The following is a 60,948-nucleotide window of genomic DNA, read 5'->3' on the forward strand; positions in this document are numbered from 1 at the left end:
AAACTTTAATTATTTATTATATAACTTAAGGCTTATTTTTAAAACTTCTTTACTATCTTTAAAAAAAAAAAAATAAAGTATTTTTTATAGTATTTTATTTTTTAAAACTTGCTTTTAAATAATTTAAATTAATTTAAGATAATTATATAAAATATAACTTTATTATTAAAAACACTACTAAAGTTATTTTTAAAAGTTTTAATAAATTTAAAAAAGAATTTAAAAAAGCCTTTAAAGATATTAAAGAAATTAAAATAGCTAAAAATAAATTTACTATTATTTATTAAAAAGGGAAGTATTTAAATTATACTATAATATTTTAAAATCTAGTAATATATATTAATTAAAAAGAATTAATACTTATTAAATAATTCTATAATAAACTTAAACCTAAAATTAAAAAAAAAATCTATTAAATTAATTAAAAATAATATAATTTTTTATTTTTTATAAAAAAATATATAAAAGTAAATAATTTATTATAAAAATTAAAAATAAATCTTTTTAAATAAAAAAAAAATATTATTTAAGATTTTAAATAAATTAAAGTAAAAAATAATAAAAATTAATTATTAAAGATAATAGTAGTATAACTAAATCTATAGACTTTAATATAATATAAAAAAAAAAAAAGAAATTTAAATATTATAATTATAGAAAGCTAAATTATATAGCTAAAAACTATAAATTCTTAAAAAAAAAATAATTTATAATTCTTAAGCTAAAAGCAATATATATTATAAATAAAGATAATAAAACTATTTATTTATTAAAGCAATTAAAATCTTTTAAAAATAATAATAACTATAACTTTTATAAATTTATATTTAAACTCTTAAATATATTTAAAACATTAAATAAAAAAACTAATAATAAAATCCTTAATTAATAACCTATCCCTTAAGTTAATTTTATAAACTTAATAAACTTAATTAAAGTTATTACTTTAGAAAATAATAAAGATAATAAATAATATAATTATAAATATTACTTTAAAAAAACCTAAAATATTATATAATATTATAAGAATTTTACCTTTAAAATTATAGTATTTAATTTATTTTAATATAATATTATAAATAAAGTAAATATAAATATAAAAAATACTTTAATAGTATTATATATTTACTTAAATAATCTATAAAAATAAACCTTAAAAATATAGTATATTATTAAAGCTATTATTATTAATTAAGCACTTACTTAAGGCCTTAATTATAAAAAAATAATTAAAGAATATAACTATATTAACCTAGTATATTTACTATATTATTAAATTAACTAAATTAATTATATTATTTATAAACATATAAAATATTTTAAATAAAAAACTAAAAAAAATATTTTTTTAATATATATTCTTTAGTATATAATATTAAAACCCTATAATAATTTATACTGCCTTATTGTAACAATCTGTTATACTATTAAGCCAACAGGGCAAAAGATTAGGCCAATAACTATTATTATAGCAGTTACTGTAATAGAACCAGCTGCTTATAAAGGATTTGTAGTTATAGAGGACCAGGTTGTAATATAATACTCTCTCCCCCTAGGGCTTATCCTTAAGCCCTAAAGCCCCCTATAGCTACCTATAGCTCCCAGTGGCTACAGCTGTTCTAACCCTTAAGGCACTACCTAAATGCTCCCTGTAGCGCTGACTATAGGCTTTATTAGCAGCAGGGAGTTATTCAGTCTTGCAATATACAATAAGCTAGAATTAAACTCTAGGCCACTGGCTTCTAGTGGTTATTATATAACAATTTATTATACTATTAAGCTAATAGAGCAAAAGATTAAGCTAATAACTACTATTATAGCAGTTACTGTAATAGAATCAGCTGCCTATAAAGGATTTATAATTACAGAGGACCAGGTTGTAACACTTATATAGGAAGCTATTTAATAATATTAATTCTTTAAGATAGTTATTTTAAAACCTTTTAAATATTTAAATAAAATAAACTTTTTTAAATATATTAATTAATTTTATAAAGTATATAAATTAAGAAAATTATAGAATTAATATAAGTAAAAAAAAATTAAAAAAGTAAAGCTAGATTATTAATAAAAAAAATTTAAAGACTATAATAAAATAAAATATTTATAATATATAAATAAAAAAATTAAAAACTAGTATTATTTAAAAAATTACTAAAGTTCTTTATAAAAAGGCAGTAGAAGGATTTATAATACTTAAATATTATTAATTTAAAATATAATAATAAAGAAAAAAAAAAGCACTTTAATAAAAGAATTATTTTAATAATATTATTAAATAGAAATTTATTTAATATTTTAATAAATAATAAATTAAGAAGTAATTATATATTTACTATAACTGCAATATACCTGCAGTTATTAATATATAAGAAAAAAAAACTATATTAACTTTTTTATATTAAAAAATAAACCTTTAAATATAATAAAAAATAAATAAAATAATAAACTAATCTTTTGCTGCTATAAATTAATAACTATATTATAAATATAATATATAATATAGCTAATATTTTAAAATATAACTTTATTTTAAAAATACTTTAATTATATAAATATAAATTTAATATAAAATAAAAAATAGGCTAAATTTATTAATATAATAATAAAAGTACTTTAAATAAAACTAATGCAGAAATATTAAAAGAGGAACTAGGTTACTAAAAGCCTAAGGTTTTCTTTAGCCCTTTAAATATCCCTTTTTAATATTATTAAAAAAAATAAATAAAATAAGTTTATATATAAAAGTATATTACTATCTTATATTAAAAATTAATAAAACTTAATAAAAAATTATATAAGTTAAAAATAAAAGAATTTACTTTTAAAGAATAATTAATATTAATTTTAAAATAATATTAAAAATATTAAAAACTCTTTAATAATTAATTAAAAAAAAAGTTATTACTATATTTAAAATAAAACTATAAAATAATATTAAAAAAAAGAAAATTATTAAGGTTTTATAAAATATATAACTTAAGTAAAAGAAAATTAAAAATACTTAAAGAATAAATTAAAATATAACTATAAAAAGAATATATCTATATATTAAAATTATTTATTAAATATTTTATTATCTTTATTTTAAAAAAAAATAATAAACTTTAATTAATTATTAATTATTATAAATTAAATTAAATTATTATTAAAGATAAAACCCCTTTATTATTAATTTTATAAATTAAAAATAAATTATATAAAAAAAAATAGTTTATAACCTTTAACTTTATTAAAGCTTATAAGCTTATATAAATAAAAGAAAAAGATAAATAAAAAATAGCATTTGCTATAAAATATAGGTTATATAAATATATAGTTATATTATAAGGGCTTATTAATATACTTATATTCTTTTAAAAAAGAATAAACTATATATTAAAACTATACTTAAATAATTTTATAATAGCTTATATTAATAATATTTTTATTTTTTTAAAGACTTTTAAAAAATATAAGAAATATATTTATTTTATATTATAAAAACTTAAAAAAGTAAAACTCTTTATTAATTTTAAAAAATATATTTTTTATTTTTAATAAATAAAATTTCTTAAATATATTATTACTTTAAAAAAAATCTATATAAACCTTAAGAAAGTTACTATAATTAAAGAATAATTAATATATATAATACTTAAAGAAATATAAGTATTTTTTAGATTTATTAACTATTATTAAAAATTTATTAAAGACTTTATATAAAAAGCTATTTTATTAATAAATATAATAAAAAAAAGTATTTTTTTTAAATAAAAAAAAAATAGTAAAAAGCCTTTAAAAAACTTAAAATAATAATAATATTAAAACCTATTTTTACTATATTTAACCTAAAAAATCCTATTATAATTAAAATAAATATATTAATATTTATAATAAAAGAAGTATTAAGTTAACCTAAAGAAAACAGCAAGCTATAACTTATTATATTTTTTTTATATAAACTCTATAAACTAATAATATAATATACTATATATAATTAAAAAATATTAGCTATTATTAAAGCACTTAAAAAATAAAAATATTATTGCTATAAAAGCTAATATAAGGTTATTATTTTTATAAACTATAAAAACTTTATTTACTTTACTATTATATAAGAATTATTAAGCTAATAAATTAAATACTTTAAATTTCTTTTATAATTTAATTTTAAATTTATTTACTATAAAGGATTAGAAAATAAATAAGCTAATATATTAAGCAGAAGAGTTAATTATAAATAAAAAGTATTTAAATATATAGCATAAGTATTATAATTTAATAATAATAAAAATATTAAATAAATATAAATTTATATAATATTTAAAGTCTTAGAAAGTAACTTTATACTTAAAGAAATTAAAAAATTTATTAAAAACTAAAAAAATAAATAATATTTAAAAAATATTATTATAAATTTAAAATATTTTAAATAATATAGGAAAATTTAAATACTTAAAAAACTATAAAAAAAAGTAATTAAATATATTTATAAATATTTATTATATAAATATAAAAATATAATAAAAATATATAATTAAGTTTTAATATACTATAATATTAAAAAGCTTAAAGAATATATAAAGTATATTATATTATATTATAATATATATTAATAAATAAAAAATAGAAAATATAAGCCTTATAGAAAACTATAATTATTATCTATTATAAAATAACTTTAAGAATTAATTACTTTTAACTATATTATTAATTTACTTTTATTAAAAAAACTATTTATAAATATATAATATAATAGCATTTTTATAGTAATTTATTAATTTATAAAGTAAGTTTACTTTTTACTATATAAAAAATTATATTTATTAAAAAACCTTACTTATACTTATATAAAAATAATTACTGCTAATTATAAACTACTTAAAGAAATTATCTTAAATTAAAAATAAATATTTACTTTTAAATTTTAGCAAGAATTTATAGCTAAATTAAAAATAAATTATAAACTTAATATTATATATTATCTTTAAATAAATAAATAAACTAAGTATATAAATTAAGTTATTAAAGCTTATTTATAAGCTTATATTAACTTTATATAAAATAATTAAATTAAAAAACTATTAATAGTTTAACTATATTATAATAATATATTATTAAAATTTATAAAATTAATGCTTTTTTTTATAAATTATAAATTTATACTAGAAGTATTTAAACTACTATAAAATAAACTTAATTTAAAAAAAGTATAATTATAAGTAAAATTAATAATTAATTTATATAAAGAAATATATATATAACTTAAGTTTATTAATAAATATATAAAGAAATATATAAATAAAAATAAAATTATAAGATTAATTTTTTAAAAAAAAAATATAGTTTATTTACTATAATACTTATAAGGCTATAAATTATTAAATATTAAAATAAATAAGCTAAGTAATAAACTTAATATTAAAAAAATAAAACCTTATAAAATTTTAAAATAAATTAAAGAAATTAATTATAAGCTAGCTTTATTAAATATAATAAAAATTTAAAATCTAGTTTTTTATATATTATAACTTAAAAAAGCATAAATTAATAAAAAAACTAAAAGATTTATTTTAAATAAAATTATTATAAAAGATTAAAAAGAAGAATATAAAATTAAAAACATTATTGCTATATATTAAAACTCTAAAATCTAAAATATTAAATATTTTATTAAATAAAAAAAATATTTAAAATTTAAAAATTTATAAAAACCTATTAAATATTTTAATTTTCAGGCGCTAATAAAGAAATTTTTTTAAATACTAGGCCTAAATTAGCAAGTATTATATTTTAATTAATTATATTAATACTGCTATTAAACTATATATCTATTATTGCCTTTAACTTAATATACTTTAAATTATTTAATTTATTAAAAAACTAAGCCCTATAATAAAATATTTACTTACCTTATATATTAACCTATTAATACTGCTTTTAAAAATATAATAATTATATAAAACTTTTATTTATTTATTATAATAATAATATTAACTATTATTAATACTTTATTAATTTCTATTACTGTTTAAAAAGCTTATGCTTAACTTAATACTTAGCAGTATTTAAATGCTTTTTTTTAGCTATTAAATATTATATTAAAAAATAAATTAATAAAAATATATATTTATTAAAAACTAAAAAAAATACTTACCTATAGTTAAAGAAATACTATTTTTATTATATATTTAACCTCTATAAATATATTTTAAATATTTATTATATTCTATTACTATTTTATAAAGCAAGCTATAGAAATTATAAAAAAAATAAAGTATAATAAAGATTTTAATAGTTTTAATAATTATTATTATTGCTTTATAATAATTAATTAAGCTTTTAAAAATTAAAGAATATTATTTAAAAATACTATAAAGCATTATAAAAAAATATAGTTATTTACTACTAAAAAAAAAAAAATATAACTTTATATAGTCTTAGGCCTTAAGAATAAAATTAATAAAAGGGGGGTATTATATTATAAATTAACTATATAAAATCTCTTTAATATATACCTTTAGATAAACTATAAATAAGATAATTAATTAAATTAAAGGAAATATATTTTTAGTAAGATATATATTTATTTATAAAATAAAACTATAACTTTAAAAAAGCATTTTTATTAAGTATAGTATAACTTATATAAGTAATAACTATAAAATAACTTACTATATAAAACTATTTATTATACTTATTAAATATAGCTTAAATAATTAATTATTAATATAGCATTTATATAATAATTAAATTAAACTTTTATTTAAAGTTATTAGCTATATAACTAAAACTGCTTATAAAATTCTTTATATTTCTTTACTAATATAAACCTAACATTAAAGGTTTATCCCTTAGGAATTAGTTACCCTATACTAGGTATAGGATTAGAATGTTATAATTATACTAGGAAAAGTTTAAATAAATTTAACTAAAGTTGCTGCTATTTAAAACTAAAAACTCCTAGAAATATACAAGGGATTATAAAGTTTCTTAAGACTTACTAACTATTATTAAAGATTTATTTAAGAATATAGTAAAATTATAAAACCATTAACTAATGCTATTTAACTTAAAGAAGATAAAAAGAGTAAAAAGAAATAAAAAAATAGAAAACTATCCTAGACTAATAAAATAAAATTAATATTTTAAAAGCTTAAGGATGCTATTATAAGTAAACCTATATTTACTATATATAACCTAAACAAGCCTGTTAAAATAAAAACAGATGCTTTTAACTTTACTTTAGGAGGAACTTTAAAATAATAAAATAAAGAAAGAAAACTTAAACTAATAGCCTTTTTTTTTAAAAAACTATATAGTCTAGAACTAAAATATCCTATCTATAATAAAGAATTTTTAATAATTATTAAAGTATTTAAAAAATAGCAATATTATTATCTAAGAAATAAGTATAAGATTAAAGTCTATATTAATTATTAAAATATATCTTACTTTATAACTATATAATAACTCTTTATATAATAAATTTATTATTTTAAGTTTTTAATAGACTTTAATTATAAAATTATTTACTGTAAAGGAATAGAAAATAAAAGAGCTAATGCTTTAAGTTAAAAAGAAAAATATTTTAAAAAAATTCTTAAATTTAAAGTATAAATCCTGCATAAGAATAATTAAAGAAATTATAAATAAATTAAAATTAATACTTTATTTATTATAAAAAAATATAATTTTATCTTTAATAAAATTAAAGATTAAATTAAAGATTAATAACTAAAATAATTCTTTAAAGAAGTAACTATAATTAATAAACTCCTAAGATAAAGTAAATAAATCTAGGTACTAGAAGAATTATAAATAAAAGTAATATAAAATATTTATTATAATATAATTGCAGCAGTATATTAAAGTATATAAACTACCTATAACTATATATTATATTACTATTATTTTAAAGAACTTAAATAAAAAATTAAAGAAGTTATTAAAAAATATAATATATATAAGAAAATAAAAAATAAATAACATTAGCTATATAGGAAATTATAATTTATTTTAATTCTTAAATAAAATTAATATATTATTATATTTAACTATATTATTAATTTACTAAGGTTAAAAAAACTATTAATTAATATAGTTTATAATAGTATTTTTATAGTAGTAAATAAACTTTTTAAATAAGCTTACTTTTTACTATATAAGAAGTCTTATATTATAAAAGATCTAATATACCTTTATATAAGGTATATATTTACAAAATATAAATTACTAGCAGAAATTATATTAAATAAAGAAAATACCTTTATTTTTAAGTTCTAGCAAGAATTAATAGCTAAACTTAAAACTTACTATAAGCTAAACACTATATACTACTTATAAATAAATAATTAAATAAAAAAAATAAATTAAGTTATTAAAGTATATTTATAATATTATATTAACTTTTTATAAAATAATTAAATAAAAAAACTCCCTGTAGTATAAAATTAATATAATAGTTTTATTTTAGAATCTATAGAAGTTATACTATTTTACACTAATTATAGATTTACACTAGAAGCCTATAGACTGCCTTATAATAGTCTAAATGCAGAAAATGCTTAAATTTTAGCTAAAGATATAATCTAATTATAGGAAGAACTTAAAGAATAACTTAAGTTTATTTAAGATTATATAAAATAATAAGCTAACTATATAAGGATTAAAAGACTAACCCTTTAAAAAGGGGATATAGCCTACTTACTATAGCATTTATGTAATAAAAAGCTGCTAAATATTAAAATAAATTAATTAAGTAATAAACTAAATTTTAAAAAACTTAAACTATTTAAAATTTTAAAGAAAATTAAAGAAGTTAACTATAAGTTAAATTTACTTAATAATATAAAATTAAAAACAGCTGTTTTTTATATTTTATTACTAGAAAAGGTATTAATAAATAAAGAAATAAATAAATTAATTATAAATAAAATTATTATTTAAGATAAAGAAAAAAAATATAAAATTAAAAAATTAACTTATATATAAATAAATAAAAAAATAAATAAATAAAAGTATTTTATAAAATAAAAAGAATATAACTTATTTAAAGACTTTTAAATTCTAGAAAAAAAACTTAAGAAAAATGCCTAAATAATTCTATAGGAATTTTATTAATTATTAAGGGTAGAAATAATAATAAATCTAAATTAAAGGCAGATTAATTAATATTGCTAATAGACTGAGATAGGCTAATAAAAGAATTAAGCGCTAAGGCAGCCTAGCAAGCAGCCTTTGCTTTATATTCCTTGCGCTTAACCTACTTTAACTTTTTTAAATTATTAATCCTCTGCTTAATAGCTTTTTTTATCTTTTTAAATTATTTTTTTTTTTAAATATAAAAATACTTTATATATATACTAGCCTTTAATTAAGTTTCTTTTGCTTTTTTTAATTTAAAATTAAAATTAATATCTTTAGTTATTATTTTCTAAAGCTAAAATATAAAAAAACTAAAAGCTTTATAATTTAATTATTAATAATAAATATATTATAAGTAATGTAAAGAGTTTTCTTTAAAAGCAAGATATTTATAACTATACTTTTTATAATAAAGATAAGGCTTTATAATTAATAATATAAGTAAAATAAAATATTTAAATATATTGCATTAAAAAACTTAAGAAAACTTAAAATACTTGCATTTACTGCTAGTTATTTTATTAACTAAAATTAAAAAAATAAAGAAAATAAAAATTAATACTTATAAATAGTAAAGAAAGTATAGATTTAAAAATAAAGTCTTAAAGATAAAACTAATAAAAGGAAAGTATTATATTATAATTTAATACTTAAGGTTATAATAATAAACCTACTGGATAGACATAAATAAATTAACCTTAATCTATTAACTAATTATAAACCACTTAATAGAATCTATTATTAAATACATTAAGTATAACTTAATAAACTTAACTATTAAATATATTAAAGACATTTAGCTAATTAAATATATAAGTTTATTTTTTATACTTCTTTTAAATAACTTAAATAGCCAGTTATTAATATAGTTCTATACCTATAGATTAAAAAGCACTCCCAATCCCTATTAATAACTATTATTATAATATCATTGCCTATAGGTTTCCTAACCCATCCTCTAATATAAACCTAAAGAACTTATTCTAGGTTTATCCCTTAGGAATCTACCCTATATTAACTATCTAGTGTACGGTTTGTCACAAGTAGTAAAACTAAGTTAAAGAAACTGGCTAGACAGGTCAGTGATTTTTCCGAATAATATACTATTACCCTGTATCTAAAGACTAATAGTAATAATAGTAATATATTGTTTAACTTAAGGTGTAAATGAAACATAAAGTAAAAGTAAAGCTATTATATTTAAAAGGAAGAGTAAAAGTTATTTATCTCTAGAAGTAAAAGAATAAGAAACAGCTATTATACAGAATCTAATCTTTGTTTACAGGTCAGGACCCTGTGGTATAATTCTCCCAAGGACTAGCTGGTGTAGTATAACCTGGTATATTACAGGTTATAATATAGGACTTTTAAGCAGTTGGGATTGGCTGCATGGGAATAACTTCGTTGTTCATATTGGGTACCGCCCATTCTGATGCTTAAGTAATACCTCTAGCTGGTACTGCAATATTAGTAAGGCTGAAGGCAAAGATTAGCTTTTTACCAGCAGCAGTTTTCTGTAAACTTGCATATTCCTGCTGTGACGTCTGGCTAACACCGGAACCCCAGAATAAACCATTAAGCATTAAGGTAATACTAAAAAACTTATTGGAGTCGGTATTGAGTATAGAATCCCGGTTGTTTCTTATAGCGTGTGATGCAGCAACGCCATGTACTGAAGGGTATGTAGAAGCTATAAGAATTAAATTAGTAAAAGCCTGATATAAGTTGCAAAGAGTTAGCTTACTATTACCAAAACCATTACTCCACAAGGCATGCGTGTAAAGGGCGCCGAGCCAACTCTTACCCGCTGCTTCAAGCGTCGTGCCACTAGCAAATGTAACAGGTCCCTTGTTCGTAAACCCTAGTGGTAGATTAAAGTTCTTTGTATAGAAAACATGATATTGAGTCCAATTATTAAAATTCTCGACCTTATATCCTGACAGGCCGTTTGTCGCGCATCCGGAGGTGGGAAGTTGAAGATTTAACGTAGGGTTCCTGCTGAAATCGGCTGCGGCATGATTGTAAGGGTCTGCTTAGGCTGGTTAGTAGTGTAGCCGAATTACTCTGCAAAATATTGAACACTAACTGAAAACAAGCGAGCCGTTGCTGCTCTTCGACAAATACGGGGCATCATCGTACATCACGAAGAGATACGGCTTGTAAGTGCTAGCCCATTGATATTGTATTCCCCAAAGGGTCCCTTGTGGAAACTTGTTAGTATAGTGGCCTTTACCACTTCCCTAACCAGCTATCTAACTTACAAACCACTTCCCAAACGCCCAACGCCACAGGTGTCGTATCTGTATTATTGCCGAAGAAAGCGCCGTATGTTGAATTCAATCGATATCTCTCCCAAGCAAGAACATTGGCAGGGAGTGTCGTCTGAGACTGTTTGCTAGGGTGGTTCATACGATACAAGTTTGCATCTGCAATCTGACCAAGGATACCAACAGCAGTAGTGAAGAGGCCGCCAGGGCCAGCAGCAGCCGGAAAGCCATTGGACTTAGCCCAAGGGTCACATGTTGTCGCATCAACCTACACCGGTGTACCGGCGATTAGTTAAGCAACAACTGTTTGAAGACTCCCAAGGGCCGCCAGGATGGCGATTGTCGACGTTTTCATTATGGTTGGTATAAAGTAATTGGTATGAAGTAAGGAATGTATAAGGTTAGAAACAATAAACGACTGTCATAAGCAATGAAGGGAGCGAAAAGCGAAAAGAATGTTAACTACCAAGGCAGTGGGAAAAGGCAGTGGGAAAAGGCAGTGGGAAAAGGGAGCGGGAGAATACAGTGGGAGAAGGTCGTAAAATATACTATCCAAAAATCCGAGCGCGCTCTAAATATAAATATTGTATCACTCAGGCCCAAGCCACTCAATTATACCTGCAGTAATCCGCCACCCCCTTATATTAATCGCTATGTATTTGAAATCTATTAATTTCTTTTTTGTAATACTGTTGGTGATATAGCTAATAATGTAGTTGGTGATGCAGCTTATAATTAATATAAGTAATAACTGAATACAGTTACTCCCCCTGGCTGTCGACCTAGGATTGAACGCCTAGTCCTTTATTATATAAAGAGATCTTAGTGGGGGCATATATAAAATAGTAAATTACAGCCAAGAAAGAGGAACCAACAACTAATTTGTCAGGCCATTCTTTAATTTGGATAAAAACAGCTCGCAAGGGTATATTATCCGATGTAACACAGACGGGATACAACCAACAACCAATGGCCATTCGTGTACATACCTTTATTTCCTAGCACACCGATCCTGCCTGTTATCCCTCTATATAGAGTTACATTCCGGATCCATTGGCCGAGGGGCTAGTTCCGATAGCTGGCTAGGAAATCCATAGAGATTTAGTACCTGGCGTTTTTAATTCTATAAAGAAAAGATTTGAAAATTAGAATTCTTTTAATAATATCTACTGCTTAAAATATATATTTGACATTACCTTAATTAAAAGGTATTTTATAATAAGCTTTTTAAGGAACTAGTTGTTATATATAAAGAAAATTATAATAATTTATTAAATTATAGGGTTATTTTTATTGTAACTATCTCGGCTTACTTTAAGTAAAAGTAATATATTTAGTAATTTATATTACCTAGAGACCTTTTTATTTTTATATACAAATATAAAATTATATATATTTTATATAGTTAATATATTTAAGCTTTTTAGCTAGAGTAAAATTAATTTTATTTTATGTTTTTTTCTTTTATATAAGTTTATTATAACCCAGCTTTAATTTTCTAGTATTACTAAAATATAGCTGGCAATTAATAGTCCTTTACTATTTAATTACTTTATATATATTTATTAAGTTATAAAAGACATCTGTTGGGCAACAATCTGAATATAGAAGCTTAGAATAGACTTGCATTTGGAAGCTGGCTGTTAAAATTTCCCTTATTAACAACAAATACTCCTCTACCTACCTTCCTTTTTACCTCTCCTAGATGTTTGCAATCTAAGCAAAGTTTATATAAACTAGAGGGTGCATGTCAATCCTAATGCTTGGCTACCCTTTTTTTTTTTTAACCCTTGCAACTAACTCAGGGATATAGTCTACAATTACACAAGCCTATAAGTATAACATTCTGGTCCTACACCTAGTATAGGGTAACTAGTTCCTAAAGGATAAACCTTTAACATTGGGTTTATATTAGCAGAGAGATATAAAAGATTTTATAAGCAGTTTTAGTTATATAGTTAATAATTTTAAATAAAAGTTTAATTTAAGTATTATATAAATACTATATTAATAATTAATTATTTAAGCTATATTTAATAAATATAATAAATAATTTTATATAATAAGTTATTTTATAAAGCTTATAATTTTAATTATAATTCTTTTATAATAGCTTACTTTTATAATAATAATTTATTTAAAATAGTTTACTTTTAGGGCTATAATTTTTCTTTAATTAATTTAATAGTTTATAATATATTTAAAGTATATATTTTATAGTTTTAAATTATAATATAATACTTTTTTTTTATTAATTTTATTTTTAAAGTTATATATATAATAATATATAATTTATAAATATATTATTTTTTTTATATTTATAGTTTTTATAAATTTATTTTTTTAAAAATATTATTATAATTAATAAAATATTTAAATTTATTTTTTATAAGACCTATAAACATAATATTTTTATATTATATATTTTATTTAATAAATTTAATTTAAATATATTATATATATATTATTTTTAAAAAAAGGTTTTTTATTATATAATTAAAGATTTTTTTTATTATTATAAATATATAAAGCATAGCTATTTTTATAATAATATATTAATTATATTTTTTTATAAATAAATATTCTTTTTTTATTATATAATCGCTAACTTTTCTTTTAATAATAAAAGTATTAAATTAATATAAAAAATTAAAAACTAAAGAAAAAGCAATAGGCAAGGCTTTAAAGTTTTTTTAAGCTTAGCTTTTTAAATTATAATTAAAGCTATTTAAAGTTATAAATTAATTATCTTATATTTATTATATTAAAAGTTAAATAAAAAAGTATAGTAAAAAGTTAATTTATTATAAAATATAAAAATTAAATAAAAAAAATAAAGTAATAAATAATTTTTAATAATTAAAGGTTTTTAATAATATTAATTAATTTTTTTTAAAAATTAAACTTAAGTTTATTAATTTAAGTTTTTTAGTTTTATAGTTTAAAAAAACTTTTTTATTAACTTTTAAAAGCTAAAGTATTTAATAAATTTTTATAAGTTTTTAAGTTTTAAATATTTTTTTTATTTAATAAAGTATTTAATATTTTAAATTTTAAAGTTATAATATATAAAAATAATATTTTTAACTTTATATTTTTTTTCCTAGGTTTTTATAATAATTTTATTTAAAATAAACCTTTTGGTTTTTTTATTAATTTATACTTTTTTAAGTTATAATATATAAAAAACTAAATTCTAGATTTTTATTATATTTAATAAAGCTAGCTTATAATTAACTTCTTTAATTTATTTTAAAATTTTATAAGGTTTTATTTTTTTAATATTAAGCTTATTACTTAATTTATTTATTTTAATATTTAATAGTTTATAGCCTTATAAATATTATAGCAGGTAGACTATATTTTCTTTTTAAAAAATTAATTTTATAATTTTATTTTTATTTATATATTTTTTTATATATTTATAAATAAACTTAAGTTATATATATATATTTTTATATAAGTTAATTATTAATTTAATATATAATTATACTTTTTTTAAGTTAAATTTATTTTATAGTAATTTAAATACTTTAAATATAAATTTATAATTTATATAAAAAAGTATTATTTTTATAGATTTTAATAATATATTATTATAATATAATTAAGCTACTAATAGTTTTTTAATTTAATTATTTTATATAAAATTAATATAAGTTAATAAATAAACTTTAATAATTTAATTTATATACTTAATTTATTTATTTATTTAAAAAAAATATATAATATTAAATTTATAGTTTATTTTTAGTTTAGCTATAAGTTTTTATTAAAAGTTAAAAGTAAATGTTTATTTTTAATTTAAAATAATTTCTTTAAGTAATTTATAATTAATAATAATTATTTTTATATAAATATAAGTAAAGTTTTTTAATAAATATAACTTTTTATATAATAAAAAATAAACTTACTTTATAAATTAATAAATTATTATAAAAATATTATTATATTATATATTTATAAATAATTTTTTTAATAAAAGTAAATTAATAATATAGTTAAAAGTAATTAATTTTTAAGGTTATTTTATAATAAATAATAATTATAATTTTTTATAAAGCTTATATTTTTTATTTTTTATTTATTAATATATATTATAATATAATATAATATACTTTATATATTCTTTAGGTTTTTTAATATTATAGTATATTAAAACTTAATTATATATTTTTATTATATTTTTATATTTATATAATAAATATTTATATATATATTCAATTATATTTCTTTATAGTTCTTTAAGTATTTAAATTTTTTTATATTATTTAAAATATTTTATATTTATAATAATATTTTTTAAGTATTATTTATTTTTTTAATTTTTAATAAATTTTTTAATTTCTTTAAGTATAAGGTTATATTTTAAAACTTTAAATATTATATAAATTTATATTTATTTAATATTTTTATTATTATTAAATTATAGTACTTATGTTATATATTTAAATACTTTTTATTTATAATTAACTCTTTTACTTAATATATTAATTTATTTATTTTTTAATTTTTTATAATAAATAAATTTAAAATTAAATTATAAAAGAAATTTAAAGTATTTAATTTATTAATTTAATATTTTTTAAATAATAATAAAGTAAATAATATTTTAATAGTTTATAAAGCTTTTAATTTTATATTTACTTTTATAATAATAATATTTTTATTTTTTAAATACTTTAATAATAGTTAATATTTTTTTATTATATATAATATATTATATTATTAATTTATAAAGCTTATATAAGAAAAATATAATAAATTATAACTTACTGTTTTTTTTAAGTTAATTTAATATTTTTTTTATTATAAATACTAATATATTTATTTTAATTATAATAGGTTTTTTTAAATTAAATATAGTAAAAATAGGTTTTAATATTATTATTATTTTAAATTTTTTAAAAACTTTCTGTTATTTTTTTTTTATTTAAAAAAAATACCTTTTTTTATAATATTTATTAATAAAATAGTATTTTATATAAAATCTTTAATAAATTTTTAATAATAATTAATAAGTTTAAAAAATACTTATACTTTTTTAAATATTATAAATATTAGCTATTTTTTAATTATAATAACTTTTTTTAAAGTTTATAAAGATTTTTTTTAAAGTAATAATATATTTGAAAATTCTATTTATTAAAAATAAAAAATATATTTTTTAAAATTAATAAAAAGTTTTACTTTTTTAAGTTTTTATAGTATAAAATAAATATATTTTTTATATTTTTTAAAAATTTTTAAAAAAATAAAAATATTATTAATATAAACTATTATAAAGTTATTTAAATATAGTTTTAATATATAGTTTATTTTTTTAAAAAAAATATAAATATATTAATAAGCTTTTAAAATATTATTATATATTTATATAACTTATATTTTATAGTAAATACTATTTTTTATTTATTTTTTTATTTTATTTATATAAATTTATAAATTTTTATAAAGTTAAAAGTTATAAATTACTTTTTTTTATATAATTTATTTTTAATTTATAAAATTAATAATAAAAGAGTTTTATTTTTAATAGTAATTTAATTTAATTTATAATAGTTAATAACTAATTAAAGTTTATTATTTTTTTTTAAAATAAAAATAATAAAATATTTAACTAATAATTTTAATATATAAATATATTTATTTTATAATTATATTTTAATTTATTCTTTGAGTATTTTTAGCTTTTTTTTATTTAAGTTATATATTTTATAAAACTTTAGTAATTTTCTTTTTTTTAATATTATTTTATAGTTTTATTTTAAATATATTAATAACCTTTTTTTTAACTAATTATTAAAAAGTTTTTAATATTTTTAATATTATTTTAAAATAAATATTAATTATTTTTTAAAAGTAATTTCTTTTTTTTTTAATTTATATAACTTTTTATTAAGTTTTATTAATTTTTAATATAAAATAGCAATATACTTTTATATATAAATTTATTTTATTTTTTTTTTTTTAATAATACTAAAAAAAGATATTTAAAAAGCTAAAAAAAACCTTAAGCTTTTAGTAATTTAGTTTTTTTTTTAATATTTCTTTATTAATTCTATTTAAAATACTTTTATTATTATATTAATAAATTTAATTTATTTTTTATTTTATATTAAGTTTATATTTATATAACTAAGGTATTTTTAAAGTAAAGTTATATTTTAAAATATTAGCTATATTATATATTATATTTATAATATAGTTATTAATTTATAGCAGTAAAGGATTAATTTATTATTATATTTATTTTTTATTATATTTAAAGGTTTATTCTTTAATATAAAAAAGTTAATATAATTTTTTTTTTATATATTAATATTTATAGCTATATTATAATTATAGTAAATATATAGTTATTTCTTAACCTACTGTTTATTAAAATATTAAGTAAATTTTTATTTAATAATATTATTAAAATAATTCTTTTATTAAAGTACTTTTTTTTTTATTATTATATTTTAAATTAATAATATTTAAGTATTATAAGTTTTTTTACTGCTTTTTTATAAAGGATTTTAATAGTTTTTTAAATAATATTAGTTTTTAATTTTTTTATTTATATATTATAAATATTTTATTTTATTATAGTTTTTAAATTCTTTTTATTAATAATTTAGTTTTACTTTTCTTGCTTTTTTTTTATTTATATTAATTTTATAGTTTTTTTAATTTATATATTTTATAAAATTAAATAATATATTTAAAAAACCTTATTTTATTTAAATATTTAAAGAGTTTTAAAATAACTATTTTAAAGAATTAATATTATTAAATAGCTTTTTATATAAAGCAGTATAAATTATTATAAAGTTTTAATATTATATATTAAAAAATATATATTAAAAAAATATTTTTTTTAGCTTTTTACTTAAAATATTTTATATATTAATAAATAATATAATTAATCTAGCTAATTTAATAATATAGTAAATATATTAAGTTAATATAGTTATATTATTTTATTTTTCTTTTATAATTAAAGCTTTAAATAAATACTTTATTAATAATAATAGCTTTAATAATATATTATATTTTTAAAGTTTATTTTTATAAATTATTTAAGTAAGTATATAATATTATTAAAAAGTATTTTATATTTATACTTACTTTATTTATAATATTATATTAAAATAAATTAAATATTATAATTTTAAAATTAAAATCTTTATAATATTATATAATATTTTAGGTTTTTTTAAAGTAATATTTATAATTATATTATTTATTATTTTTAGGCAATTAATAAAGGGGTATAATACTTTTACTATAAGGGCATAACCTTAAGGGGGCATGACTTTTTATATTTTTTTATTAGCTAGAAAAAATCTATCTTTATAAATACTTTTTAGCTTAAGCAGTAAAGCCAGCTGCTTTAACAGCTACTTTTATATTTTAAAGCCCTTTAAGAATAACTATTTATTAGTTTTATAAAAGCTAATAGTTATTTCTAAAGGTATACTTAAGCTTTTACTTACTTTTAATTTATAAATTAAATATATTTTTATATTTTTTTTAATCTATAGGTTAAATAAGCTTTTGCTATTATTTTAATTTATAAATTAAAAACACTAGCTTATTTTTATTTATAAATTATTTTTTTTAATAAGCTTTTATTAATTTTTTATTTTTTAAATATTAAGCTATATTTTTTAATTACTTAAGTAAACTTTTATTATTTTTTTAAATTTAAAAATTTTATTTATTTAATATACTTATAGTTAAGTTAAAGAGCTAACTAATGCTATATTATTAATTTATATATTTCTTTAGGCTTTTTTAATAAATATAAATTTATTTTAACTGCTTGCTGGCTAGCTATACTTTTATAGGCTTTACTATATTTTTATTTAATTAATAGCTTAATTAGTTAATTTATTAAAAGCCTGGCTATTTATTATAATAGTTAATTATATTAAAATAAATTACTTAATATTCTTTAGCTTTTTTTATAGTATAGTAATAATTTTAAAATTAAAGATTTAATAATATAAATTTATAAATATTAACTTTTATAGTAATTAATATAAATAAATCTTTTATTTAATAAAATTAATTTTAAAAGTTAGTTTTTTATAGATTTTATAGCAGTAAGGGATTTTAAATTTAATAAAAATAATATAATTATTATTATAATTACTTAATTAAGCTAGAAATAGCCTTTTTACTATAAATATAAATTTATATACTATATAGTACTGCTTATTAATAAACTTAAGCTTTTTTAATAATATTATAGTTAATAATTTACTAAAATATTTATTAATAAACCTTAAGTATTTATAATTAATTAAAACCTAGTTTTATTTATATATATTTTTAAAGTTATACTTTTAATTATATATTATATTTTATATTACTTTAATAAGTTAATAAAGGTAAGCTATATTATTTAAAAAGTAGCTCTTTATATTATTATTACTTACTTTAGTGCTAAAGGTTATATAAATATTAAAATTATAGTAGTAGTAAATAAAGTAATATATTTATTAAGCTTAAACTAATAAGTAAGTATTATATAAGTAATTTAAGATTGCCTATTAATTATTAAACTTTATATAAAGGTTTTTTTATATTTATTTATAAATATTTTTTATTTTAATATAAAGCATATACTTTTATATAAGTAAAATCCTTTAATAAATATAAAAAATCTTTTTATTAACTAAAGTATTAATAAATTATTTATCTATAGTATTAAGCTTTATTTATAATTAAAAAAAAGTATTTTTATTATTACTATTACTTAAACTACTGCTACTTTTTTATACTTTTATTTATTTTTACTTAAACTTAAGTATAATATTTAAAAAAATATATTATATATAAAGCTATTGCTATATATTAAAGAATTAATTATTAAAGGCAGCCTTTATTAAATTATTAAAATTAATAATAATAATTTTAGGCTTTTTAATAAAGTATTAATTAAAAAGTTAATATATATTTTTAATAAAAAACTAAAATCTTTTTTTTTTTTATTATTAATTAAACTTTATATAGTATTATATATTAAGCTAAAGCAGGTTTAATTAATAGCTTAAAATAAAAGAAGTTTAAAATAATTAATATTATAGATATTATTAAAGCTTAAAACCTTTAAAAACTACTTTTATATTTATAAATAATATAAAAATATTTAAATAAAATTAAATAGCTAGTTTAACTTATTTTTAGCTTATTTAATAAAATATAAAAATTTTTTTTTATTAAAAAGCTTAATTAATGCTATAATAAATATATAATTATTAAGCTTTTTATAATTAATTTATACTTAAGTATTATAAATATTTCTTTATATAAATATAATATTAAAGTACTTTTATTTTACTATAATATAAATATTATATACTTAAATATTAATTTAATAGCTAGTTAATTTAATAATTATTTATATAAATATAGTAAGGCAATAATATAAAAAGTATATAAATATAGTTATATTATATTTATAGTTATATTAGCTATAGTTTAAATTTTTATAATACTTTAGGAGCTACTTGCCTTTTTTTAAAGCTTTAGTAATTATTATTTATTTATAGCTATACTTTTATAATTTCTATACTTAAATATTAATACTTTATAGCACTTAAGGCTACTTAAACCTATTATATTAAAAAAAGTATTTTTTTTACTGCTTTTTATAAAAATATATATTTTATTAAATAATTTTAAATTTATTTTTTTTTATAAAAATATTAACTATATTAAAAAAAGCTTTAGCTAAAGGTATTAAATTATTAAAAATAAATAAGTTTAAGATTATATTAAAGCTAGATAATATAAACTATTTAATAAAAAATAAATTAATATTTATTAATATTAATAATACTTAAGGTAATTATATAAATAATAAATAAAGCAGTAAATATAATAAAAAAGAATTATATATATTTAAGTTTAAAAATAACTAGCTTTATTTTTTTTACTATATTTATATATATTTAAATAATTAAATAAAGTTTATAATTAGCCTTTAATCTTTATTAATAACCTTTTATATAATACTTATAGTAGTTTTAAACTTAACTTTTATTTTTATTAATAGCTAAAAAAATAAAAGTAGTAATTTAAGCTTAAGAGAAAAAGAGGTAAATATATTTTACTTTAGGCCTAGTATAGGCGCTTTAATCTACTGCCTCTGTAGTTATTTATAGGAAAAGCTGCTATAAAAATATATATTATAATTAAAGTAAAGGTTTTAAAAAAGCTTATAAATACTTTATAAGCTATAAAAAAGTAATAAAGTTAAAAACCTTTATAAATATATAGTAAAGAGGTTATTAAGTATATTATAATTATTATATTTATAATATTAATTAATATTTAAAGCTAAATTACTAGCTAAAGTTAATTATTTTTAAAAAAGTTATAATAATGCTATTTTATAGCTTTAATATAGCTATTTATAGGGTTTATTTTAATAACTTAGCTTTATAATTTATTATAGTATTTTTTAATATTAATATTTTAAAAATAAACTTTATAGCTTTATTTCCTTTAGTAATTAATTACTAGGACTTAAGCTTTACTATTATTTAGTTTATTTAAAGCTTATACTTTAAAAAATAAATATTATAAATTAAATAAAAGTATTAGTATTATAAAAGAAAGATAGTTATAAGTTATTTTAATTTATAAATTAAAAAAGCAAGGGTATATTTTTAATTTATAAATAAAAAAGCTTAATGCATTTATATATTATTTTAATTTATAAATTAAAAAAGCTATAGGTAATAAAATAATAATACTTTAGGTAAAGGCAGTAGAATTTTACTTAAGTTAATAATTTTTTTCTAGTTAATAAAAAAATATAAAAAATCATGCCCCCCTAAGGTTATATCCCTGTAGTAAAAGTATTATACCCCTTTATTAATTACTTATTTTTATTATTATTTAAAATAATATCTTTAACTAGATTAGTTAAGTTTATAAAATTAACTTAATAAATAGGTTATTAATTAAGGATTTTATTATTAGCTTTTTTATTTAATATTTTAAATTTATTTAAAAGTTTAAATAAAAATTTATAAAAGTTATAGTTATTAATATTTTTAAAGAATTTTAATTATTTTAATAAATAAATACTTTTATTTTTTTTATTTATAATATATATTACTTTTAATTTAAAAATAATAAATTTTTTTTTTAAAAAATTTATAGTTTTTTATTATATAGTTTAATTTCCTGCAGTTATAATATTTAAAGTTTTTTTTTTTTTTTTTTTATATTATATTAAAGTTTATAAATCTAGCTATATTACTATTATCTTTAGTAATTAATTTTTATTATTTTTTACTTTAGTTTAACTATTTCTTATTAAAGCTTTAGTTTTTTATATTAAGTTTATAAAGTAAATTATTAGCTTTAATATATTTTTTTATAAAAAAAATTAAATTATATTTAATTTAATTTTTATTATAAACTTTTTTTTTAATACTTTTTTTAAATTTATTATAAAATTACTTAATAAAAGCAGGCTGTTTTTATTTAACTCTAAAGGTTAAGTTTTTAAATTTTATAATATAATTAAAGTATTTTCTTTTTTAATAAATATTTATAAGTTTATTTTTAGTTATTTAAATTTTTTTAATATTTTTAAATACTTTAGCAAGTTTTTTTTTAAATTATTTAAAACTATTAAAAACTTCTTAAATTTAAATTAATAAAAGTTTTTTTAGGTTATTAAAGTAAGTATTTTATATTAAGTAAAATTAGTTAAAAGTAGTTTTTTTAAAGTAAAAAACTATAAAAAAAGTTTTTTTATATTTTATATTAAAAGTAGTTATTACAACCTGGTGTACTATAACTGCAAAACCTTTATAGGCAGCTGGTTCTGTTATAGTAACTGCTATAATAGTGGTTATTAACTTAATCTTTTGCGCTGTTTGGCTTAATAGTATAATAGATTGTTACAGTAGTTTTAAAATTTTTGAAATAAGCCTTAAGTTAAATTAAAAAAAAAAAAAGTTTATTAATTTTACTATTAAATATAAATAAAAGTTATTATTTAATAAATACTTTTATATTTTTTTTAATAAATCTTTTATTATTAAATTTATTTATAAAAATTTTATTTAATTTATATATATTTTTTATTAATTTAGCAGCTTTATTATTATTTATATTTTTTTAATTAAAGGTTTTTTTTATAATAATATTTTTATTATTATTTTAAATAAAAAAAGAATTTTCTTTAAAATAAATTAACTTTTAATATTATTTTAAAATATAATAATTTAATTATTTAAAAAATTTAAAATATTTTTTTAAATAAAAGTTTTTAATATATAATATTTTAATTTTATATTTAATATAAAGTAATTAATTTTTAAAAAATAAACCTTTAATATTAAGTTTATATTAATAAAAAAATATAAAAAACTTTATAAATAATTTTAATTATATAATTAATAACTTTAAATAAAAGTTTAATTTAATTATTATATAAATACTATATTAATAATTAATTATTTAAACTATATTTAATAAGTATAATAAATAGTTTTATATAGTAAGTTATTTTATAAAGCTTATAATTTTAATTATAATTCTTTTATAATAGCTTACTTTTATAATAATAATCTATTTAGGATAGCTTACTCTTAGGGCTGTAATCCTTTTTTAATTAGCTTATTAGTTTATAATATATCTGGAGTATATATCTTATGGTTTCAGGTTGTAATAATAAATATAAGGCAGCAGCCCTCTGCAATATTTATATTTCCTACTAGGAAACCAAAAAAAAAGGGGGCAATTGGAAAGGGGTACTGAAAGATAGAAAAAGCAAAAAATAAATTGTAATTTTCCTTTATTAGCATTGTGTTGCAAATAGTAAAACTCATGCAGCTTGGCTATTTTATTTGCAATAGATATCTAGGTAACTTTATTATACTACCCTTTTAATATATTTTCTTGTTTAGCAGTAGTATTAGAGTTAGTAAAATATATATATTATTAAGTTATAATTTAATATTATTTAATAGACTAGAATTCTAGCGGAGATTTTTATAATAGGGTTAACCTGGTATTAAAAAATTAATTAAATATTCTACTGTAAAGCTGGAAGCTAGATTATCTTTTAGGTTGTAAATAATTATAATTTCCTGCCTGCTGTTAAGAATCTGAACGCCAGGCTTGTTAAATAGAATAAAACTATTGCATTAATACAATAATTGTATGACAGCATTGTCTAGTTATACTGCCAGTTAAATCTTACTAACCCTAGACTGTAAACTAAAGAATATTATTATAGTATTATTAAATTTAAGTCTAGTTAGATACTGCAGCTGCATTTATCTTTTAATACCTTGAATTTTTATTAAGCTATACTGTATTTTGCAATAGAATATTATATAAGGGTTATATTAAGAGGAAAATTAATTCTTTAAGTTAAAGAGGGATAAGTTCTAGCCATTAGGCGTTATTCCCCTTAGGTTTAAAACTACAGAGACATGGCTGTTTTCTGGATTAGAACTAACTCCTTTGACCTTAATACTGACCGTCTCCCCTAGGTCGCTTACTGTAAATGAATTCTCGATTTCGGCTTCCTTTATGGCTAAGATGCGTTCCCCAATCCTCGAGGTAAAAGCACTGCTCTAGAGTCCCCCTTGCACTAGGCCTTACGGCATAATTGTTAGTATTTTTCGCTGTATAATTGGATTGTAGCATTGTGGAAGAAGGGTAAAAAGGATCTACGTTACTCCGACCTTGAGGTAAAAGATTGGCTTGCCCTGGGGCTGCATATGGGTATCGTCTTCAACAGCCTCCATTCCTAGTGCTGAGGCAGCCAGTCTAACAAGCTCCTCTATTACTTGTCTGCTATGCAGCTGGCGATTCGGCTGAATCTAAATACTCCAGCGAAGATTTCGGTTGTAACCTTAGAACGCAGTATCTTTCATACAACATCAGCAAGGAAATGGCTCTCTTCTCTGCAGTAATATCAGTGCCCTTTTGGGACTGCAACAAAGAATCTAGGGCGGCGGACCATTTTCCCAGTATTTGAATATAATATTGGGGTTCAAGTCGTTCTTTTCGCTCTAGGTTTAGATATCCCACAGCATAAATGACTAGGAACTCCCGGGTTTCAGCCAGTGACGTAAAAGATAATAATGAACTGCGTGGTAGGGCGTTAAAGGTGCAGGCTGACTTTTGTGTTGCCCTCTCTTTAATAAACTTGCTAAGGTTAGGAACGGCAGGTGCAGTAGCATAAGAGAGCACTCACCCATCTCGTGTAAATCGTTAATCTAGGGAGCAGTCCTTCAATGGCTCGCAGGATATGATGACTGGGTAATATACTGTCGACATGGATTCTCTTTACCTCTATTTATCAACTAACTGTATGCCACACTGAAGCAGACCGAAGGCAGATTCGTGATTTCCCCGAAGCGCCTGGATAGACCCATGTTAGTCTTTCTGCTATCCAGCGGATTACAAAAGCGTTCAGCATACCTCAATGCAGAAGAAAACGGGCACGGAAACTAGCTTGACGATCGTGGACGCCAGGGTGCCCGCAGACCTAAGGAGCAGCTTAATAGAGGCATTATATTGTTATATTCCAAAAGGCGTCGCGTTCAGGTCGACGAGCTGTACTAGTAAAGAGCTTGTGATAGGATGTAAGGGCCGACAATGGGTGCTGGATGCGAGGTTTAAAATGCGACAACTGAAGCACGATTGTGTTATATAGCTCATCCGGAAAGAATGTAGTTAATTGCCCGGCAGTTCTTTTCGACGTAAAACTGAAGAGCCCGCAGCTGCGCACAACTTGGAGAGCGAATGAGACTAGTACTGACGTTGATGAATTGCAATTCCTTCTTCCACTCTTTATATATACAAGCCCAGCCTACAGCGATGCCTAGAAGATAAATGGGAGGGGCTGAAGAATACATTTTAGGCAAGCCGGCCTCGCTTTGTCGCACTTGATCCTGCGAGCTGTTGATCTACAAATCAGCCTAAAGCCTGCGTCTAAAAGGGATTGCATCCACCCACTCCTGCTGTCTTGGTTAGGTAAGTTTTAAAAGATAAAAAGGAGGGATATTGCAGTCGTTAGCGGCACCTATTTGCATGTTACGCAGCCTGTAAGAACTTTTGGCGCCTTGGTACGTTGGCGTTGGCCCGGCTTGACAAGTGACATTGTATTAGCTAACCTAACAAAAGGGCTTACCTATACGAATGATATGACATGCAAGATATAAATCTGAAGAGTAATATAAAGGTCTTGCGGGATAGTACCTTACTTCCCAGAAGAAGTACCAACCTTCTACTTTTTGGTACGTGGTCTCACCCTGAACCAGTTTACAGAAGCTATTAATTCCTATTGTATTTGGACTGCAGAATTTAACTCTGGCTGGTGTAAATGTGTCGGCATCCTTAATTATCTAGCAATTATGGGAGGGCAACAACCAGATTTTCCCAGACTCCATCCCCAGCTCTATTGAGCTGATCATTGAGAACCTCACACTTAGTGATCCTTATCTAGCCACCGGCTCTGTTAACACCCTTGCCTACCCGGATGGCTTCTGGACTCTTACCTGGTATCTGGAGTACGGAAATTGTTCTCAGCATAGTACCACGTTCAGTAAAACCACCTTCACCACCTTAACCATTAGCAAGTCTGGGCAGGCACCTGATCTTGTGGCGGCTACATCAGCTGACAAGCACGACACAACAGATGCTATAGCATTCAACATGACTTCTCTCGGGCCCACATGTGGAATGCTCAGGCCCAGCCCAACCACCAACCCATGCGCGGCGACAATCAATTCTGCAGCCGCATCCAGTATACCTGCCGCCGCTACAGCCTTCGCCTGTGATCCTATTCAGCGCCAATTAATCCCAATTTCACCTGTATGACTTTAATTTAGAATTTAACGGGAAATCCACGTATGACAGTGACATCAGCATCATTTGCGCTATTGGCTATAGTGACAGATACTTTGATCAGTCTTGAATGATGTAGATATATATATTCTAAATCCTGGCCTAAAGAGATCCATGTTATATTTCTTTCTATTCTTTTGTACATGCAATAGTTAAGTAGCTTAATGTTATATGTTAGCCTTTCTTCTACTTATATTGCATGCCTTGCGACATGCAGCTTAGGTACGATATTTACTGTTTAAGTCTTTCTAGTATTTAGTAATATTACACCTATCTTAATCCTCTACGTGCTTTATAAGCATTTAGGCTTTATACATTATATAATCCCTGACAAATTAGGAAACGATCTGAGAATAACATTTAGACTTGGAATAAGGGTGAGTAAGATTGTCCAGAGCCAAGGCGGTATCTATTGAACATTCTTATATCCAGTTTGAACGATTAAATATATGCTTTCATTCTAAGATAGTTATTTATGAAGCTTAGATAGCTAGCTGTTAACATAGGATTGGATATTAGGCAGGGCTCATTGTATTTTACAATTACTCGATTATCTGTATGTTAGAGATTTTTGAGAGAAGCTTAGCTTAAATAAATCTGATATTTGGGAATGGATATGGTAGAAGAAAGCAAAGCCCTTGACCTGAAATCTATTATCCGGTGATCAATGGGTGATTTCTATCTTTTATTGTACTATTTCAATGAAAAAAACGTATGCAAATAACTTCCGGAATGCTTGTAAAGCTGACCTTATTGTATTAACATGCTTGGGTTATTATCTTGAAATTATTTGTATATGTAATTAAATCTTATATGTTAGCAAAGCATGGGATCTTTACTATAGACATGCTTAGTAGTATTATGTAACCCTAAATCTTCGCTTGAATCCCTCAGCGACCTAATTGTAGGCTCTCTTTCCTGCTGGATCGACGTCCTCCATAGTCTTTAATTTCTGCTGGACCAGCAGTGACGCAGTGGGATTTTGAATCACCCTTTCGATGATGGCCAGAGGCTAAAAGAAGTACTGGCTAAAAGCATTGGTAGTAACATCAATCTTTGCAAGCAAACTTTTACAATTTTCAAGTTCCTGTTGCAAAAGACTTTGGTATTGTGTGGTATTATATGAGGAATCCACTAGGTGCTGATAAGCAAGAAGTTTTGCAGCAGAGATGTAAAGCAAGACATGAATTCCATGCTCATCTGTCAGCGACGTGTTTTCCCATAGCCCCAGCTGTTCTATGATGTCACCGAGTCCATAAAATGTGGGCTTGTCGTCGAGGGCAGCAAGAAGATCGGAAAACAACCGGACTATCTGATAATGCATTCCAAGAATCGGCCAATTCTTAGGTTCTGGGGATGTCGATAATAAGCAGGAGTTATAGTAATTGTCGAAGACTTTGCGCAACACTGGGTCTTGCAGTGGCGTGAGATTCGAATCCTGCACCGACATGACCATAGAGTGGTATAGAAATGACTTAGTGAAGATGCGTTTAAATATAATGGCTGACCATGTTTGCGAACTTGCCAGTTCTTGGGTAGATACTGCAGTAGCGGCGCTTATCTTGTTTATGGCTTGCTTGCGGAAAACCTGGCCGGCTGCTGCGATGTGTGCAGTGGCTGTTGCTGGATCGTAGCCTGGTTTTTGATTTTTATAGAGACAGAGGATTACCACTGTCGCCAGTAACCAATCTTCACTACCTTCACAGCCTCCCTCTTTAAGTATGCTTCGCAGCGCATGAATGGACTTTGCGTAGATCCGTTCTGCTCTTAACTCCGCATTCGCAACTTGATATTTTGTCCTAAGAGCACTGGTCGCGCAGGCCAGACATGCATTCAGTAACGGCGGGCTAGACAATGCCATATTATAGGCATATGAAAAGTCTAAATACCGCGGATGGGATCTTGGATGAATATGACCTGGTAGGAACTTATTTGCAAAGGCAATAAGCAACACTGTCGCGTTTGGTTCTTCTACATTGGTGAGTACAACAGACAGAGATGATGGGACTGTGTAAAAATGACTGTCTATAGGCAATAATGGAGTCGATGGAGAGAATACTGTGTTGAAGAGCTCATGGATTGGATTGCCCGGTCGGTCCTATCCCACTAAGGCGTTCAGCTCACTTCCATTACCGTCTTTATCAGTGGACCGCCCGGCGCGCGGCAGATGTCGACGGTCTTTTTCTTGTTCTTTTGAAGGCCATATACATTCAAGGGCATTTCTCGAGCAGTTCTGGCACCGTTCACGTGTCTTATTACACTTCTTTCTGCGTTTACGACCTGTTGCTTGTCAGCTTCTGCGTTCATCTGTACACGCGTTGGCGGTTTTACAAGTCAAACATCCAGTTTTGGTTCTAAGTTTAGGCATTGGATATGAGATGCATCGTGACCTTGTATCACAAGGCTCTGCAAAATGGAAGAGAGAGGTTTGGTTTCCTTGCTACTCGACTTCTGGGTTGGTTGCAATTTTGGAGGTGTTCCCAGATAGTGCTGCATTTCCATTTCCTTGATAGGCGACCCTATTGGCTCTACTTCGGAGGGATATTCTCTTAGCTCTGTTCGTTTAAGTAACATGACAGCCAAGGAGCCAGCTAGAGGGAGAATAAATTTAACAATGGATTGATATATTTTGCTTAGAAACTACAGTAGTCTATGATTATGGCGCAGTATTACGCCCATTAAATATAACTATGTTATCTCATATTAATCAAAATACGATTGTCCTTTAGGAAATATACTTGAATTAATAAACATATCGGAAGTCCGGCCTTTGCCAATCAGTTCTATTGCTTAGGTGCTCCTTAATGATATCTGTCGCTGATATTTCCTTAGTAGATGCTTGAGCTGTAGACCTTTCCTTGCGCGAGTTTATCCATGGCAAGTATACTTGTAGGGCAACGAGGAAGAATGCGCCGAAAGCAAAGCCGCTTAAGGAAGATCTGATACCAGTCTATTGAGAACTGTTAGCTTTAAATGCTTATGCTGGCTGCAAGGTAGTTGGAATAACTCACAGGATATGATGGAGCCTCTTTGGTCTTGTAAAACTGTGGGCTAATAATATTTCCCATACAGTAAGTAATAAATAGCATTGCATTAACTGTAGTCTTCTTCGTGAAGCCTCCAATGTTAGAAGAAACAAGAGAGAATGAGAGTGGCATGTTGGCAGTAAAAACGGTACAGAGGCAATATCCACCAAGTCTTGCATTTTTATGTTTAGAAGGAATTACATAGATCATCACCATCCCGATGAGACTGATTAAGTTGAGGAAAAACATGGTGATGATGTGAATATTTCGGAATCGAGATGGCAGATAGCAAGCCAAGAGGACAGCTACAAGTTGAGTGGCACCACCAGGCATCTGGAGCAGTAAAGCATCCAAGCCCTTGTATCTGAAGCCGGCAATGACAAGAGAGCCAAACGTAGTAAGACCGCTATTGGGAAGGTTGACATTGAGCGACCAGCCAAACAGTAGTAATGCTTGAGGGTCCTGAAGAGCCTCGAATACTTGTGACCACTCAAATTTATTGCTTTGGATACCTGTATTGTTGTCTGCAACACGGCCGACTGCTACCTCCTTTTGACGAGGAGATAAGAACCTTGCATTGGCTGTAGAGTCGGGAAGTAGAAGCAGCATGAGTACACTCTAGGAGACGGTGATTGCGCCAAAGATGATGTAGAGAAGTCTCCATGGGGCAAGGGCAGATTCGGTGGTTCCGATAGCGTATGCGAGCACACTACCGATGACGTTTGCTACGGAGTTTCCTGTAAACCACAGACCTTGTCGAAAAGGCTGTTTTTTGCGGCTATAGAACATGCCCATAAGAAGCGAGAATCCGGGCGCAACAGATGCCTCTGTCACTCTGAGTAAGAATCGGGTGACTATAAGCCCAGCAAAGTTGTTGGTTACAGCATGGCACATTAATACAGCACCCCAAAGAAAGATAGATGCTGCAAGATATTTGCCAATGGGGATTCGAACCATTAGATAAGAAGCTGGGAACGACTAGAAGAGATATCTGAAATAAAAGATGCTAGTGCACCAGGAATATTCGCTGCCGATAAGTTTCTGCTTACACATTTAGTCCCGACGTCAGGTGCTGAGGGTTTATTGGGTAAGGAGCTTACTGTATCTTTGATTAGACCAAGGAGAGAAGAATAACTGAGAGTCATCTTGTCAAGGAATTGAAGTATATAGCAAAATCCCAGAAGAGGCATGAGGACTACGTCAAGTCTCTGCCTGGTTGACTTGTCTTTATCTTCGGAGATGTTGTCGAGATTCCTGAATCTTAGTGACTGCTGAAGCGATAAGTCAATCTCTATATCCTGGGCGAACTTCTCTTTATTGTCGAAGGTCTTCTCCATTGCGATAAGTTAGATTCTATATTGCTTGTGTAAGCCTGAGGGTAGAGGGCAAAAAGAATAGAGTAGGGGCCGAGGTTGATCTTGGACCTTGATGATTTAAGATGGTGGTGATGGTGATGATGATGATTTTAATGATGTTCGAGAGGAGGAAATAAGGGGATACTTATGCCCTTTATCAAGAGCATCCTTATTTATCGTCAAGAGCATTATATCGGTTGCTCCGCCTTGGTCTATTGCATTTATGTTGAGCGTAGTGTTGTGGTGCGATTCTAGATCGGCTCGGGTCCCGCACCTGGCAGTTGAAGATGGTTGCAGGCGCGCAAATTATTCTAATTGGTCAACCCCGCACTCGAAGATCTAACGCCCCCAGTCTTGCCGACTCTATATTAGCGTCCTTCTCTCTGCTCTTTTCCTAATATCTCTCTGTTGCATTTGTCCTCATGGCCAGATAGTCTATCTGTGGCTACCGTAAAGCTTGGTCAGATAACCGCGCAATTTAATCTAACTTGCAGATAGATACAGCACATGGACAATAACTTCAGCTGATTGTTATATTAAAAGTCAAAATGATGGATCTGTTCAAATACCTGCTAATCTTCTGTATTTTTATTTTGTCCTTTAAAGAAAGAATATATCGCTCGGTGTCTACCACACACAGTTTGGACCCTGCTGGAAGTCACCGACGCCTTCTACTTTTACTTCACAATGTTTACTACCTTGGTTAAACAATCTCTTATTGTCGCTGGTCCCCGTCAGCTTCCCGCCATTGAGCAAATGCGGCGAGACGTTGATGACATAGTTGGTAGGCTTGTACCTGACATCTCCAAGCTTAACAGAAAGGTTCGTTCGACTCCTCCTGTTAATTTAGCGTAATGCGACAGCTAATAATCTACAGATTTATGACACTCCGGAAACGGCGTGGCAGGAACATCACGCCTACGATGTGATCTGTGAATTCCTTGAAGCCAACTTGTTCAACACCACTCGGCATGCGTATGGTCTTGCCACTGCCCTTGAGTCCCGGACTGTTAGTGGCAATGGAGGTTGAACAATAAACTTCAATGCAGAATACAACGCCTTGCCGAGTATTGGACATGGCTGTGGGCACAACTTAATCGCTACGGCCAGTATCGTTGGATACGTGACACTCAGTCATTTGGTCAAGAGATTCAGCATTGACGCAATACTTCAACTTCTCGGTACACCAGCAGAAGAATTAGGAGGAGGGAAAGTCGTTCTTCTTGAGAATGGAGCATTCAAGGGCGTCGATGTATCACTCATGGCTCATCCGTGCCCGGTCCCCAATAATGGATCAGTTGAATATTCTGGCGGATGCGCTGGTCTTCTCATAAATTCTCATATCGGAGTCTTTGCCACCTACTCGGGCAAATCTGCTTATGCGGGCGCTGAACCTTGGGAAGGCGTGAATGCTCTCGACGCTCTTGTCTCTGCTTACAACAACGTCAGCATGCTCAGGCAACAAATGCGCCCAGATTGTTGTATCTACGGCGCAGTAATAGAGGCACCAAAGGCAGCAAATATCGTTCCTGAAAGCACCAAAACCTTCTATTCTGTCCGAGCACCTAAACTCGCAGCAGCCAAAGAACTGGCTGAGAAGGTGGAAGCGTGCCTTAGTGCTGGTGCCCTGGCAACAGGCTGCAGTTGTTCAATTAAGCGCGAAGCTGCCTATGAAGATCTGCTTCCCAATCTTCCTCTCTGTGAAGCCTACACCTCACATATGAAAGCGGCTGGGAAGGATGTTTAGGTCCTGGCTACGGAGGTTGTACGAGCGAGTACGGATTAGGGGAATGTGAGTTATGTAATGCCAGCTCTGCACCCTATGTTTGGGATTCCGTGTGATGCGGGGATCAAGATCCATAGCAAAGAATTTGCGGAGGTGGCTGGGACGGAACAAGCATTCGACATGGCGGTGATTGTGGGGAAGGCTTTGGCTATAACCGGCTGGGACCTTCTAACCCAAGAAGGCATGTTTGAGAAAGCAAAGGCTGATTTTGACGGAATTAGTGTTGATCTCTCCATAAATTAGGAACTTTTTACTGCTTCATGATACTGTGTAAATATACCGTTATTGAGCTTCTTTCAGCCTAATGATGATTATTAGCAAATAAGGTACCATCTTCAGCCCTTTTGTGGTCGACGTTTTGTACACCCAGCATGCTGGTAGTAAGCTTATTTAGTGGAACATATAGCCCAAGGGTTGGAACTCGAATAGGGACAGCAAAAACATCATGTGCTAATTGCAGATGAAGTCAATTTACGCCATGGATTGAAGTGCGCGGGGTTAGTGTGGTATCGTCAGACCCACCCGACAGCCGTTAATTAGAAGCCATGGTCCTATACCGCGCAAATTACTTTAATTGGCGGATTGCCTCTCATCCAATCAAGGAGAATTGCGCCCCAGTTCATATGTTTGGCGTCTTATCGGCTTTGCTATTATACATACACCGAGCTTAATATAAGCCTATAACAAGAGATATCTGATTAAATCCGGCAGTCTTCGGGTATAAAGACTGCACCATTGTGCATTAAAGAGTAATTATAGAGGCAGTTTATATCTTACTTTAGCAAAGTGATAGAGCACTCACTCCAAGTAATGGCGACTACTGCTACCACTACCACGATTGATACCATGCAAGTATTGAATGCCCGTACGGACAAGGATGAGGCATATTGGACCGTAAAGGCTGCGGTCAAACGCAATTCGGTGCTTAGAAAAATCCCTATAGACTGGCTTTTGACTTCTGATATCATTCAAGCCGTCTCGGAGACTTTTACATAGAATGTCTTGGACCTCCCAAGAATATGCGGAATTCTGATACAAAAAGAGATTGACATTACCGAAAAACATAATGCTACAGATCTGATTAAGAAACTTGCGTCGGCGGAGCTTTCTTCTAAAGAAGTGACAGTAGTATTTTGCAAAAGAGCTGCGATCGCTTAGCAACTGGTGAGAGAAATATCTTTATTTACCCTAGTAAATCTGTTATTAACAGACTTACAGACACATTGTCTTACCGAGATCTTTTTCGAGGAGGCAATTGCTTAAGCAAAGGAATATGACGCGTATCTAGCATCACATGGACGGCTGAACAAGGCGTTCTATGGTTTGCTAATATCCGTCAAGGAATCGTTCTCCATTAAAGGCGTCGACACTACGCTGGGATTTATATTATGGATTTCAAATCCACTGAAGAGCGATAACGCTGCTCTTGTTAAAATTCTCCTCCGAGAGGGCGCCGTCTTGTACTGCAAAACAAACATTCCGACCACAATGATGACAGCAGATTCCGAGAATAACATATTTCTTCGAACTCTCAACCCTTATAACCTCTGTCTCACCGCTGGCGGCTCATCTGGCGGCGAAGGAAGCCTCGTTGCGCAGCGTGGTTCTATTCTGGGAATAGGTACCGACATTGCCGGAAGCGTGCGCATCCTGGCCGCTATGAATGGTGTATATGGATTCAAACCGACCGCGTGTTGTATCCTATATGGTGGATAGAGCGGTGCAGGAAGGTCTGGAATGTTTGGCATACTGCCTGCAGCTGGACCACTTGCTTATTCTGTGAGAGATCTGAAGCTACTGACAAGGACAGTTTTCAACAACAACCCATGGGAGCTGGATGAGACAGCCATCGCTGCCCTATACTGCGATTTGCCCGTTAAGTCCTCGCTGCTGCGACTTGGAGTTATCACCGAAGATAACGAGAGACCTCTCCATCTAACCATTATGCGAGTATTGATGACTGCACAGATGAAACTTAAGGAAGCAGGTCACTCTTTTGTATCCCTTGACTCTCTTCTTCCTGAGACTTTGTATAGTGTTACATGGCTTGCATGGCGTTACTTTGGTCTCGATGCATCGAAGACTGCAATGAAACACATCCAAGCAAGCGGCGAGCCAGTCATAAAGTCTATATCGACTACAAGCTTCTCAGATATGAAGGATCAAGTCCTCACACTTAACGATGTGTTTGAATTAAATGTGCAGCGTTGAAATCTTCAGGCAGGATATTGTAAAATCATGGTTGAGAATGGACTAGATGCAATTTTGATGCCCTCCTATTAAAGTCCAGCACCGAAGCATGACACATACGGCTTCCCAATATATACTGTACTTGCAAATGTGTTGGATTGGCCCGCGGGCGTTATTCTGTACATGAAGGGCGACTTCTCTTTGGATAAGGAATTTGTGCGTGATGTTCCCTATGAGCCATCATATGTTCCAGAGAATGTGAAAGAGGTGCCTGGGAGCTTACAGGTTATGGGGAAACCATTTTGCGATGAAGAGCTGATAGAAATTATGTCTGTTGTTGATAAGATATTGGCCTGAAATACTGACTTTTACTTAATATTAGAAGGTTTGTGAAATTAAAAAGAAAATATAACAAACCATGCATTAGACAGTTAATATAGGGTAGGTTCCTACGGGATAAACCTAAAATAAGTCCTTTAGGATTATCAGGTGGGCGAGTTATTTTAGCAATGGAGGTGGTTGCCCGATGTCACAAAGGAACCGATAGAAAGCCAAAGCCGTATGTACATTTCAAATTAATGTACACTCTTCTAGTATACTAATATCTTTATACAGTAATATCTTCTTATTTCATGAAAATCCCTTGCCCATTCTTTGTCCTATAAGTAATCTATTAGCTCGCGCCCTAAGTGATGATGCCATAGAAGTTGACAGTTTTAACTATGTCGCTCCGCTCTTCTCGGGTCACATCCGCAGAAAGGCGATCAAAGTTCATTGGAAACCTTTGTTTCTTAAAATATCACTATCTCATGAACTATGAGCACCCACTTTAGCCTCCAAGTAGCTGGTCGAATGTATAGCACCCGGTTGACCATTAACCATTGACAATTATATTAGGTCGCTTATCTTAGTAGTAAGGTGAGTTTATGTTTTCAGTTATTTGGGTATTAAGATTGTCAAGACCGATGCCCAATCAGGCAAACCTCCTTCTCTCCTCCACGCGGCCTTGCCATACACTGAGCCCAGGCATTGGGGAAATCGAGGAGAAAGATGCGCAGTACACTAACAATTGCCCGCGGATAAGTGGTGTTTGCTTTGTACGTGGCGCTTTCCTCATTGCGCCACCGGATCTGCTTGTTGGTAATGAGGCCATGAGGGTCGCGTTTCTGGACCAGTGCTAATATTCTTTCTCTGTTGAGTGAAGGCGCGTTGATGCATGAACCAGTTTCGAGGTGGTGGCTGAGGCCCGCTTGCGCTGGTAAAGCCGGTCTAGCAGAATGGGCAGGGAACACTAGTCCCTCAGTGGGTCCTGGAGTTCAGATGTTTTGGACCCATTAGATTGGGCAATTCCAGACATCATCCGGGGTGGATATGTGGTATGTGGGAATACTGACCATCTGGAGGTTGTTGCCATTCTGGAAATGTTTGCCACACGGCTTGCAGTAATTCTGGTAATGGCCTTTAGCCTACATGTGTTGCTCGGCGGCTATCTCGGTATGAAACTTGATGGAATAAATCTTGCAAGGAGACCTTGGTGCTCAATGATTTAAGGAATTCATATGCTGTTGGACTGCGTGTATGGAACGGAATACACGCGTGCAAGTGTCACATTTATACCGTGGTCTAAAGTGACTCGTATTGTTCATGTGTTGCTCGCAGGAGCGGGCACTGTAGAACTCTTTGGTGTAAGTCTCGCACTTATACATCCTGGTGATGTGATGATACTAGAGTGATTGTGACGTAGATGAAAAAATTGGTTGACAACTATGAACAACAAAAGGATGATCAATTCATCTGGGTGGCTATCTCTGACTTTGTGATATATCCCTTCCAAGCCCTTGGGACGCAACAAACGGGATGGCGCTGTGCAGGCCGTGGGGGTACTGTGCCAACAAAGTCACTAGACTACAACAACAACTCTTGTGAATGATAATGTATGCGAAATAGATGAGTGAAGGAAGGGGACAGCAATGGGTAGGTATCTTAGGTTCTGTGCTGTTCTGATTCGCTGGCTGGCATCCCGCCAAGCCCAGGGTTACTCTGCATCTTAAGCCATAATCCCACGGGGGCTGCACCGCTGCCAAGTGCGACTTCTGCGAATGGTAGAAAAAGGAAAATGCTATAGATGAAGGTGTCCAATCCAGGGAACAATCTGTCCAGGCGATTTATTAGCCACCCAACTCTTCCAATTGCCACCAAGTCTCGGCACGAGGGCACCATTAGCCAGATTTGTCCCATCCATCACTGATGGTTTCCCCTGACCGGTTAGGCCATTGCTTGTGAGGTCTATAATTTTCAGATATAAAGTGTCACGCTCGTCCCTGTTCTGCATTTCCATAATTCATCGTGAGCTTCTTTGTCCCCGTACACCACACACTTACAATATTTCAAGACACCGTTAATAATTGGGTTACAATGTCCCTGGTACGCTAAACTTTATGCAGACAGAGTATTAATAATAAGTAAAAGAATTATTAAGAAGTAGGCAAAAGAAAGAAGGAAGTAAAATGAAAAAAATAAATTACCATCAGCAAGAGTTTTTATTCTATACAAGTCGGTATTATTAATAATGCCGTTAAGTCCCAGCATCGCCTGGCGCGCCTTCTTATTTATAACACTACATGCAGATAATCGCGGGGATTATATAGTGTGAGACTTAGCTGGCTCTAAACCGCACCCACCCTACTCGCGGGTCAGATTAACGATGTCGGTCTCCGTGAAGGAAAACTTCCGCTTCACTCCAGCCACGGGGCTGATTGCTTGTAACGGCCGACGAGGCTGGGTTGTCGTCCTTAGGGAGGCTGAAACCACTGGTGACGATTGACCCTGAGCCAGCTCCGACGCGGAGAGGTGCGCCATGTTGATGATAGTTGCGTAGTTCGGCCCAAGTAGTAGCGAGAGGTGGCCCTGCTCGAACTGCCGAATCTGTCCCTCCGCCAGCATTAACCGCGACTTCCAGTCGAGACGCATCTTCTTATTGTGCTGGAACGTTTTGGTCACCACTAAAGTTTGGGGTGATCCCGACCGGCGCGTCTCATGGGTACAGTCGACTCCGCAAGTGTCGAGCCCCCGGTGCAAGTGCCCACGTCGTTGCTTATTTACGGCAAAGAAGCCGACTCTCTGTGTCGGGCTAACCAGAAAAGCGTTTAGGGACTCGCAGTCGGAGCATGAGCAGTCAACACCTCGCCGAACCAGGTTTCTATCCTCGGTAGGCTCGTGCCCCACGTACCTGTCGAGGTACGCCTGTAAGAGGGCGGAAAAGAGCTGTTGACAATATGGGGTATCGAGGGGTATGGCGTTGGAGGCGAAAATGGGTATGAGGCAGCGCAGGAAAGGCAGCCACAAAGCGTGGAGTTCGACTGCTGGGAGCCGGTAAGCATTTGCCACGAGTTTGGAAATGAATGGCGCGACGAGATCGTCTGCCTCTGTGCTTGACCGGACGATGGCTGAGAAGAAATCGGCCAGCACCTCATAACTGATGGCTGTTCGGGGATCAAATCTTTGGGCTTGTCCGCCGTATGATGCTTTTTTGGTTGGCGTGGCCTTGACTATAGCGTCGCTGTGGAACTGTGTGAAGTCCGCCAAAGTGATGAAAGATCTGGCCTTGATCTGGTAAAGCTGCATAGTGCTTTTCATTGGTAGGATGCCCTTGGTGCTTTGCTGTCGTAGCCGGACCAGGAATGCAAGAAAGAAGGCGGCGGCGTCATGTCTTTGATCGATTCTGGGCGTAACACTGCGGAAATAGTAAGCATTATATGAATAGCCGCAATTAAGGAAACCGGTGCAACGCACATTTGCGACAGAAAGGTGGAGGAGTCATTGAAATACAAGGCGAGGTCCACCATGGCAGGTCCATCTTCGCAGCCCAGCGACTTAGACGCGCAGGCATCCAGGCAGAAGCGGAGTTTTTCACGAGCCCAGTCCAAAACGTAATCAGGAGTGGCACCGGTGTTAGAAGCCAAAGAGTCGTTTGGAATCGGCACGAAGTTCGTGATGGCCCTAAACTGGTCGGCGAAATAAGGGTATGAGGAAATGGCAGACGATATTCTACTATAGTTAGCTCTCGAAAGCGCAACATGATCCAGCAAGCATACCCCTTTTGAACAGCATGAAACCGTCTATCAGTGCCACTGCTGCCAGTACTCAACCACTGCCGCATCCAAACAAAGAAACCCAGCGGCAAAAGGCCTTGGTGATGGTCAGCAGCCTCTTCAAAGAAGGTATATTTTCCGTGCTGGATCGCAGTCACAAGGACGTCCCGTATGCCGTCCCCATCAATCGACGGTTCCTGCGCCCTAAAGCTGTTGGTCGTCTTGTCGCAGTTGTTCCACGCCTGCTGGGATAGTTTTACCAGCGCGTTGACCGCAGACTCGGGGGCCTGTGGCTGCAGACATGTTCGGGCCAAATACCGGATCTGTGCCTTTAGGTTCTTTTGGGATGAAGAGTACTAAGAACGATCGTATGAATTGAAGAAAGAGACGAGCGAATCACGGGGAACGATGACAACAGCCTAGATATTCGAGAAGTGAGTGGTGATCAGCGATGGCAAATATGAGGATCAAGGGGCAGCGCACCGTTACTTGATACCAGTGCGTCGCGGTTGGGCCCTGAAAAAAAAAATCGTGTTAGTACATCCAGCTCTCAATAGTAATCCTGGAGCGAGATTTGAATCCAGCAGCCAATAGATACACTGAGTTACCCATAAACCCTTTGTACTTCTCTTCTGCTTTAAGGTTCTCGAAGCAATTTTCTTGGAGGATGTCATCTCCATTGAGATGCAGACCCTGCGTTACCACATGGCCCTCTAAGTCGACAAGGGTCTTGACTGCATACTTTGTCTCGAAAACTTCATCAAGGCTGTGATAGTTGGATTCGTCGTCGTCGTAGCCGTAATAACTAAATTTGGAGTACCTCCTATCCCAGGTGTTGGACTCGCAGCTTCCCATCTCCTCTTTTTCTAGTAGCGCGAGGAAGACATCGACCGCCAACTCGCTGGACATCTCCTTCAGCACGTGGACCTGAGCCAAATCTCGAGCCTTCAACGCCTTGAGCGAAATGTTAGCTTTAGTGTAGTCGTGGTCGAGCACGTGGTATACGCAGTTCCTCTTGCGCGACACTCCGGCCACGCTGAGCCACTGTTTTAGAGTGCGGTGCAGCGCTCGGGTTTTAAACCGCTGTAAGCTCGCCGACGGGTCTGGCCCTGTCAAATCAAGGGCGAGGTTGTAAGTCAGGACCCATCGGAAGCCCGACGTGACAGGAAGTACCTCGTGCGACACGTCCGAGTACTAGGAAGCGAAGGACTGCGAGACCTCGGACGTCCTGAAAACCTTTTTCTCCCCGCAGTGCTTGAGAACCACCTCTCCGCCTTGGTGCGTTGACGGCAGGCAGACGACGAGGGTGCCGAATATACCAGGGATCTTCTCAGTGCTGCGTGGCATAGTCAGTCCACATGGCGGCTGTCACACCTATCGGGATTTAGGATCTTTAGATTCTTGGGAGAACATACTCGGTATGTGCCTTGAACATGGCACCCTTCTTGTAGATGAGCATTTTGTAAATCTGCGCCGTGATGGGCGCATTGATGCCTAGATTTAAGGCGACTCGGGTATACAAATCCTGGATGAAGCCCGGCCAATCTGGGCTTCGGAAGGTAAACTGCCCTGCATTCAACTCCCACGTATTCTGGACAGTAGTGTCGACGATGGTGGCACTTCCCTTGCCGTATGGTGCCTGGCGAGCCTTTGCGATCAGCTGGCAGGCTTGGAACTCGCTCAGGGGGAGGGTAATGTCGCCGACGTCGTTGACGAACAGGTCGACAGGCGGCGGTTGGGGCAGGACATCGAACGATGCGAAGGATCCTGAAGTCTGGATGCTTGAGAGCGCGCTGAGAAGGTCCTCCTTAAGCCCAACACGATAGGCATCAGTGCCCAGGTTGCCTGCATCGCTCTCTTCATCGCGGCATTCGAGGGTCCCGACGGCAGAGCTGGGTCGTGCCGAGTTGTTTTCCGCCGCAGGCACCGTTGCAGTCGTGGATTCTTGGTCTGGTGCCATGATTGCCCGCTTGAAGGGGAAACAAAACCCAGGTGTAGAGAAGGAGCAGATAATTGTTAAACGAGATAAGTAATCAACACACACCGACTGCAGTGACGTATTGACCAGTCGACGCGTTAATGATCCATTGAGCTTTGGGCGCGTTCGTTTATTATGGGCTGCGGGAAGGTGGATGCTTTATGATTTATCCCGGCATGCCATTTCTGGCAGCTATCGCAGCCTGTAGCACAGATCGAATTCTAGTCTATAAGTGCACTCAACCTCTATACATCCCGCTGGTGGGTAATAGATATAAATGTGAGGGTCTTTGAGCTAATGCTATACTAGATGGTGTTGTATTTATATTGCACAACGAGGGAGGTGTCGTTCCACAACGGCCTCTGTACTGTAGGTTAGTCACTAGCTCAGTGGGTCCAAACTCAGCAGGGAAGGCGACAATACTTTATATACTTTTTATATTAAAATTTAATTACTTTTAACCCTTTGGTTACTAATAATGTTTTTTTATTTATTATAAAGCTGCAATTGCTTTCTGTATAAGCTTTTTTATAAATATTCGTTAAGTATAGTAGTTTACTTTTTATTAAATTATACTATAATTATAAGCAAAGGAACCTTATAGCACTTGGCAGTTGCTAGAATAGCAAAGAGTTTTGGCAAGTGAAATCTAGTTTTGCAACATATATATTTGAATCATGTGAAGTACCCTAAGTTTAACTATATCAAGTTAGATGACCTTGCTTCTGGCAGCTGACTGAGGCTATGCTTAGGCCCCCCCTCGGCTGAGGTTAAAATAGCTGCAGCTCACGTCCCGACTTTAAGGCCAAGTCTGGCAGCGGCTTTAAGTCAGATATTTCTATAAGAGATCATTGAATCGATAATCTAAATTATTAAAGAAATGTCTTCTACCATATACTCCAAACTTGAAGAGACCGTGGAAGACCGACGGGAATTGTATGACATCCCAGGAATCTGCCGTACGTTCCAGCACCCCTCAGTTGATGCACAACAAAGGATTTCACAGGATTTTTCGCAGCAAGTCGCAAAAGAACATGGGCTGCCTGAATACTTGATTGAGATTGCGGGCCTTCATAAATTCAAAGCTCCAACATTGCGGCTTTTAATCCTGGAACCGGGCTTAGGAGAAGAGATTATTCGATGTTATCTGCAACAGCATGATCTCCGCCGCAAACCAAAGTTCGAAGCCCTCTCCTATGTCTGGGGAGACTATGCAAACTCAACGGATATTATTTGCTGCGGGGCGATAATGCCTGTGGGGCGAAATCTAGATGCTGCTCTGAGAAAGCTGAGAAGTCCTGTTAACTAACGGGTACTGTGGGTAGATGCTCTTTGCATTAACCAAAAAGATCCCGTTGAATAAGCCAGCCAGGTGAAAATGATGGATTACATCTACTCTTGCGCGGAGCAGGTTCTTGTGTGGCTAGGAGAAGAATGAGAAGAAGACAGCCTAGCATTCGAAGCTATTGAGAAGACAGTTGTATTTATGAATGCGCTCTGGCATGACGGAAATATGAACGAGTCCATTAAAAAAATCATCAATAACCCCGCCCTACCACCTAACGCGTGGCAGCATATAGGCACCCTCTTTCTCCGTTTGTATTTTAAGCGCCTATGGGTTATCTAAGAAGTAGTTAACTCGTCGTCCGCCCAAGTATTTTGCGGCAGCAAGACTATACCATGGGACTTAATGTGTATGGTAATTAACCTCTTCACCGCTGGCTTCCTCGCTGCGTGCTCCCCCGAGGTTAGACGCTCTGTCCATATCCCTACCGAAAACGAGTCAAACATCTATTTAATCGAGACGCTCCGCCATACGAAAACCGCCTTTCAGCCTGGACGACCCTTTTTCGATATATTATTCCACGCGCAGTCTTTCTAATCCTCTCTCCTGCGGGATAAGTTATTCGCTATCTTGAATCTCCCGTGGGTTGAAGAGTACTGGATTCCTCTCCTAAACTATCGGTGCTTAGATCTAGAGGTATTTAGGAATTTTGTTGTGGTTGATTTGATGCACAACAAGTCTATTAAAGCCTTGTCGTGGGTGAATACTGCTGGGGTGGATTGAGAATCCGATGACCCTTTATGGGTGCCCACGGTTGCGGATTTTGAGGGCCTGAAACCGAGTTTCTTTATGGGAAGGGGGAGACCGACATCTTTCTATCTCCTCCAAGAGGCTGAAGTATATCTTGATGATTCTGAATCGTCTCTTATTATCAACTGCCTGCTTCTTCATTCGGCAGTAAAGAACATTGCTGATTCTCGCTCCGCATGCTATGAAAAAGCTGGATTAGATCTTCCACTTCAACCAGTAGACATTACAGAGGCGATTATGGAAGTTGAAAGAAACTGGCTTAGGAGTTGTTTCAGGGTCTTAATGGTTTTGAAATGGCCACATCTATTTCAAGGTGCAAAAGCAGAGCTTGATTTCGGAGAGATCCTTTCTTTAGATCACTACACTACCTTTCTTCTCGTCATTTCATGTAATTGGAACCCCTATAGCAAAGAGCCCATTATCCCTTGGGCTTCCTCTGGCTCAGAACCGCAAATGAATACAGTACGCGAACAGTCGAATGAATTAGATCACCTAGCATTTATGCGAGATATTACGGGGCGACTGATCATGGGCCATCCTATATCTAATAATAACTGGGAAGATTATCTGTGTATAATTTCTCAAGAGCATATGAAATGGAAGGTATTTTGTGGCTTAGGAGATGGGAGGATAGGATGGGTGCTAAGAAATGTAAGTGTCGGGGATAGGGTTTGTATTTTTAAGGGAGGGAGAGAGACCTTTTTATTGAGAAATGCATGGGATAAAGAGAGAAATGTAGGCGTAGGTTGGAAGTTGTATGGAGAATGCTATTTTGAAAGGTTGGAGAATGGGAAAGGGGGTTTATTGGATGGTGAGGGTATTGAAGATGTGTATTTAAGCATTGTTTGAAGTGTGTTATAAATATAGGCAGATGTAATGTCCTGGGTTACATATAATAAGGTATAGAGCAGTTCCTATCCTATTATTCCGCTGTAAGTCGTATTGCTACAACTTGAAGTAGAATAAGTAATATAAGATTCCATGCTCTTGGTATCCGTATATTATCTGCAGTTACATTACCTCATGAGACTTAAGAACTAAAAATATTCTATAAAGAGCAAGATTTAATTTAATAATCTACCTGTAATTAATAGGTCGGCCCTGTATTCATCCGGGTTTGCTATAAAATCTTTAGATTCGATAATAAGAAATCGAGGGGGGGTAAAAGTCGGCATCTAAGCCTCGCTGTCGTTCAACAACTTAGGCAGTGGAGCTATTGCCAGTGGGACTTGCAGTCTCGCTTCCTTTTAGCAAGGCAGTGCCATGATCTTCCGGGGCATAGCGGTGCTCGCTGAAAGCTAGATGCAAATGGTGATAATCCCACTTGCCTGCTAGTATTATAAACAGCAATGCAAGTGCTGGCACTGCTAGTATGTCGAGGATACTAAAGAAGATGAAGCTGCCGGTAATGCCTATGACATTGCCCCCATCGCTAAGTCCGAAAGCAATAGGGTAAAGCACCCAGGAAAAATTTGCTAGCGTAGAAAGTATCATATAGTCCCGAGAAAGGCTAATACGTGACGCTGCTTCGCGGCTTTCATTTAGTGTGCTTATGGCGAGAATGATCCAGCATAGAGTCCTAAAAGTGAAAAAGCCCCACCTATAGCTTGATGTAGTGTAGGCAGCGGCGAGGTAAGTTACCACCCAGAGGAAGGACATAAATATGTTTGTGACGATGGTGGTCCAAGAGACGTTGGATAGTAGGCCTAGCGCAAGGCTAACAGAAGGGAAGGCGACAGCCTAATTTATATACTTTGCGTAAAATAGTTGGCGAGAAGAACCGTTGTCGAGCTTATCGATTTGCTTGACTGTGCTCCAGCCTAGATCAGAAGCCTCTGCATAGTATGACATAGTCCCAATAAGGAGAGTGATGGTGAACAGGTAATGGAAAACTCTATTACTCTCTGGGGTGGTGAAGCAGAAAATTAGGAGTATGAGCTATAAATGTAACCAGAATATTAACATTAGACCTTAAACATGAATAGTTATTAAAGAATAAAGCAGTGTTGGCACTTATGAATGCGAGCAAGTGAACTGCCATAACTGCCTAAAGCCAATCGGATCCTGCTAGAGATAGAGTCTTATCCGGCCTGAAAGGGGGATTTGCATTTAAAGCGTTATTAACACGAAGGAATAGAGTTATAGTGTTGGAATGCCTTAATTTTCGACGTATAGAAAATGAGCGATATACAAGGAGAAAATTAGTCGGCTATAAAAGGTTCTTGAGTTGTGTTTGAGATGTTGCGTTGGGATGGAAGAAGAAAGAAAGATAAAGTTGTAACAGAAGCAGCACACTTATGATGATATATTCGAGCTAAAATAAATAATTAACTATTACTTAACTATTTATAGTTTTTAATTATTATGGATTTTTAATGTAAGGCTAAGCGGAAGTAAATCTAGATTTTTAATATAAGGCTAAGCGGAAGCAAATCTAGATTTTTAATATAAGGCTAAGCGGAAGTAAATGTAATCGGAAGCAAATAGCGATTGTTTGGCGGAGGCAAACCTTAATGCCTCAATTGGTTAAAAAAAAAAAGGCTACAGTTGGCACTCCATTAAAGATGGGGCAAGTTCGCTGTAAGCTCAGCAAGCCTTGTCTGACAAATAGCAGGATAAATATGTATGCTTCCGCTCTTGAAACAGCCTTCTGCAGCTTCAGTTTTGCTTCCGCTCTAGCAGCGTATTAGGTCTTGCGGCAATAGTGGCTGAAGTAGATACATTACCAGGATTGGCAAGCAGGCCTTTGAAGTCTTTCATTGTAAGCAATTACTATTTTTAATTACGTATGTGCACCCTAACACTCATTCTGAGGCGTGCGACAAATGCAAATCTCGCAAGAAGAGATGTGATAGCAAAACACCAAGATGCAGTAACTGCATGGCTAGTAACGCAGAATGCAACTATGCAACAGTCTGCAGAGCACGGGGGCCAGGTAAAAAGTGAGGCACTAAAACGCCTCAGAGTCTACAGGTTTGATGTGACATACGTTAATCCATTATTATTAGGAAGAAGAATTCTAATAACTTGAAAGAGTTTGAGCATTGACTGGAGAAAATAAATTGCGTAAAATTAGACGACAACAGCACTTTTTCAATCCAGCAGTTTAGTGATGATGTAGGGTCAAGGGCTCAGGGCGGTCAGGTTACTCACCATGTACCTAGTTGCATTTCCTCCACGCCTACGTTTACAACCGACCTATCTCGGAGGCAAGTATAAATCAGGGGTCTGATCCCAACATTGCCGGACTTTCTGGCCGCAGACCAGTTTAATAAGCACCTCGAGAAAATAAGAAGCAGTATTGCGCAGGCTAATCTAGTGAGTGAGCTTACTTTACTTCTCCCCCGATACATTGCGACACGCCTACTATAAAGCTCTTTTGCGGAAATTATGGAGGGTAGGCAGCTCCTGGATTTTGCAGACTTCACCACTCTTCTTAGCGACTAATATACCGCCAGCTCTACCGGCCCAGCAGAAAATTTCGCCAGATAGGCCATCGTTAATGCTGTGACTGCCCTTGCATTGCGATTTAAGGCTGCCCCAGGTTCTGAAGATAACTTATGCTCTATTTCACTTGCCTTTTATTATAATGCCACGGCTATGATACATAGACTTATTTTACAAGAGCCCAGCTTGCTTTCAATTTAAGCATTTCTAGCAATGGCTATGTTCGTTAAAGATACACTAGAATCTGCCGCTTTTATTATGCTGGGAACAAATGCTTTACGACAGCTGGAGCTTTTTGATAGCAGAATGCCCGAGGACTTTAAAAGCAATGGAATAAAGTCGAAGCAACACTAACGCGCATGCGAAATCTCATCCACGTTCGATAAGAAAATTGATCTTCTCTTAAGTTCAGATGCCAGTTAAGTGACAAGGAGTTCATTGTGAAGCCTTACTAACAGTTTGCAATAAATAAACGGTGTATAATAGGCTAGCGAACGAAGATAGAATTACCTGGCTGATATATTTACGCTTCTAATTATTTCTGATATATTAACTCAGCCGTTCGTGAAATAGGTAGCAATCTAATAACCCATCCCGCTAAACATGTGTAAAAAAGCCTCGGCAAGAAGAGGCTTAGAGTGTAAGTATAGCACCTAGATTGAATCCTGTAGATCATGTATTGAAACAATATATCATCAGTGGCATTTAACTTTTATTTATTAGTACTACATATTATAATACTTTTATTTATTCTTTTCCTAATATATTTACGAATATAAATCAGAATGAAAAAATTGGTTTATTTTTTTTAAAAAATTTACTTTATATTAGTGTAGTTTATTATACCTTCTGTCTATATAATTTACTTTTAATTTACTGCTATGTCTTTAACTATTTTATTATTTACTCTATTTTATACTAGTAAATAGTCTTCTTTATTAAACAAGGCTAGACCTCTATTACTGCAATACCAAGGGTCCATAAGTTTATCTAAGATTGATGTTCAAGAGTTTAAGCACGTGCGTGGCGTCCAAGGATTACTTTTTCGGGACGCTGATCTAAAAGCGCTTGGCAATTTCGGTTGTATTGTCTTGTAGTCCTTGATTGGGAAAAGTCGCCAGCGGAAGCAATTGACAAGATTCCAAATTTGATTAATTAGGCTATGACAGAGAGACAGCTTTGTATTATATGATTGTTTGTGCTATGGAAAGTAGAAATACGTCTTTAATAATGTTTTTGTTATTAACTGGCGCAGACCATTATATAACCCTTGTCCATTGGCAAATTAAACCTAAAATTAGAATTAAATTTGGGTATGAAGTTTGCGCTAAAAGCATTGTTGCCTCTGTAAAGTGAGAAATTAGCTTCACCAGCGAAAACATTGAATGCTGCCTCTTGCACTACATGCTTTACTGTTTTTTGTAATACACTAATGCTAGTAATTTTTACCTTATGTGTAAAATATAGACTTTAGAATGTAGGAAATGCTCTTAAATGTAATAGGCATAATATAATGCTTAACTATGCTAAGTATAAATATAATAAGGCCAAATATTGACCGGCATGTAATCTCTCATTTGGATATTAGCGAAGGATAAGTTTGCTGTCTGAGGCGAACCCAAGCTAGACAAGAATGGGGCGAGTGTGTGCCACCCATTGTGTCCTTGGAGGCATGCATGTAATTGTCCAGCTGGGCATATACCCAGCATATAAAAAACACTCTTGCTACTAGACTGTTGCACCTAAAATAACCCTAGATCCGTCGCGGTTTGTCGCTATCTGAGATGGGTCCTGCTGCCAGCTGGTCTAGTAAACCCGAAGGCCCACCTGCAGATCTTTAGAACTGCCGATGTTTACTGCAAGGGTTATATTGCAGGCACTGTCTAAAATAACGTCCAGTAAAGGCGAAGTAGCCACTTCGGCATCTTGGTTTTGTGTTTTGTACTGTCGGCACCCCTTTTCTGCTAATAGGTAATCCTCCGCAGGATAGCTAGAACAACGCCAAAGTTAGCTTGAAACAGCATGTCTGCGCCGGATTGGGCCGCATTAACCAGTCCTAACGCTAGAGAGGCGTGCATATACGCTTTCCCATCAAGCAGGTACGTATACACTCATCCATGAAGCGGGTCACACTTCTATACGAAAACATGTACTCTGTAAAATAAAGCATTTCAGATTGTGTCTACTTTGTATTACAACACCAGACCACAACTACTGTTGATTTGGGGCCAAGGGAATACTGACGCCTAGATCATGTGATATTTGGAAAATGCATCCCAACCGCCATATAAGTGTGGACAAAAATTCTCAGACATGTAAATAATGTAGTCATCGGTCCTCAGTATAGTTTTGCACTCCACCTACTGTTTGAAGCCTTTTTTGCGCGCTGGAGTTAGTCTACTCTAATCCGTTCTGATGTAAGGGGCTATTAGTAATTTTAGATGCTGCTTGATTGGGTTCAGCTGCTGATGCTTAAGCGTAAAGATGCATTCTAGATAGCACGGTCTGGATAGGGACCTTTAAAGTGAAAAGGGAACATATCCCCCGATAACAGGGCCAATTAAGCTAGCATAAAATTTATTAACAGTTGCCAGAGGCAAGAGTTTGCGAAGAACATCTAGGATATAACATCCGTCCTCTTTTATTTTGGGAACCTTGAGCTGGAACGCCAAGATGCAATATTCGGTCCGAGAACTGTAACACCGCTTTACGTTAGAAATAATAACGACCGAGGTTTATTAGGATAATATGCTTCTTATGAAAGAGCTAGTTAAAAAAGTTTTAGAATTTCCTATAAAGTACACCCGGAGTAGTTAAAGGAGCATCCTTTAGCATCCTTTAGCGGGGATAGTTGCTAGGCTATGCTAGGAAAGGAAGCTAGAGCCTGGTGGAAACAGGCCGCAGGTTTACATCATTGAGGCATCCAATAAACTAGTAATTCCCTTTTTTTCAGTATATATTTGCCTTCATGGACTATAAATAATAGCTGCATCCCTTTTTAAATTGATAGTTATATCACTGCTCTGCCATTTATATACGAAGCAGCCATGTTTTTCCATAAACTACTTTTAACTCTGCTTATTCCTGTCGGGGTTCTTGGGAACCCTGTCAGTATTGAGCAAAGGTCACCTGGAAACGTAGTTTAGGCTGGTTCGCCTGTTGTTATTGATACAAACGGAGTATATATTTGAACTAACCCTCTGAACAACGGAGGTTTGATCGCTGGTTATACTGCTTATGAAAACGGCCAGAGTATTCTTTGACTGGCTGGATCTAACAATGGCGGTTCTTTATGGCATTTTGTCGGTGAAGTTTACCGTGCTGATTTATCTGCTTATGATGTTGATAATGCTATGCCTTTGTAACTTCCTAGCGGGCGTATTGTATACGCCTACCGCAACCATGATCGCACAGGAAATACTTATATATATTACCGAATAACCCTATTATATTCTGATGACGGCGGTGCTAGCTTTCTTTATCTATTAACCGTGGAGCAGCAGGCAGCCACTCCAGGTACCCCTAACGGACTCTGGGAACCCTTTCTCTGTGTCGCTGCAGACGGGTCGCTGCAATGTTACTATTCCGCTGAGAATAATGGGGCAGATCAGGACGGTTATATGAAGCGTTCGACTGATGGAGGGTTAACTTGGTCGAACTGGATCAAGATTTCTGGAGGTGACCGCACGTTACGCGATGGAATGATTGGTGTCGCAAATATCGACAATTCTGGCAACTTGATGTAAGTATTTTACCACGGCTTTTGAATACCAGTGTAACCAATAACTAATGATACTGCTTAAAATTAGTGCCGTTTTTGAGAATATGGAGTCCGGGCCCTTTTCCATTGATTATGTTCTGTCCTATGATGACGGCAACTCTTGGGGAGAGCGGGCGCGCCTATATACCGCGCGAAACGGGGCCAATGCAGGAGCTCCTTAAGTTATTAATGTCGGTGGCACTTTTGTTATAAGCTTTATGACAAATGAGGACGTGGCCGGCACCGGTGGCAATGGCATTGACGGAGCGCAAATGAAAGTTGTTACTAGTACAGACGGAGGTCATACATGGGGCCCTACTACTGTCATGGGTAATGCCGGTTCTTACTGGCCTGGGCTTTATACTCTCGACCAGACCCATTTCCTTGCTCTCTATACTAAAGATGACATAGGTGCAGTCAGTCAAGATTACCAGCTTGTTAATTGAGCACTCGCTTGGTAATGCTATCTAAAAATAGCTTGTATTGAAATATTATAGTATATTTTCAATAGAACTTAGAAACGTTCCCGCGCTCATATTTTAACTATTAATTTATACCTGTCTTTGTCTCTGTATGTTCAGTCTTAAGAACTTGGTGCTTTATGAATACGCTAGACATCAACCCAATGGCTGCTATGCATGCATATAATATAAATAAATTCCTCACACTGAAAGCGAAAGCTTTGAGGACAACCTGACGCTGCGAAGGGTCCTGAATTGTGTGCGTAATGCCTACATTTGCGGCTGCTATACTACCAGATAGAGCTTCTATAAGAGATTGGCTGAGGCCAGCAGCAGCAAGGGATGATTGGCGGCTATCCATACTATTTTGGAATACCACACCACCCACTACAATAGATAGTGCCATGGCAAGATTGCGGATGAAGCCCAGGGACGCTGTGGCTGCCGCAGTATCGGCCTGGCTAACAGTGCTCTGAATTGCAATTATGGGCCCTTGGAAGAGAAGGGCAGGTCCCAGACCGCCAAAGATTTGCAACCCGACCACTTTGGCTACCGGTGTGCCGGACCCAAGAGTAATGTACAGCCCTGTCCCTATCGTCATAAGTGTCATACCGGCCTATGTGATCTCCCTGTAGCGTCCTGTGCGATCGATTAAAACGCTAGAGATTGTTTCTATGACAGCTTGTGTTACTATTAGCGGTAATAGTAAAACACCAGCCCCGAAAGGCGAGGTTTGCTGCACTCCTTGGAAGTATAGTGGCATGTAATATTCGATGCTAACGAGTACCATGCCATGTAAAAATACAACAAGGAAAATAGCATTATTTAACCAGTTTCTAAACATGGCCAGAGGCATTAGGGGATATTTAGCCAAACGTTATTCGCTAAACACAAAGAAACCGATCATTAGGATTCCAAATACAACCAAATAAATAACTTTTGGGCTGCTCCAGGGGAATATAGCGCCGCCGAAATCCAGCCCAATAAGAAGTAAAAGAGTTATTGCCAGGATGGAGAATGTCCTTAACCAGTCAATGACTCTTATGCCTTCGCCCAGTTTTGTGCGCGGGTTGTGGACATCCAACAGAAGCAACAGCATGAATGCAATTGCAGAGATCGGAAGGTTTATCTAGAAACACCACCGCCAGGTCTTGAACTGCGTAAAAGCCCCTCCAATTAGCGGCCCAGCGGATCCAGCCAGAGCCTACATGAACCCCGTATATCCCAAATATAGTGATCGCTTTTGCACACTGAAGAGATCTGAGATTGTGATGGTCATCAGTTGCATTAGGCCACCGCCAGCTGTGCCCTGCAGTGCTCTTGCAGCAATTAGCATTGGCATGTTGACGCTTAATGCTGCTACTATGCTGGCAGCAGCAAAAATACCGACAGCTATAAGGAGCATGGGCTTGCGACCCCAGATATTGCTATATTTTGCCTAGATTGGGCCTGCAGCTGCATTCGCTACAAGATAAGCGCCACTAACCCATACGTAGCCCGACGCGGAGCGCAGATCGGCGCATATCGTGGGAATAGATATGGCGATAATTGTTTGATCGAGGGCAGCGATGAAGAGGCTGAGCTACAATGTGCTGTTAGTTAGATGGTCTTCTCCAATGATCCCGCGTAGACCAAGTTATTACATATAGCGCTGATAAGATGGCGTATAACCGCAATGTTGTGCGAACCTTTGGGCGGTCTATAAGATTGAGCGGTTTAACGGGGCGGTCGCTGAAAGGAACTTCCATAGCGAAAGGTTCTGCCGAAGACACAGCAACTGTTACTTGAGGCTCAGAGACTGTGATAATATCCATTGTTATTCGTAGAAAGCAAACCAATTAAATACATTGCCTGGATTGATAAACTAGAATAAACGAGAAATAATGGTGCCGACACTAGAAGGATTTTAAGGCTTTTGGTAAGAAGGAATAGCAGGATGACTAAGAAAACAAATAGCCTAAAGCCAAGAGAACATTTCGGCCCTGGTTTGCTGCCGTGTGACTCATACTGCGAGATATCTATGAGCAATATTTTCATTTCCAATTCGCATAATGCACTTTTGCGAGTCATCCTAGACATATAAGCAGACAATAAACTAATATTAAATGCTATGGGTTACAATATGTTCTTGTGACAGATTTGTATTATAAAGAGCGGTTCTGATATGACTATCTTCAGGAAGGCATTGCTAGTCTGGGCGGGTTACGTGGATCACACAGACTTTACATATAGCCTTTGAATACGATGAAGTATTATATATGAAAGCAAATTATATTGGCCTTATTAAACGCCTGTGAAAATAGAATTCTTATAATCTCTTAAGCCCACCAAGCATAGGATCTGTAACTAATATATTGCTGCTTTATATACTTAAGCTGGGTGCTTATTTCTAGCCAGAGAGAGGACGGTTGCTTATACTTTAGAGACTGAACGAGGCACAGCCGAAATCATATCCAACAGAAATTTACGTATAGCTTTCTAAATATATAATATGGACCTTGTTAAATTATTGGGTTAAATAGTAGGCTTATAAAGACTTTTAGATTCTTGTGGTTCTTTATTAAATCTTATTTACTATATTATACTGATGAAGAGTAATAATAATACAGGCGAAGCCTATTGCTAACTGTTATTTTAGGTGTTTGCATTGAAATATATTACTTTAGGATGGATATTAATATCTGTCTTCCTAAGTAAGTATTTAAATATTGAGGATAGAAGAAAAAAAAAATGACTATATATTACCAGCGAAGGGAATAAAACCCCTCTTTAAGCTTTATCTGCATGGGAGCAGTTTTGCATTCGGCGGCCCTCTTTTTTTAACATCACCGCCTTGTGCATTTGCCTCTTACTCTGGCACTATTGTAGTTTTGCCTTCTTACAAGCTTGCACTGGAATACGCTCTTTTATTGCTTGTTCAGAGCGCTTTAGAGGTAGTATTATCTATATCTAATCTCCAGAATTTTAACACTAATTTACAAGGACGAGCAGGTTAAGATTGACCCCGCCCCAGAATTTATATTTATAGGCTATAGTGCAGGCGCTAACTTTACTAATGACATTTGGACTTGCTGCTGCTGCTAAAACAGGGAGGGAGAGGAATGCAGAACTGGCCCGAGGCTTATTTCTTATAAGTTTACCCAAAATGAAACTATTATTTGCATGTCTTTATTTATGTACTGGGAGATTGGATTTAATTACTAGGCGGCAGTTTATTGCTTGTATGAGGATAGTGGGAATGCCGCTAATATTGTGGGATAGCAAGATAAGGAATATGTAATTGGATCTGACCCCGATTGGGAAATATTATGTGCCCCTGGTTTATGTTTACTTTAGAGTTAGATTAGTTGAAGATTAATATTTTCAAGCGCCTGATTTATATAATTTGGGTCTTAGTATCTTAAACTTGTACTTGCTATTTGTAAAAAAGACGACTATAGGTGACATGAGTTGGGTTTTTAATATAGTATACCTGCGATAAATCTAAACCACTTCCTCATTAGGCTATACAACGGCTGAGCCAGTTGTAAAATAAAAGCTATAATGACCACCCCTAAAAACGTTTTAAAACTATAAAAATAGTTGTAAATCCCCCTTTTTTGGTTGCATTGCATAGCTATTTATTTGAAGAAATATGAATGGACCACATTTGATATAACATTCTCTGATGTTTAATGAACTTATAAAATATAAGACATAGGTGAATTTATTTATTTTTTTGACTATAGTTCAGTGGAATTGTTATATTAGGCCTATGTATTTTAGTAAAATTCCAAATACTTGAAGTTTAATGGTTGGCTTAGGCATTTTGCTATATATGGTTAAGCTATATTAATTCCTACGCGCTAAAACAATTAAGTTACTGGACGGAGTTCGGGGAAACTAGTTATTCTCTGGCCCTGAAAATTCAAGCGTTAGGCCCATATATTCTAGTAAAATTCCAAATACTTGAAGTTTAATGGTTGGCTTGGGCGTTTTGCTGTATATGGTTAGGCTGTATTAATTTCTATGCGCTAAAATAATTAAGTTACTGGACGGAATTTGGGGAAAATAGTTGTTCTCTGGCCCTGAAAATTCAAGCGTTATAGAGTACACCCCACGCTGATAGAAATATGCTTTGATAAGTGCTTGGGGTTAATAAAGAAGGGGGAGCTAAGAAATACATGTACCTCTTATAAACACTTACTTTATGTAAGGCATTTACATTTGCTGTGCCTTGTATTTTTATCGCATTTATTGCTTACTGAAACGCCGTCTAGAGCGTCTCCAGGCGGACATGCCTGCGTCTATAAGGAAATCCAGAGTGGGCTGCATTATGTGCAGGAAAATATTTGACATCAAAAGTAGTTTACTATCGGTGTTATTGACTTGCGGAGCTAATGTTCAGGTTATTAAGAATCCGGTAAGTCAAGTGCGATGAATGGAAACCTATATGCATGTGGTGCGTCCCCTCAGGCAGGGCTTGTAATAATGCGTCCAATTTTTGAATTAACATCGGCATTGGATCTACAGCTTCCGTAAAGAGGCCGTCAATACCGGCTAACTAGTCCAAGAACCCTCTAGTAATATTCCCTAATCCTAAGTATGTAGAGTATCTTGCCAGGCACTTTACAATTAAGCCGGTTCCTGCCATGGGTGCCAACTATGATGCACAAAAGTTACAAGCTCGAAGCTCAAGCTACTTTCTTCGCCACCTCTAAGCCTTCTACGCATTATGCTTTGGCATCTCCAAATGCACTACGTAGGGATTTTGGCGAGCAGTACGGCCACCTCCCCCCGCCATCGAAATTACAATACGGTATAAAGAGGTAGGTACTTGCTATTATAACCCTTTCTACGAAAATCCTGGATAATAATTACTAGAGCTATTCTACTAAGTCTGCATTTCCGTTGCTGCTAAATATTTATACGCATTGAGTTAGCCTTAAACGGTTTTAGTTCGGCTACATAGCACTTCATCCGCAGACTCTGCATCATGCACAATTGCCTTACCAGTCCATGTCTTATCAAAAATAGCAGCGTAATAGCAACCTGATTTAGTAACATGCCAGCAGTTGATTTATTTACCGTCAAATTATTTCTCACGCCTTGTCCAAGCAGGTTGACGGATGATTTCCCGCCGTCGTCAGATACTGAACCTTATATAAACAAGATGCTTTTTACAGAGAAAACCGTCGTTATGCATGCCAAATCGCAGCTTGAAACCTTAGGGACATTCACTTTACAACTATTAAAAGAAGTCTTACAGGTGTCTACTATAAGTTCCGGCCCGACCTTGTCAAAGATGGGTTAAAAACTTTTAAGTAGCTGAAAGAGTTAAAAGAGAGCTTTATAACTCTTGAAACATCAAGATTATGTTAAATAATCTTACAGGAGCGCATTAGTACTACATTTAACATCTTCTTTAATTTAAGAGTATAGATTGTTGTTATATTTACTACCCGACCCCTAAGGTCTAATGTAAAGGATTTTTAATGAACTACTCGCCGTGGCATATAAACTAAAACAGCCTAGAGGAGGTTAGCCAGCGGCTTCTGAATAACTCTTAATAAATACTATACAATAGGATAATTATTAACTGGAGGGTTATATAAGTTACAGGTAGTAACATTTAAAGACTATATATCCCCTTGGGTATATTTGTAAATAGCGCTATAGCAGTTCCAGGACTGTAATTTACTTAATAAAATTAGGGTTATTTACAATAAAGGTTAAATTATCCTTTATCTCACCAATTAATTTAACGGTTTCAAGATATAGAAAGTTATAAATTATAAAACCAAATACAATGACTTCAATTAAAACTTACAACCTGGGTATCTTTTAAACTCTTGACCCACAGGGTTGTGGTATCATTGAGAAAGGCCACCGATGGCAATTTTATGTCAGGGAGCTCCTTAAATTACCACCTCTATTATTACCCTTAAGAGATGCCTTAAGGCCGAGGATTGGGTTTACCTAGACTGCAAAACGCTATTAAACAATGCTAATAGAGGCATAGTAATATATCTTCTTAGCGTTCGCGACTGAAAATAGCACCCTGGAATACTAAAACTAGGACTTAAAATTTACTGCTCTACTTTTTTTTTAGCACGTCAAAATTTATTAGTTCCTTTTAATAGGCATTAATTGCCGCTATACTATTATTTTCCAAGCGAACTTGAAGCTTTATATACTAAAAAAGAGTTTAGCTTCCGTCTCCGCTAATAGGAAATCCCAATTTCCGCTACTATTACCAAGACTAGCGAGCTGAAGCCACTATATTAAATATCTACAAGCAGTGTATATTGTTAAATTGAAAGGTGAACCCTATAGCCTGTGATTCCTACTCCTGTATCCAGTGCTGCAGGTTGAAAGTAAATATTATATACATTAAACAGACATTTTTCTTTATACCTAGCAGTTATATGCTTACGGCTAGGGACTACAAAAGTAAATAATACAGCTAAGCCTTGATATCTACTTCTTGCCCTACTCCGCTAGTGCCATTCTATTTTCTCGCTAAAAATCCGCCGGCATAGGTTGCAATTATTAAAGACATAAGGCCGACGGAAACGGATGTTCAGATTGTTTATTACGCCGATTCTTTGTTTTCCCATCTATAGAGGCATGGCTAATTGGCAGATATTTATTTCAGATGTATCTCATGTATCTGCAATCTTTCTATAACTATTTATTATATTTGGATACAAGCTGTACTAAACGACGTCTTTACTTCCGTCCCCTTAGGAGTACTAACGCCGTTCTTCCAAGCGCCCCAGGCAACGTTAACAACAATCCTAATATTAAACCCTGTCGCTTTCAGTTGTGTATGTATCTATCTGCTTCTAAAGAAGATGTCACTACTAATCTACCTTTCTAGAGTTACTGTAACTACAATGTCTTTAACAATCTAAATTGAGTTTGGGGGTCACAAGATAGATGTACTAAAAGGTGGCTACTATGATCGTTACTGTATGAATCCAATTTTAGATGAGGTGGCGCGCGATCCTTCTGTCGGACCTGATATTGAATTCTTCTGAAAGATCCTAAAGAGGCTGGTTAATTCAAGAGTTGGTGAGACGTTCGCCCTAAACTTCTATTATTAGACAAGGAGCATCTAACTTGTCTTTCTAGCGCCCCTCGGGCCCTTAAAATCCAAGCTTCCATCGCCTTTAGAACCCATTTCACCGTTTCTAGGTTATAGCCTGGTTGCGTTAACATTCTACTTATATCTTGTCTGCGATAATAACCCTTATAATGAGGTATCTCTTGCTATCATCGTTTGTCAGCTGGGCCAAAACAGTTATAGCATAACGCAATTGCTTACTTCTATATGGAATTGAACCTTTTATGGATATGTGTTGGCTCTACCAGTTGATACCGAGATTGCTTGAGTTCGAGGTGTGACCCTGTATTAACTCCCCAAATGGCTTATGAAAATTAACTTCAAGATGGATGACCACTAAATTAAGGCAGGAATTAGTGGGATGGGTGAAAGCATGAATTTAACACTTAAAGTACCCCTTCTAACACTAAAAACTATACTATTGCAATCTTCTATCGGTATTAATAATGCAATTAATAAAATCAATGGAAAATAGCACCAGGTGACTGTGCAGATAAATCCACTCCTAGCAGCGCAGTGTTTATTACCCAGGAACGTCAGCCTTACATGAGGGGAGGGTCTGTTAAGTAAGCTCTTGAATAAACTTTAAGTTTTGACTATATTATGCATAGACATCCTTAAAGATGCGCAAATGGCTTTAAACATGCCTACGAAATTGGAAAATTTATAATAATATATAATCTGGATTGCTAGAAGTATTGGGTTTAGTGGCTTAGCTTAAGTCTATTCTTCTTCAAGTCCCTATCACTATCTTATTTATTTTAATTAGTTTTCGAGTATATTGGCTACTTTTATAATTACTGAAAAAACATAAGCCTGTTTTAAATATATTTACTAGTCTAGCTGCTTTACCTGCTTTACCCTTAAATGGGTATAACTGGTCTTGTTATAACCTTTAATCTATATAATTTAGGATACAGCCGTTGAAAAGAATCTATATATATTAATACATGTTTAAAGGTTTAAGCTCTTTAGCGATAGACTAGGTCAGGATGTTGCGTTTAAAATGCCTATCTAGAGTATACGCAATGCACTCAAGTAACTCCTATATTGTTGGTTATCTTCATGTAGCGGCCTGGCTATGTTCTCTATTAGAGATTCTACTTAATGAAAATTTAAAGGCACATCTACTTATTGAGCTTAAAAAGCTCCTTGAAATTTATTTACCATCCATTTTGTAAATGATCTAGTTTACATATTTGGGGTGGAAATTGCATATTATAAGAAACTAGAAAGTCAGAGAGAAGATAATTAATTGTAAAGAATTATGCTACTGCACTTAGCTATCCTTAAAGATGTTATGCATAGTCTAAGCAAAAGAAACTAAACTATATACTCAGGCTCTGAACGCGTATTGCTTTTCTGAATATTAGTATACTAGTAGGATAACTGATTTCATATATAAGGCAACTATATTCCTTATAAAAGCAATTAAAATATTATCTAAGGTAAATAGTTAACTATTTTTAAGTATACAAATACTGGGGAATTATATTTTTTAAGTATTTCCGCTTATTAATATTTATATTAACAAGCTTGTTATTAAGTTAATTTAAAAACCCTTTACTATAACCCTTACTAAGCTTAAATATATACATAAAGCGCGTAAATCCTCTGTTTATATTTAAATCTGCCTGCTTAAACTAAATATATCTCGGTTTTATGAAAATAGCTATGTAAATAATATTAATTTTTGAACTTTGCTATATTAATAAGTTTGTTTTGTGTAACTAGCGCATCGTGGATATAGTGGTGAGATTCCGGCTTCTTAATTGATTTCAAAACTTATAACTCTTCCTCTAATAAACGCTGAGCTTTGTAACTTCTAATAGTAAAGTTCCTGGCCGATTAATTAATTCTAAAATATAACTTATCCTATATATATAATGTCTGTGTGAAAGAAATGTAAATATTTAATAATCCTTGGAGGCTTGCGGGAGATTTCTTATCTAACCATCTAGCTTACCTCCAGTCTATACCTCACTAATCTTCTTAATCTTTAAAGCATTTACACCACTCAGTCGAAGAATACATTTATTGCCCCAATTGCAGTAACCTAGCATAACAGAGGGAACTGTAAAGGCAACAAACTTCATGGTAATAGAATAGTCAAAAGCTGATCCTGAACTTATTGGTTATCTCTTTTATTTCTCTTACAGTTATTGTATATAACTTAATAACTAACAGGCATGCATAGCCCAAGAGGTAGAGGGTGTATATTACCAATGGTTTATAATAAATAGTAGAATTGCTAATACCTTATTTCTTTAATGCTCCTTACTTTTTTTTACTTAAAAGCTCTTGAAAAGTAGCCTCTTTGCTTCTGTCTGTATTAGCAATGGGAGTTATAAATGCCGTTTTTAATACTTTATT

The 60,948-nt window shown here is 31.4% G+C and overlaps 13 protein-coding genes across 13 annotated transcripts; 6 read left to right on the forward strand and 7 right to left on the reverse strand.

Moving 5' to 3' along the window:
- Positions 1–10,303: 10,303 nt before the first annotated feature.
- Positions 10,304–11,966, reverse strand: TrAFT101_000001 (uncharacterized protein). Its single transcript, XM_024905684.2, has 4 exons — positions 11,391–11,966; positions 11,216–11,329; positions 10,874–11,161; positions 10,304–10,819 (listed from the first exon to the last, which is right to left on the reverse strand). The coding sequence occupies exons 1-4, from the start codon at positions 11,536–11,538 to the stop codon at positions 10,566–10,568; spliced, it is 804 nt and encodes a 267-aa protein (XP_024754398.2). The 5' UTR covers positions 11,539–11,966; the 3' UTR covers positions 10,304–10,565.
- Positions 11,967–22,653: 10,687 nt separating this feature from the next.
- On the reverse strand, positions 22,654–25,171 carry TrAFT101_000002 (uncharacterized protein; the record flags this gene model as incomplete). The annotated part of the gene is made up of 3 exons (XM_066125872.1): positions 22,654–22,661; positions 24,923–25,020; positions 25,098–25,171. 3 exons carry the CDS (start codon positions 25,169–25,171, stop codon positions 22,654–22,656), a joined length of 180 nt encoding a protein of 59 aa, XP_065981969.1.
- A 2,992-nt stretch (positions 25,172–28,163) lies between these two features.
- On the reverse strand, positions 28,164–29,727 carry TrAFT101_000003 (uncharacterized protein). Its single transcript, XM_024907171.2, has 2 exons — positions 29,610–29,727; positions 28,164–29,558 (listed from the first exon to the last, which is right to left on the reverse strand). The coding sequence occupies exon 2, from the start codon at positions 29,137–29,139 to the stop codon at positions 28,291–28,293; it is 849 nt and encodes a 282-aa protein (XP_024765590.2). The 5' UTR covers positions 29,140–29,558; positions 29,610–29,727; the 3' UTR covers positions 28,164–28,290.
- A 1,195-nt stretch (positions 29,728–30,922) lies between these two features.
- TrAFT101_000004 (uncharacterized protein) lies at positions 30,923–31,261 on the reverse strand (the record flags this gene model as incomplete). Its single annotated transcript, XM_066125873.1, has 1 exon — positions 30,923–31,261. One exon carries the CDS (start codon positions 31,259–31,261, stop codon positions 30,923–30,925), a length of 339 nt encoding a protein of 112 aa, XP_065981970.1.
- Positions 31,262–32,346: 1,085 nt separating this feature from the next.
- Positions 32,347–32,689, forward strand: TrAFT101_000005 (uncharacterized protein; the record flags this gene model as incomplete). Its single annotated transcript, XM_024907172.2, has 2 exons — positions 32,347–32,481; positions 32,537–32,689. The coding sequence occupies 2 exons, from the start codon at positions 32,347–32,349 to the stop codon at positions 32,687–32,689; spliced, it is 288 nt and encodes a 95-aa protein (XP_024765592.2).
- A 231-nt stretch (positions 32,690–32,920) lies between these two features.
- On the forward strand, positions 32,921–33,406 carry TrAFT101_000006 (uncharacterized protein; the record flags this gene model as incomplete). The annotated part of the gene is made up of 1 exon (XM_066125874.1): positions 32,921–33,406. One exon carries the CDS (start codon positions 32,921–32,923, stop codon positions 33,404–33,406), a length of 486 nt encoding a protein of 161 aa, XP_065981971.1.
- A 1,527-nt stretch (positions 33,407–34,933) lies between these two features.
- TrAFT101_000007 (uncharacterized protein) lies at positions 34,934–35,656 on the forward strand (the record flags this gene model as incomplete). The annotated part of the gene is made up of 2 exons (XM_066125875.1): positions 34,934–35,111; positions 35,256–35,656. The coding sequence occupies 2 exons, from the start codon at positions 34,934–34,936 to the stop codon at positions 35,654–35,656; spliced, it is 579 nt and encodes a 192-aa protein (XP_065981972.1).
- A 48-nt stretch (positions 35,657–35,704) lies between these two features.
- TrAFT101_000008 (uncharacterized protein) lies at positions 35,705–36,149 on the forward strand. The gene has a single exon (XM_066125876.1). It carries the CDS (start codon positions 35,819–35,821, stop codon positions 35,990–35,992), a length of 174 nt encoding a protein of 57 aa, XP_065981973.1. The 5' UTR covers positions 35,705–35,818; the 3' UTR covers positions 35,993–36,149.
- Positions 36,150–38,317: 2,168 nt separating this feature from the next.
- Positions 38,318–40,696, reverse strand: TrAFT101_000009 (uncharacterized protein; the record flags this gene model as incomplete). The annotated part of the gene is made up of 5 exons (XM_066125877.1): positions 40,327–40,696; positions 40,210–40,242; positions 39,730–40,082; positions 39,428–39,682; positions 38,318–39,368 (listed from the first exon to the last, which is right to left on the reverse strand). The coding sequence occupies exons 1-5, from the start codon at positions 40,633–40,635 to the stop codon at positions 38,318–38,320; spliced, it is 2,001 nt and encodes a 666-aa protein (XP_065981974.1). The 5' UTR covers positions 40,636–40,696.
- Positions 40,697–40,788: 92 nt separating this feature from the next.
- Positions 40,789–41,729, reverse strand: TrAFT101_000010 (uncharacterized protein). The gene is made up of 2 exons (XM_066125878.1): positions 41,142–41,729; positions 40,789–41,062 (listed from the first exon to the last, which is right to left on the reverse strand). The coding sequence occupies exons 1-2, from the start codon at positions 41,684–41,686 to the stop codon at positions 40,921–40,923; spliced, it is 687 nt and encodes a 228-aa protein (XP_065981975.1). The 5' UTR covers positions 41,687–41,729; the 3' UTR covers positions 40,789–40,920.
- An 804-nt stretch (positions 41,730–42,533) lies between these two features.
- TrAFT101_000011 (uncharacterized protein) lies at positions 42,534–43,013 on the forward strand (the record flags this gene model as incomplete). The annotated part of the gene is made up of 1 exon (XM_066125879.1): positions 42,534–43,013. The coding sequence occupies exon 1, from the start codon at positions 42,585–42,587 to the stop codon at positions 43,011–43,013; it is 429 nt and encodes a 142-aa protein (XP_065981976.1). The 5' UTR covers positions 42,534–42,584.
- A 7,853-nt stretch (positions 43,014–50,866) lies between these two features.
- On the forward strand, positions 50,867–51,188 carry TrAFT101_000012 (uncharacterized protein; the record flags this gene model as incomplete). The annotated part of the gene is made up of 2 exons (XM_066125880.1): positions 50,867–50,988; positions 51,056–51,188. 2 exons carry the CDS (start codon positions 50,867–50,869, stop codon positions 51,186–51,188), a joined length of 255 nt encoding a protein of 84 aa, XP_065981977.1.
- A 1,483-nt stretch (positions 51,189–52,671) lies between these two features.
- TrAFT101_000013 (uncharacterized protein) lies at positions 52,672–53,304 on the reverse strand (the record flags this gene model as incomplete). Its single annotated transcript, XM_066125881.1, has 3 exons — positions 53,111–53,304; positions 52,954–53,049; positions 52,672–52,905 (listed from the first exon to the last, which is right to left on the reverse strand). The coding sequence occupies exons 1-3, from the start codon at positions 53,279–53,281 to the stop codon at positions 52,672–52,674; spliced, it is 501 nt and encodes a 166-aa protein (XP_065981978.1). The 5' UTR covers positions 53,282–53,304.
- Positions 53,305–60,948: the final 7,644 nt, after the last annotated feature.

Source organism: Trichoderma asperellum, chromosome 1 (genome assembly GCF_020647865.1).
Source record: "Trichoderma asperellum chromosome 1, complete sequence".
Classification (NCBI taxonomy): Eukaryota; Fungi; Ascomycota; class Sordariomycetes; order Hypocreales; family Hypocreaceae; genus Trichoderma; species Trichoderma asperellum.

What these genes read in the sequence shown, in the direction of transcription:
- TrAFT101_000001 (XM_024905684.2), bottom strand. Translation starts at nt 11,538, where the DNA reads ATGAACCACCCTAGCAAACAGTCTCAGACGACACTCCCTGCCAATGTT. An exon ending in GGGCGTTTGGGAAGTGGTTT is followed by an intron (nt 11,330 to 11,390) that starts GTAAGTTAGATA and finishes AGTTTCCACAAG; the next exon opens with GGACCCTTTGGGGAATACAA. An exon ending in CAACGGCTCGCTTGTTTTCA is followed by an intron (nt 11,162 to 11,215) that starts GTTAGTGTTCAA and finishes AACCAGCCTAAG; the next exon opens with CAGACCCTTACAATCATGCC.
- TrAFT101_000003 (XM_024907171.2), bottom strand. Translation starts at nt 29,139, where the DNA reads ATGGCATTGTCTAGCCCGCCGTTACTGAATGCATGTCTGGCCTGCGCG.
- TrAFT101_000008 (XM_066125876.1), top strand. Translation starts at nt 35,819, where the DNA reads ATGAAGGGCGACTTCTCTTTGGATAAGGAATTTGTGCGTGATGTTCCC.
- TrAFT101_000010 (XM_066125878.1), bottom strand. Translation starts at nt 41,686, where the DNA reads ATGGCACCAGACCAAGAATCCACGACTGCAACGGTGCCTGCGGCGGAA. An exon ending in ATGTTCAAGGCACATACCGA is followed by an intron (nt 41,063 to 41,141) that starts GTATGTTCTCCC and finishes TATGCCACGCAG; the next exon opens with CACTGAGAAGATCCCTGGTA.